This window comes from Musca vetustissima, unplaced genomic scaffold, assembly GCF_032173495.1.
Source record: "Musca vetustissima isolate MV318-11 ecotype Yass unplaced genomic scaffold, APGP_CSIRO_Mvet_v1 utg16866, whole genome shotgun sequence".
Taxonomy (NCBI): domain Eukaryota; kingdom Metazoa; phylum Arthropoda; class Insecta; order Diptera; family Muscidae; genus Musca; species Musca vetustissima.
Genome location: NW_026881560.1, coordinates 150,994 through 223,082, shown reverse-complemented (window position 1 = coordinate 223,082; position 72,089 = coordinate 150,994). Strand labels below are relative to the sequence as shown.

Here is a 72,089-nt window from a genome sequence, read left to right as displayed (position 1 = left end):
GTTAAATTGTAAGCAAAGTACAGGTCGCAGTTATTATCCGAATTGGATGAAATTTAGCACAGCTCATCTATTTGGCCCAAGGACGAACCCTATTGAAATTGGGAAAAATCGGTTCAGATTTAGATATAGCTCCCATATATATTTTCGTCCGATTAAGGGTAAATGGTGCACCAAAGTACCTATATATATTTCGATTTGCACCAAATTTGGCATATCGTACTAAATTAAGTCTAGAGAGATGTGTGTAAAATTTTGTGAAAATCGGTTCAGATTTAGATACATCTCCCATATATAGCTTCGTCCGATTTTCAGTAAATGGTGCACCAATGTCCCTATATATCATTCGATTTGCACGAAAATTTACACAGCGTACTGAATTATGTCAAGAACGATGTGCTTCAAGAAAATCGGTCCAAATTTAGATATAGCTCCCATATATATTATCGTCCGATTTTTTGTAAATGGTGCACCAATGTCCCTATATATCATTCGATGTACACGAAATTTGGCATAGCGTACTGAATGGAGTCTACAATGATGTGTGCAAAGTTTCGTGAAAATCGGTCCAGATTTAGATATAGCTCCCATATATATTATCGTCCGATTTTATGTAAATGGTGCACCAATGTCCCTATAGTTCATTTGATTTGCACGAAATTTGTCATAGCGTACTGAATTGAGTCTAGAATAATGTGTGCAAAGTTTCGTGAAAACTGGTCCAGATTCAGATATAGCTCCCGTATATATTCGTCCGATTTTATGTAAATGTTACACCAATGCCCCTATATATCATTCGATTTACATGACATTTGGCATAGCGTACTGAATTAAGTCTGAAATGATGAGTGGTAAGTTTCGGTAAAATCGGTTCAAATTTAGATGTAGCTCCCATGTATATTTTCGTTCAATTTTATGTAAGTGGTCCAATTTCCCTGTATATCCTTGGATTTGCACGAAATTTGGCATAGCGTACTGAATAAAGTCTAGAGTGATTTGTGTTAAGTTTCGGGAAAATCGGTTCAGATTTAGATATAGCTCCCATATATATTTTCGTCCGATTTTATGTAAATGGTGCATCAGAGTCCCTATATATCTTTCGATTTGCAATTGTGAGGATTCATATGTACAACATACCCGAAGTGTTGAAAGGTATCATAAAGTTGGCCCAGTCCGACTTTACTACTTTCCTTACTGGTTTTATATTAAAATAGTTATCTGATTTGTTTCGCGTTTTGGGTTTGGTTTTACGACTTTATTGTAATCATTCTACCTGCGGAGGATATCGATAGAACGTGAAGTTCGAGAACGAACTATATAAAACCTATGTGTTATATAACTGTAAGTTCTACATTTCAGTATTTTGGGGATGTTCCATCCTACCATGCGTCGTCAATGTCGGTCCACTTTTTGGTGTGTTTAGGAAAAATATCCATAAATATTTCTGAAATTTATATTTCATGTATATCGATATCTCCTCCATATAATGATAATTCCTGACGGGAACAATTGAGATACATAACTAAAATATTGGGTTTGACATTGACATATATCGGTCATTAATTAGGCATAGTCGGCTTATATAATGATAACCTCAAATATTCGCTAATTCCTACACTATGTAATCAATATGGGTCCCCTTTAGGCATAGCCTCATATAACTTTGCAAACTAAATTGCAGTAGTTTGAGGATGCATTATTAGTATCAGTCACGCTTTGGTGTTTTCAGATTTTAGGAAAAATCCCCATTAAAAATTGCATACATTTTTATTTGGTGTACATGGTTACATAAATCCGTTTGTAGAATTATCGGTATAGGTTCACATTTCGGTATTTTCCATATATTTTTATTTTTCGTCCCGGCCGAAATTAACGCTTCTTTCACTTGTTTTTTTTTTTTTTTTTTTTTTTTTTTTTTTTTTTTTAGTCAGTCGATAGGCCACAATTATAAGGGTGGATTAAAACAACATCAAAGGGTGGATTAAAAACAAAATCGTTCACCTTTCAGAGCCGTGGATTTAAAAAAAAAACATTATTTTCTCATTTCAGAGGCGTGGATTTTATAACAATATTTTCACACATTTTAGACCTCTCATTAATTCTTGCTCTGTTAACTAAATATTTCCACTAGTCCATCGATAGTATATTCATTAAAATCGACCCCATATATCTCAAAAATATTACAACATGTCCAATCAGATCGGAGATCATTGCGTTTAATCTCAACATTTGTGAAAATATTCCATACACGATTGATCCATTGCACCTGTACTAGCTTTACAACAACAATAATCACAAATCTGACATTTTTACCATCTTAGCTTAGCTTATTTATAGCCCTAAATTTCATGTAACTATGCTTTTGTATTATCTTCGTTGGATAGTTGCGATGCGATGGCCGCTGGCAAAGGACATTGATCTTACTGTAATAAAGTTAATATTGTTCGAGGTGACTGAACTCTAAGCATTTCAAGAACGTTCAGCGAACCCAACTGCCCAGCGAGAGAGATCGAGCAAAAAATCAAAGACTTGATATTTCGTTTTTTTTTGTGGCAGCCACAAATTTGCCATTAAAAACTAAACACACTTGTTGCGGCCGAACAGCCAGCTAGCCAGCCGACCTCCCGATTAACAATCAACCGCACAGCACATAATGAGTTAAGAGATTAGAAGCAAGTAGTTGTTGCTGATGCAGCAGCACAAATATATATGGCCCAGAATTTTTTTTGCTTTGTGTAGAGCTTAATATTGTGCAGTACTATTCTTCGTCTGTCCTAAAGGAAAAAAATTAAACGGCGAAAAGTAGTTTAGTTTCTTGTACGATGAACCATTATTTGTAGTTTGGAGCTGAGCCTCCAAGGGTGTGTGCGTGTGAATGTTCGTTCGTTCGTTCGCATGCGATTACATTTGTTTAACAAATACCCAGACAAGAAGAAGGTCCATGATCTTGACAAGGATCATTGCTCTTGAAGGTTTATTGACCTGTCTGTGTGTGACTGTCTATATATGGCGAAGTCGTATCAGCCATTCAGTTCTGCTTGCCTGACTGCCATCTTACCCATCTTTTCATCTTTTGTTCTAATATCCGTTGGCATGCTGATGATGGCACTGAACCCTTTTTTATGAGCTTCGCGAAGGATCTTCTTCTATGCCACTAGAAAGTTGCGAAAATTCCTGAAAAAACGTACATACAAGAACAGAGCAGAGCGTGAGGATGTTGCTATGCCGAGGTATGGTGTTGGCGGTTGATTGTTGATGTATGAATTCGACGTCCTATCGTCCGACCACAAGACATTGAACGAAGGTAATGATTTTTTTTGTGATGGCATTCATACTAAGTTTCTCTTTGACATCAGGTAAACGTTTGTTGACTTTTTAGATGCTGCCAACTGTTTTGGGTGCTATTAACCCATTGTAGGGGGTTGCACAAAATTTTAGTCTTTGAATATTAAAAAAAATCTAAGGAAAGTTCGACCAGAACTTTGCATGGAGACTACCTGATTGTCCACTGTATATAAAGTTGTTCTGTTCTGACAAAATTACAGGCAATCTGGTTGGAAAACTGGAATAGGAACTTCAATATAACATTCACAAGGAATCCGGAATATAAAACTACTTCCCACAGAAGTGACGAAAATGTGGTTAAAACCTTCGTAATAACGAAAATGGTGCGAAATGTTAATAGTGGCTAGAGATTCTTGATTTTCGGTAAAAACCTTCAAACAGAATATTCATATGAGGGCTATGTCAAAACATGAACTTATACTGAACAATTTTCGCATCGATATTTTTTGTACTTCAACAAAGCGGAATGACAAATTAACGTCATATCCCAGGAACCATTTTTTCCGAATTGGTTCCGACTTCGGTACAAAAGTCTAAAATTCTAAATTTTCTTCCGAATCCATACATCCATACATGTGGTCACCGAAATCGAAAGGAAATTCCGAAAAATTATTAGACTTTCCAACCGAATTCGGTCTGAATTCGGATAAAAATTATTGGGAAATTTAGATTTTCTGAAAGAAATCGGTCGAAATACAGTAGAAATTTCTTGTGGAATTCGGAAGAAAATTTAGATTTTCTGACAGAAATCTTTCAGAATTCGGAAGAAACCGAATTCTGTCTATATTCGGATACAAATTATTGGAAATTTTTGAGAGAAAATTAGATTTTCTGAAAGAAATCGGTCAGAATTCGGTATACATTTCTTAAATTTAAAATTAAGGTTTTAATGTTTACTTCGTATAAAAATCACAACAACAATAAAAATCCACCACCATTTATTCATATGGGATATGCCACAAAAATAGAGAGTCTACTCTCCATTTGGGATATTTTTATTCGAATTTCTTACGAAAATGTGAGATTTTCGGAAAACAAGATCAGAAAGTCGGAAAAAATTCTGAAATTAGAACCCTCGTAAAAAATTGTTAGCTGGGATGATTCACAGCGGAAAGGAATATGCGACATATTCCGACGAATTGATCTAGATCCTTACTGTATTCTTCAGAACGCATATCTGAAATCCGAGCATTCAAATCAAGAAGCTTTTTGTGGGATCAATACCGAAATCTGGACAAATCTGGACAAAGCCAATATCTTTTCTCTCGCCCCTTGTTAAAGAATTGGAACGATTTGTTCTCCATCACATTCGAGTCGAATCATCGATGGCGTTAGAATATTTCGATATTGTCATTCGGATTTGGAGTAGAACTCTTCTAATGGCAGCCTACATTAAATATGTTTCTGAGGCCTAAACATGAAAAAACAAAAATATTTATGTTGGCCTGGGTCTGGTCAAAACCTTCAATGTGGGTTGGCAGCAAGGATGTTAACTTTCATTTTTGGGAACAGAAATAGGACTGCAACAAAGATGTTCTATCAGCATTGTGCTTCTGGACGATTCTGGCATGCCGTAGCCGAATTAATGGATGGAATTAAAGATGGAGAAACTCCAGGACCACCTCATCAAAACATGTCTACATGAGAATAGCTTCCGATTAAAAGTCTGAAATGAAAAGGATCCAGCCTAGAGTAATACAAGGATCACTGATAGGACCGAAATAAGGATATTTCAGTGAGAATTTGGTCAATAAAAAATATTCCATAATAAGTTCTAAATCGAATAGTCCCAAATACCATTTATTACAGACATATTCTTTAATAAATCCTCGCTTCTGTGGAGAATCCTTGTAAAAAAAATAATAAATCCAAGCCTCGACCTTTAATCCCGGACCCTGTGGAGACACTTATGAACATCCATGAAAAGCCTAATCCGGGTCAAAGGTCATTGAACCCGGATTAAGGCTTAATCTGTATTAAAGGACATTGACCCCGGATTAAGACTTAATCCGAAAGAGATTTCGGAAATTAGTGTTTATGTGTGTGAAGGTGTGAAGGGTACTAAATGGTAATAAAGTTCATTTTACATGTAGGAATAGAAGTGGAATTTGGAATTATAGCACAAGTCATACAGTATTTACGATTTCCATACAAAAACCAGTAAGGAAAGTAGTAAAGTCGGACAGGGCCGACTAATTTTTTTGGGTATATTCAACAGATGAATCCTAACAGATGTCGCAATTTTAAAGAACCAGTAAAAAGTAACAGGATCCATAAACATGTCATTCTCCAACCGATACTAAATTTTTCATTTGGTCAGGTATAGAAGCACACACCATTCCAGACCTAATTCATTACGCTGTGCAAAATTTCGTGCAAATTGAATGATTTTTAGGAACTTTGGTGCACCATTTACATAAAATCGGACGAAAATATATATGGGAGTTATATCTAAATCTGAACCGATTTTCAGGAAACTTAACGATCATTCTAGACCTAATTCATTACGCTGTGCCAAATTTTGTGTGTGAAGGATATATAGGGACATTGGTGCACCATTTACATTAAATCGGATGAAAATATATATGGGAGCTATATCTAAATCTGAACCGATTTTCAGGAAACTTAACACACAGCATTCTAGACCTAATTCATTACTCTGTGCCAAATTTCGTGCAAATTGAATGATTTTTAGGAACTTTGGTGCACCATTTACATAAAATCGGACGAAAATATATATGGGAGTTATATCTAAATCTGAACCGATTTTCAGGAAACTTAACGCACATCATTCTAGACCTAATTCATTACGCTGTGCCAAATTTCGTGCAACTCGAAGGATATATAGGGACATTGGTGCACCATTTACATTAAATCGGATGAAAATATATATGGGAGCTATATCTAAATCTGAACCGATTTTCAGGAAACTTAACGCACAGCATTCTAGACCTAATTCATTACTCTGTGCCAAATTTCGTGCAAATTGAATGATTTTTAGGAACTTTGTTGGACCATTTACATTAAATCGGACGAAAATATATATGGGAGCTATATCTGAACCGATTTTCAGGAAACTTAACGCACATCATTCTAGACCTAATTTATTACGCTATGCCAGTTTTCGTGCAACTCGAAAGATGTATAGGGACTTTGGAGCGCCATTTACATAAAATCGGACGAAAATATATATGGGAGCTATATCTAAATCTGAACCGATTTTCTCCAATTTCAATAGGGTTCGTCCTTGAACCAAATAAGTGAACTGTGCCATATTTCATCCAAATCGGATTATAAATGCGACCTGTACTTTGTTTACAATTTAACATCAACAGACGGACGGACATGCAAAAACCGACTTAGAAAGTGATTCTATGCATATTCTCAAAAGGAACCATTGGTCTATCTCGTTTCCTTTTACCTGTTACAAACATATGCACAAAAACGTAATACCATGTACCACAGTGTGGTGAAGGGTATAAATATTTATTCCCTTTCCGCATACAAAGTAGCGGGCACTTCGATAGTATATATATATATATATCCACTATTGTAAAATCAAGTGTATTATAATTCCATTTTCTATCTCCAACAGTCCACAATGGATTAATTAGGGTTATTTAATTTTGCAACATTTTTAGTATCTTCGGTTTCGGTCAAATTCTCTTCTCTATTTCTGAGAAGGGTTAATGTGTTCTACCTCATTGGTTATCCGTTTCTCAGTTTTTTTTGTGTTTTCGTTTAATATTCGTAAGATTTACAAAAAACAAGGCAGCCATAAAAAAATCGCAAACTTTATTTGCAAAAAACCCACAGCGGCTAGGGCCCTGTGATGATGGGCTGCGTTCTTGTTTAATGCTTCATTAAATTCTCGAAAGGTTATTGTGCCGGCTGTTCTTTTTTTGTCTCTCTAGTTAGCCCTAGCAACTGTTAGTCATAAAAAGAGGAACAAAAAGTAAAGCGATAAACGAATATTTGACTTGCTATTGTATAGCTGATGGCGGTGTGTGATAGCAAGTTTTTTTGTAGCCTACAAAACTAGAAGTTTCCTTTGATTCTTCTTACGTCCATTCTTCACTCACGGTACGATACCCTTTGTTGTGAAATGAATGCATAACATGTTACTGTTCTTGTTTTAGTATTGGTGTTCCTAGATCATTGTCCTTTTTGTGCGGTTGTCCGGTTTGTCTGTGCCAATGTTTATGCGTTTCCCTTGAAATGATCAAAATATGAGGCTTCGCATGACATGGGAATTGCATGTCTGCGGCCATAAACCTTTACGCAAAAATTTCACCATGTGGTCATATTTTATTTCATGGTGACATTGACCTTGATTTTATGTTGTGCCACATAACTTTGTATGACTGAATGATGCAATAATGTGAAATTGTTTTGGGGTAGATTCGAGATTTCCTGTACTTCGTTGGCAATGTTGGTCAATAAGGATGTGCAACTTATGAGGGAGAATAAGGGGCAATTAAGGAAAATACACATATAGAGACAAATTTCCATAATAAGCCCAAAAAAATATTCGTAACACAAACAGTCGGTGGTAGACATTCAAAATATCCTAGATCGATCGAGACTTTTATATGTAGTCAATGAAATAGCAAAGTGCAGACACTTATGTTGGAAAATTGTGCTTGACCTTGAACATACTGAAAACAACGATACACCTGGATTCGATCCTTGCCAATATGTGTCGTGAGTTCACCCATGAGAACTATAAAAAAATGTCTTGAGGCTTCGGGTTAGTTACCCACACTCAGAAAACTTCTTCTATTGCCTTATAGGAAATGCGATGGAAAGGGACAGGCGTAGGTAAATCAGATGATAACACACTGTACTATAAATGCCTGAAACGGGGCATGAATTTGGCTGCGGATTTATGGTTAACAAGAGAATAAATGTCCTCGTCACCAGATTCAATCCAGTAGATGAGCAAATTACTATAATCTATATAAAAGCGAAATTCTTCTACATCAGTCTTATTAGCGTCCCTGCTCCGACGGAAGACAAAGATGAACACACCAAAGACATATTTTACGAGGGCCTAGAAAAATCATATGACCGCTGCCCAGGCAATTACATTAAAATTCTGCTAGGAGATTTTAATACAAAAATCGAAAGGGGAAATATTTTTGGCCCCACCGTCGGAAAATTCAACCTCCCTGAATAAACATCCGACAACGGTATGAGGTTGATTGACTTCGCGGCAGCAAAAAACATGGTAGTTAAAACGCCAAATTCAAGCATCTCGGTGACCTGGATTTCTCCCGATGAGAAATAAATTCATTCAGTGTTTTAGACGTTCGACTGATCCGAGCATTGCAGCAAGGGTGCGATCTAACACAACAGAAGCCTACTCCGCTCAACTTTTCCACCAGGAAATCACTCCTTGTCCCGATAATAATATAGAAGCACAATTGCAAAGAATTGTTCTCTCCTTACAAAATGCAGTAAAAACAACACTTGGGTACCAAAGACCGCCATAATGCTACTGAGGTGAAAAAACGCAGCATATAGGACAACCCTGCAGACAGTAGCAACAAGTAACATGAAAAAGAATTATCGGGAGAAAAGGAGAGAGGAGAAACGTATTTTGAGAAAAAAGAAGAAAGAACAAGAAAAACGTGAGAGGGAGCAAATTGAGATGTACAAGAATCAGAACGAAGTCCGGAAATTCTACCGACGAGTAAAACACCAAACCGAAGGCTTTGGTGCAAGCACATCCTCCTATAGAGATGCTGATGGAAACCTGGTGACAGATACAAGCTTCTGCTATCATATAGTGGTGGTGACAAAAATAAGAGATGGTGGTATAGTGTGTATACCACCTAGCCAGGATGAGGTCAGAATAGCAATCAATCGGCTGAAGAATAATAAGAAAGCAGTAGGTGCCGATGGGCTACCAGCCGATCTATTCAAGACCGATGGTCAGATGCTGGTCAGGAGGATGCACCAGTTGATTAGTACAATTTGACTAGAGGAATGTATGCCCAATGATTGGAACGTCCGAATTATGTGTCCAGACTGAATGTCTGATTCCCATCGCATATCAAGTGCTATCCAGAATACTGTATGAAAGACTGAATCAATGACAATGATCAATGACGTTATTGAACGATCTCAATGCTGCTTCAGGCCCGGCAAATCCACCCTTGACCAGATTTTCACTCTGCGCCAAATCCTGAATAAGACCCATGAACACATCGATACATTCCACCTGTTCGTCGACTACAAAGCCGCATTCGACAGCCCAATCCGCTCAGGGGTGTTTAATGCCATGAAGCATTAACAGCCACCTTTGAACAAAAATTGTTTAAAAATACAAAAAAAAATCTTTTGTTTTTGCAAAATAGTCAGTTTGTTGTTTTTATAAAAAACAACTATTTAATAGTGGGGAATGTATGGCATTGTTTGCCGAGGGGTAAGGCAGGGAAGACTATAGTTTCGGATCACGCCACTGATCCTCATAATTTCCCTTAACACATTTTTTGTTGGGATATTCTCCCCAGAAGCTATTGCTTCTATACAAAAAAACCTTTCATACCCAAATGTCTTTTGTAACAAAGTGAAGTACTTAGCTGACCAACGACATAAACTGCATGAGAATTTCGCTGGAGCTTCACTTTTAACAAGGCATTTACAAAAATACCACACCTTTCCAAAAAAAAAAAATATTTTGTCAAAATTGTACAATCTGATGTGCGTTAAAAGTATATAATTAAAAAAATTACCCCTTAATGGACTTAAAAATATTTTTTTGTAATCTATTCAAAATCTAAGCTTTAAAAATAAATAATAAATAACAAAACTACACCCGCTCTCTTAGACTATTTAGTCTTCTGTAAGATCAGTGGGTCTACAATAATACAAATGAAAGCTAAATCTGAAACATACATGTATTTTAATTAATTTATTTATTTTTTAGTTCCCATTTTTATAAACATTGCTTATTAAAATAAAAACGATAATGACAACACTGTCAAAGACACCACCCATTTGATATCAAAATTTTAATACCTTCAATATTACCACTTATAACTTATAAAACAAAAACAAAATATGAAATTCCTTAAGACGATTTTTTTTTATATGTGAGCCCTTTAATGAACCTGCTTTAAACCAAACACCGTAATGCACACACATTTATTTATATAAGTTCATACAAAATTCAATGAAAAAAAAAAAAATGTCGAATCCAATTACAACGACGACGCTCTTCTTAGTCATTAAAATTCAATGCTCGTCTTAAATTCGAAACACATCCGCAAAAACAACAAGATATCAATCGAAACGAATTTGAAATCCCTTACAAACAAGGGTTGATGGTTATTTTTGGTATGTTGTTAAGAAAAAGAATTATTGAAAATAAAAGATAATATTTTTTGGTGAAGGTGAAATGTGGAAGATATTTTAATTTAATAATAAACAATAATTGAATAATTAAAACTACTTTAGTTCGGCTTCAAAATTACATGTTTCTCCTTTAGCCATTAGTGCCTATTATAGTGCATTGCTTTAGAAATCCAAATCAATTCAAATTTGTACGTTTTCAAAAACAGCACTCATTCAATAAAATTAAAAAAAAAAATCAGTGTAGAAATTTAAATAAAACACTGAGAGAAATCGTCAGCTTCTAACTGAATGACAATAGAGTTTGGATTTCTTAATTTTTTTTAATGTCAGTGTATTATCGCTTTATGCAGCCCCAAGAGTTTGTAACGCCGCGAAATATTAGACCCACATTTAAGTATACCGATCATCATATCTCGACTAGCTGAGTCGATCTGGACATGTGTCCGTCCGTCTATCCATTATAATTTGTAAACACGATACAGGCCACAGTTATGGAGCAATCTTTACGAAATTTTGCATGGGATGGGTTCTGGTCAATGAAGACCCCTAAACTAAATTTTTGTCTGATTTTCTGAAACCCTTTTGTAACACTATATATATATATATATATATATATCGCTAATAATGCAATCTATGTGTAATTCCAAACACCTCCGCAAACCATAAGCTGGTGGTATATATCTGTCAGCAACACCGACTGACACTTTTTTACTGTCTGTCCGTCTGTAGATGTTAAATTGTAAACGAAGTACAGGTCGCATTTATGATCCGATTTGGATGAAATTTGCCACAAGTCACTTATTTGGCCTAAGGACGGAACCTATTGAAATTTGTGAAAATCGGTTCAGATTTAGATACAGATTCCATAGATATTTTTGTCAGATATAGGCACCAAAGTCCCGTGCAAATCTGTTGAAATTTGGCATAGCGTACTGAATTAGGTTCAGAATGATGTGTGCCAAGTTTCGTGAAAATCGGTTGAGATTTAAATAAAGCTCCCCTATATATAGTTTTGTCCGATTTAATGTAAATGGTGCCCATAAGTCCCTATATATATTTTGATTTGTACGGAATTTTGCATAGGGTACTGAATTAGGTCCAGAATGATGTTTGCTAAGTTTCGAGAAAATCGGTTCGGATATAGATATAGCTCCCATATATATTTTCGTCTGATTTTAGGTAAATGGTGCACTGAATACTGAATTAGGTCCAGAATGATGTGTGCTAAGTTTTGTAAAAATCGGTTCGGATATAGATATAGCTCCCATATATATTTTCGTCCGATTTTAGGTAAATGGTGCACAAATTCACGAAATTTGGCATGGCGTACTAAATTAAGTCTAGAATAATGTGTGTTAAGATCCTAGAAAATCGGTTCAGATTCAGATATAGCTCCAATATATATTTTGTCCGATTCAATGTAAATGGTGTACCAAAGCCCCTATATATCTTTATATTTTAAGAAAATTTAGCATGGCGTATATATATATATATATATTTTATATATTATTATTTTTATACCCTCCACCATAGTATGGAGGGTATATTAGTTTTGTTTTTCCGTTTGTAACTCTTCTAAATAATCATTTCCGACCCTATAAAGTATCAGCGTAAAATTCTAACGATCTAAGCATGAACGTCTGTCCGTCCTTCTGTTGTAATCACTCTAGTGTCTAAACGAATTGAGATAGATCGCCAAAATTTTGCACAGAGTCGTCTTTTGTCTGCAGGTCAAGTTCGATGATGGGTTATATCGGTCCACGTTTAGGCATAGCTTCCATATAAGGGTTCCGCCCAATTTTCAGTATTTTGGGGTTCTTGAGCGCGTTTTTCAACCAAATTCGCTGAAATTCGGTAATTGGGTACCAAATTTTCCCACTAAAAATTATAAATATAGGTCCACTGTAGACCATTTTCAAAGACTCCATGTTTAGACATCCTGCCATATTTCCGTCTTGGCTGACCTTGGCTGTAACTTGGCATTTCAATGCAGATCAATTGGAAATAAATATCCTCGTATTACGTAAATATCTTTAATGAAGATTTTGATGGTTCAAGGTAAATGAAATAATTGTTTCCACAATATTTTCAATGTAAATTTTTAACCACCGTAGAATGGACTCCCTGAATTGTCCATACCTTAAAGTCCCTTGTCTAGTTTTCCAACCAGAATGGCTATAATTTGGTATTCAATTTTCTCAGAGCACAAATAGCCTTCGAGTAGAGCATTTACAACGACGCAGTCAACATGTAAAGGTCCCAACCGATGAAAGGAATTTTGAATGTACACCACATGGTGAGGAGTATTAAGAGTTCCGCCCAATATTAAATTTTTCAATGGACTTATAAAAAAAGTTTGTAACGCCACGTATTGAAGGTCTCTCAATGCTCATAATCGATAATGCCTGACATGAAGTTAGCAGGCCACCGACTGAGTTTCCAAAAAAAAAGGAAATTGTTGTTTGGCCTAAAGGAACAATGAACAACACACTTTAACAACAAATCATTACAAATCCTCAACACATCAACAACAACAACTCGTATGAAACAACAGAGATGATGATTTCGTCCCTTATTAAATACCACTCAAAACCAATAAACAAAACAAAGGTTGTCGATACCAAAAAAAAAAAAAAACAGAGAACGCATTTCACTTTCTCCATAGTGTTTTTGTTTTTGCTTTTCATTTCGTATTGACCACTTGTTTCTTCTTCATTGAGTTTGGGTTTTGTTTTTGCCCTTTTAACTGTTGCACACACAGTCATGGTTTACTTTTCGGAGCTGTGTTTTTGGCCCGGAATTATTGCGTTTACAAATTATTTCGCTAAGTGTATTTCGACAACGGGGTTGTTTTCTGTTTTTTGTTGTTGTTGATCAATGTCGTCCCGCCTTGAGTCCCGACTCATTTCGAATTTGTAAGTAGAATCAGTGTTAGTGTGACAACTGAAGTTATCGGTCGGTCGGTCGATATTTACCTGCCTGCCTGCTTCTTCTGCTGTTGGCCGTTCGATTGTTCGCTCACCCGCTCGATTGTTAAACGTTCATGTGATTAAAGCGATCGTTTTTGTTTTTTTGATTTGTATATCTCTCACTCAGCCCGAAGAAAAGTATGTAGAGGAATTTTTTGTTTTTTATGTTCATTTAGTTTTTTTTTTTTGGAAATATTAAATTATTTTTACACACTGCAGACACATTAATGAATTTTTGTTTAATTTTTTGGGTTGTCTTCTCTGCCGTTTTTTTGGTGGTGGATTTTTTTAGAAAGTTTTTTTCTTTCTTTTGTTTTAATTTAGTTTTTGGCCAATTGGCTTGGGTTAAGGTTCACAAAATAATACATTGAGGAGTGATCGAAGACCAAAGACTATTTTATAATAAAAATTATGGATTTATCACCACCGGTAAGTAAAAATGAAAAAAATATTTTACATTGTTTTGTATTCTATGTTAAGATATACGAATTTGTAGTGAAGAAAATATAGCATCGTTTACAAAACACAAATTCAATCGGAATTGTTTACCATATTTGTTTGACAAATTAACATACATGCGTATGTATCTCGGGTGTATGTGTAATAAGGTAGCCCCGTACTGTAATTGCTACTGTGTAATAAAAAATTGTAGAGATTTCCCATCACTGTTAAGATTATCAAGAAATTCAAATCCAAGGGAATCTAATACATAAAATACTCATGTGTGACATCTCAAATTGTTATCGAGGTTCAGGGTCTGGTTATTCGATTTGAGTGATTGATCCATGATATTGATGGAGTGGAAAAAGAAACACAAACCGAAAGCGGAGCAGTATAGTCGGACGGCACCGACAACATATTCTATAATTTGAATTTTCTTATGATACCCTGCACAACTTACAAATTTTACGAGATTTAGCCTGAGCTAAATTGTATCTATATTTACATTATTTTGTGTGGTAGGGGTAATGTTAAAAAATACAAGACTTTTTAGACAACTTTTTGAAAATTTTTACACGTCCTTCACACAGATTATCATAACAGGAGCCATGCCTATTAGTCGACCAGATCCTTTACCTCGTGAGCATATAAAATGAAACGAGATAACCCCATAGTTACTTTTGAGGATATGCATAGAATCACTTTCTGAGTCGATTTATGCATGCCCTACTGTCCGTTCGAGTTCAAATTACAGGTCGCATTTACGATCCGAATTGGATGAAATTTTGGTACATCCGAATTTTATTTTGCCTTAGAGCGGACCTTATTGACATTGATGAAAATCGGCCCAGATGTTGATATAACGTACTAAGTTGAGTCTAGAAACCTAGGTCAATATGTAGCTCCCATTAATATATATTTTCGTCCGATTTAGTATAAATGGAGCTCCAAAGTTTGTCCAAGTGACACAGAATTTTGCACAGTGTACTTAATGTGTAGAATGACGTCAGTTAGTTTTAATTGGAATCGGAATATAGGCATCTATTTATAAGCCAAAATTTTTCACGGTTCATTTGGACAACAGGTGTGGATTTTTATACCCTACACAACTATGTTGTCAGGGTATATATTAGTCCTAGACTCACCTTTAAGTATACCGATCATATCTCGACTAGCTGAGTCGATCTAGACATGTGTGTCCGTCCGTCCGTCCGTCTGTCCATTATAATCCAGGTATGGTCAAGGACAACGCCTGTAATTTTCGGTGATGAACAGATAATCATATTGCGATAAAGTGGACCGAAAACTTAATTTTTTGGGTTTTTTCGAGTCGATCTATAGGTCACAATTGAAATCCGAACATAACAACACAACCCACGGTGAAGGTCAAGAGAGTGCAAATATTGCCCAAGCTCAGAATATAGTACCACAGAAAGTTAGATTTTCGTGGAAGTTGTGTAGGGTATCATATGGTCGGCGCCGTCCAACTATACTGCTCCGCTCACTGGTTTAATTAATATTTTGTAGGTCCATTAGGACTATATACGTGGAATTTTGAAACAACATTTTTTAAGGCCCATTAGGACTACAGGCGTGGGATTTTTTTAAACAATATGTTTAAAGGTCCACTGGGACTGCTAGCGTGGATTTGGATTTTTAAAACAAAATTTTTGAAGGCCCATTAGGACTACATTCGTGGATTTTTGGAAAAAAATAAGGTCCATTAGGACTACATGCATGGATTTTTTAACCAATATTTTTAAAGTCCATTGGGACTGCTATGTGCAGGTTTTGAAACTATATTTTTTAGGTCCACTGGAACTGCTTGCGTGGATTAGGACAAAAGGCGTAGTATTTTCAAGGTCCATGGGCAATTTTATAGGTGGAGGTGATCATCATCAATCTTCCACCCACTGAGATTTCGATACAGTTACTTCATACGTCCATATCGGACGATGAGTGTATATGCAGAGCCAAACAAGAGTAGTAGAAATGTTTGTGCTAAAAATCACAGAGCTCTATATTGAATATTGTAAGGATTTAAACAGACTGACTAAACTGTCATATTTTTATTTTGATCTACGGAATGACTAGTCATACCATATTTTAAGTATACAATATCTCGACTAGGTAAGTCGATCTAGATATATGTGTCCTTCCGGCCGTTCGTCTATTATAATTTGTAAACACGATGCAGGCCACAGAAGACCCCTTTTTAGTCTTATTTTCTGGTCGCTCTAGAGGCCACAATAATGATCCGAACACCATTAAATTTTACATTAGGAAGGGAATCTGGCTAAAGTATGAGCATTTTTTTGATTAGGATCGGTCAATATTTAGCGGGCCAAACGAATTCAGACTTTTCTGTGAATAAATGAAATTGTATTGTGGGGTGTATATATTTTTTCTCCTAACCGAGAAGTTGGCAGCATATCCAAGAGGATATATGTTTATATGTTAATACGTCTATGTGTTATGATATTGAATTGCTATTACCCCACTAGAGAGAGGAAATTTTGCTCTGATTGCTTTGAAATTTTACATGAAGTTCAGGTAATGGTGCCTATAATTTTCGGCGATGTTGAGATGATATTTAGCGGTTACAATGAACCGAAAATATTATTTTTGTCAGATTTGATAGTCACTGTATAGTCTATTATATGCAGAACGTCAAATATTTTACACGGGATGGGATTTCACCAAATACTTAGAACGGCTGTTGAGAGGGTCAAATCATTTTTATTTATTTTTTATTTTATGGCGTAAATATTCACCTCGGGGAAACAACATTTGGAAAATATACCAAGGTTAGAAAGTGGAGCTTTTGACATACTATCGTTCAACAGGGTGTGAATATCGCGAAATACTGCCATGCTCAAAACATATGATTAGCCCCTTTCCGCTATTCTGCTCCTTGATACACCTGCCATGGTACTTAAAAAAATATGTCTTATTAAATCCACGTGTATGGTGGTCCTTGGTACTTACAAATCGAGATATCCTTTGGACAAATATTAGAGGATTATTTTCCAATAGTCCTGAGATTTAAGTTTAAAAAAACATAGTGCTATGTGTTCAAAGTCCGTTTATATTAATTGCAATATATTAATTTATCCCAACGTATCATTATAAGAAACTAAAACCAAAGAATTCTGAGTTTAACTTTAAAATAAATGTGAGTCATAATCTTGATTAGAAATTCCCCCTAAAGCGACTGCAACGAAATGCTAGTATGTTTTCTGACCACAAGAAAATTCCACGCAATTCTAACATTCCTTCGAGATGTGTCAGCTAACCACGTGTTTCCTTTTAACTGAACAGCTACCTGCTACCTTTGTAAACATCTCTTCCTCATTTATATCCTTTTCTTGTTTTTGTATAAATTTTTGTTTTTTTCTTTTTCTTCCCCAATGTGCATCTATTTTTAGCAACTCTTTGCCATTGTTGTGGCCTTAATAGTATTTCTTGTATGGCTAGTATTTATCCGTGTGCGTCATCAGCCCTCGGGGCCATTTGGTTTGCCACTGCTGGGCTATTTGCCATTCATAGATGTTAAAGCACCGCACAAGACACTGCAACGGTTAGCTGTGAAATATGGACCCATCTATAAACTGCAAATGGGCAGTGTCAATGCCGTAGTTTTGTCAGATGCTGCCTTGGTAAGGGAATTCCTAAAGCGTGAAGAATTCACGGCACGAGCACCGCTATATGTAACGCATGGCATTATGGGTGGTTATGGTAAGTATGGCAGAGATGTGTGTGCACACACAAAACGAAAGATTTAAGAAACGAACATGGTGTTGGGATAATTTGTGGACGGTTGCAATAATAAACATTTATAATATTTAATATACTTATTAAATAATAATTATTTTAATTGTATTTTTAGAAATATTAACACTTTTTATTTTATTTATTTTTATTTTTATTTTTTATTTTTAACTTAAAAACTAAAGACTTTGGATACACAATTTAAACTAACCTCAATTATTTTTAATAAACAAAAATACAGCTGCTAAGTAAACCACATATTTTTATAACTCCATCAAACATTTGTTTCCCTTTCTCGTTTTTCTATCCCCTCTTCAACACAGGTTTAATTTGTTCCGAAGGTCCTCTATGGAGAGATCAACGACGTCATACAATTGATTGGCTCAAAGCATTGGGTATGACGAAACAATTTGCCGAACTGCGTAGTGGCTTGGAACAGCGCATCCTCAAAGGAGTTCAGGAATGTGTACAGGTAAGTGATACGAAAAAGATATTAAGAACAAAAAAATCATCGCAAAGAAAGAGCAGCATTATACAATGTTGCAGAGACAAGTTATAGTCCTAAATGGTTTCGTTTTTTATCTTTGCTGATTTTTTGCGGTATATCCTGTCTGTCAGTTTGACTGAGTCATAAAAATGAATGAATGAGGGTCTTTTTCGGTTCTTCTTAATGCTGTTGTGTTGTAGACATATTACTAAGAATAACGAGGGTAGTTTTCTAAATTGGGGAAACATATAATGGCCAGCTTTAAGTGCTTAGAGGACTATAGAATACAAATTGTGTGGTGACAGGTGCAGTGTCTATTTTACCCCTATTTACTCCTGAAGGACCTAAATCGGTGAAGTTGACAGTATATCAAAGAGGAGTGGCTGACCTTTAAATTGACACCAATTATATAGTTGTATGTAATCGGATGTGGGAGTTTTATTTATATACTTACCGCAGCTCCTCTGCGGCATCTTTGACGTCTAATCGAGCAAAAGACAGCAAACACCGCGAAATATTACCCAGGCTCGGAATACGATATAGACTCGCACAAACTCAGGGATCAGTGGTAGTTGTGTAGGGTGTCCTATGTTCGGCCCCATTCGACCATACTTATCCGCTCACTGGTTTCAGCTCTCATTGGATAATCTTTCTACCAAAGGTTAAAAATATCGGTGGATTTAAGGGTATATCCCCCATATGGGTCTAGCTTCATTTTCACCCCACATTTTCAGTGAAAGTTTACATTACTATAATTTTTTTTCACTCCGATTAGGACACCTCGAAATCTTGGGTTTCGAACGCATCTTCTGACGCCATCCATTATTTCGTGTTGTGCATGAATAAAGTAAAGTCATTGTGCGCCAGGTTGGGTATGAATTGATCGCCCTACGGTGTTCAAGCGGAACAGTTGCCCCATGACCAGTTTTGTCAAACAAAGAGACGATAATTTGCTCCAAAATGTTTTGGCTCATATACTATAAACTCACAGGGTCAATTTTTGTTTTGTTTGAATATTTTATGCATAGATTTAAAAATCAATGTTCTAAAGAATATTTTTTTTTTCAAGAATATGTGCGTACTTTCAAGGATACGCCTACCTATAATCGTAGGTTTTCAAAGAATATTTTTTCAAGGCCCAGTTTAGCTATAGGCTTGCATTTTCTAAAAATATTTTTCAATGGCCAGCTGTGGTTGCGGAATTTAAAAAAAAAAAAAATATATTAATTTCTATGGCGGATTAAAAAAAAAAAAAACAATTCTATGACGGATTTAAAAAAATAGTCTTTTTAAATGGGCAACTGTGGATGTGGGTTTTTGAAGAATGTTTTTTTTTTTTCAAAGTTCATCCTAGCCAGCTGTGGTCGAGGATTTAAAAAAAAAATTGTTTTCAATACCTTTCACTAAACTGTGCTACAGGGTATTATGTCTCCGTACTTATGCTTGCAACAGACAAAAGTAATCGAGATAGATACATGGTTACTTTTGAGGTAAAGCATATAATCGCTTTCTGAGTCGATTAATTCATGACCTTCCGTCTGTCCAAGTTAAATTTTAAAAAATTTACAGATCGAATTTATGATCGGAATTGGATGAAATTTGTCAAACGTCACTTACTTGGTCTAAGGACGAACCCAATTGAAATTGGAGTAAATCGGTTCAGATTTATATAAAGCTCCCATATAACAAAGTATGTTAGGGTTTAAATGGGAAAAAGGAAAGTCCAATTAATATCCACAGAGTGGACCCTTCGGTATAATATTACTAAGCGGATATAAATCTGCAAACAAAAGAGCATAAATCACAACCAGTTTTGATAGAGTATCCGGAGGAAGCGGTTTAGTACTTGTTTAATGTCCAAAATTAATTTTTCATGTCCAGATCTTGCAGTTTTTTAAATATTTTACATTATTACTTTTAGTGCTTAAAATTGATATATTTGCAATGTTAGATATTAGGTTCGTATACCGAACTTTAATATTATTATTTATATATCTTTGTAATGATTTATATTTGATTCTAAAAAATATTTAACAAAAGTGGTGTTTTAAAATCACCATTTCATTTCTTATGAACACACATATTTACCTTTTTCCTAAAAAGCTCATCGTAATTCATTCACTGAATTTGGCTGTTGGGTCAAGATAACGAAGTTAGAGCATTCGACAAACAACGAAGATAATCATCATCATGATTGAAATTACGTATAAATATTTATGTGTATGCATGTTTGACCACCTCCAATATAACATTATATTGGCATTTGTTACGAAGTGAAGGTTAACTTTCCGGTATAACAGTCCGTCCGACTGTTGTCTGGCAATATATGTATGCAGCTTGCCTCCTGCTATCCATTTGCCAGGCTGATTCATTGATCAGTGTATTTTTTTTTTATTTTGGTTGGTAGTTTGACGGACTGTCGTATGGTCAGTCGTTTGGACGATTTGTCTCCCTGCTTGATTTAAGGCATTGTTTGACTCTTCATTTCGTTTTTTTCCTTTCCATTTTAATTTTGCTTTTACTGCAAAAATACAGAAATGTCCATTGCCTTAGGAATTTTGAGCAGAAAAAATGTAGCCTAGAAGGGAGTGATGGGTTTTGGAAGTTTTCCATAGAGATCAGCTATAAGAATATCTCTTTTGTCTTTTATAAGATGGCCTCTTTGGTCTTCAATAAGATGGCCTATGTTGTCCTCTATTAGAAGGCATTTGTGGTCATATATAAGAAGACTTCTGTGGGTTTCTATAGGAAGACCTATATGGTCGGTCTAGTATAAGATGATTTCTAAAATCTTCGATAAGAAAAACTCTATGGTCTTCTATAAGAAGACGTTTATGGTCTTCTATAAGAAGACATCCAAGGTTTTCTATGAAAAGATATCTGTGGTTTTCTATAGGAAAATATCACGGATCTATTAAAAGAAACATTGTAGGGTTTTTTAAAGGAAGACCTCTGTAGTGTATATGGTCTTCTATAATAAGACATGTATGGTCTTTTTAAAGAAGATATCTACGGTCTTCTGTAGAAGACCTCTAGACGAGAACCTCTAGAAGAAAATTGTTATCTTCTTCTATCAGAATAACTTTATGGTCTTCTGTGGTTTTCTATAGGAAGACTTCTATGGTATACTATACCCTGATCTCTAAAAGATTCGAAAAAAAAACATCCTTGGCCTTCTATAAGAAGACATCTATGGTTTCCTATATGGTCTACTGTAAGAAGACATCAGTGGGTTTTCTATAGGAAGATCTCTAGGATCTATTATAGGAAAAACGTTGGGGTTTTTTACCTCTACAATCTATAGTCTTCTATAAGAACTGTATTGTGTTTGTTAAGAAAACATCTACGGTCTTCTGTAAGAGTACATCTATGAAATTTTTTAACAAGACCTCTAGAAGAAAACCTTTTTCTTACTCTATCTGAAGAACTCTATGATTTTTGATAAGAAGACCCCTATTGTCTTCTATAAAAACACCTCTACTGTCTTCCCTATAAAGGGTTCTATGGGATTCCATAAAAATACCTCTATGGTCTTCTGTAAAAAGAAAATCAGCAAGGAAAGTAGTAAAGTCGGAATGGGCCGAATAATTGATACACTTCACCACATTGGGTGTATTGTACATAAGTATCCTAAGAATTGCAATAAATCTGAACCGATTTTCTCGAAACTTAACACACATCATTGAAGACTTAATTTACTATACTATGCCAAATTTCATGCAAATCGAAGGATATATAGGTTCATAGGTGTACCATTAACAATAAATCGGACGAAATAATATATATGGGAGCTGTATGTAAATCCGAAACGAGTTTCTCGAAACTTAACACACATCATTCAATACTTAATTCAGTATGCTATGACAAATTTCATGCAAATCGAAGGATATATAGGTTCTTAGGTGTACCATTTACAATAAATCGGACGAAAATATATATGGGAGCTATATATAAATCAGAACCGATTTTATTTATATTAGAAGACCTATGTGGTCTTCTCTATTGTCTTCCGTTTAATATTTACCTTTTGTACTTATACCATTTTCCATATCAACGGTTCATTTTCTCTGTATTTCCATTATTTGTGTGTTCTCAACTTCATCTACATTAATGCATTTGTATTCATGTGTTTTTTTTTGTGTTTTGTTCCTCTTCTTTCTTTATTGCAGTGTCTTCAAAGCGATTCTAAGAATTTATCAATGGCCGTGAATCCACTGCCAGCACTTCAGCACACATTGGGCAACATAATGAACGACTTGGTGTTTGGCATCACATATGCACGCGATGATGTCACTTGGCGTTATTTGCAGGAGTTGCAGGAAACGGGCGTTAAACTAATCGGTGTTTCGGGGGTAGTCAATTTTCTGCCATTCTTAAGGTGAGTCAGCCAAATATCAACAAACTGTAAAATTAAAAAAGCGAAAGTGATGCATTGCACTGCAGCAGCAGACAATCGCTGGCAGGTAGTTGGGTAGAAATAAACAGAACAATAAGTCATGACACACAACAAGGTACAAGGACAAAGAAAAATTGACTTATCATCTTCTACACACAATTTTTTTATTTAAAGTTAAGGAAATAACAAAATTGTTTTTTCCTTCCTCTAATTTTCTTTTTCACCGATGCAGATTTTTACCTTCCAATCGTCGTAACATTAAATTTTTACTCGATGGCAAAACAAGAACCCATCAAATCTACGATGATATTGTACGAAAATGTGAAGAGAAACTGCAAAAGAGAAAATTCAATCCCACCAAAGAATCTTTGAAGAATACCTGTATTTTGGAATTCTTCTTGGAACAGCGAGAAGAATTGAAAAATCATGTTGATCTCTATCATCGTTCGAAATATGATGAATATTTTTGTGCTCCCCAACTGCGCCACCTGTTGGCCGATTTATTTGGTGCTGGTGTTGATACAACATTGTCAACACTGAGATGGTTTATTCTGTATATGGCTAAGGAGCAAGAAATTCAAAGGGCGTTGAGAGAGGTAAGTTCCGTCAAAAATTAATTAAAAATTTCATAACAAAATCATTTAAATTTTAAATTATTTTCATTATTTTATTTTCATTTCCATTCATCTTTTAATTTCAGCATTTACAAAAACTACCCAAAGACAATGTAACACTAAGCGATTTGGAAGAAATCGCCTATTTGCGTGCTTGTATATCCGAAGTGCAACGTATACGATCGGTGGTCCCTCTAGGCATACCACATGGTACCAAATGGAATGTCCATGTCAATGGTTATGGTATACCAAAAGATTCGATGGTTTTACCCCTGCAATGGGCAATACATATGGATCCGAAAGTATGGCCTGAACCTGAAAAATTCAATCCACAACGATTCCTCAACGAAGATGGCAGCTATCAAACATCTCCAAATTTCATACCATTTCAGACAGGCAAACGTATGTGTCTGGGTGAAGATTTGGCACGAATGTTGTTGTTGCTATACACCGGTCTTCTTATGAGAAATTTCGAATTCCATTTATGCCAGGAAGATGAACCAAATGTTGATCAAATTTTTGAAGGTGAATGTGGTATTACATTGACACCGAAATCATATCGTGTTGTATTAAAAGAAATTCAATAAAAATGCAATATTTATATATTATTGTTTAATGTAATGGAATGCTTAATTTCAAAAAAGAAACCAGTAAGGAAAGTAGTATAGTCGGAATGGGCCGACTATATGATATTGTACATATGTACCTTTACACTTGCATTTTAATGTTCCATCGGAGGAACATACTCATGCCTTTCTGCAACCTATGCTAAATTTAATTTAATTCGGGCAGATTTAGAGTCGTCTGCGTACCATGGGACAAATTTATGGAAAACGATGCATAGCAAAATCGATACACGATATTCGGTACATGGAAGCTATCTGCACCAATTTCAACAAAACGCAATACAGTCATTCAAGGCTCCATTTGAAATTTTGGCAAAATTTCGTTTTAATCGGACAAACATTAGGTGTTTGGTGCACCATATATGTATATGGGTGCTATAGCTAAATCTGAACCGATTTTCGCGAATCTTAAACTCATCGTTCTAGACTCAGTACACTATGCCAAATTTAGTGCGAATCGAAGGACATATTGGGACTTTGGTGCACTATTTACATAAAATCGGACGAAAATATATGTGGGAGCTATATCTAAATCTGAACCGATTTTCACGAAAATTGACACACATCGAAATTTCCGGCAAATCGAAGGATATATAGGGACTTTGGCGCACCATTTACCTAAAATCGGATGAACATATATATGGTAGGAGCTATATCTAAATCTGAACCGAATTTCAGAAAACTTTACACACATCATTCTAGACTGAATTTAGTATGTCATGCCAAATTACGTGGAAATCGAAGGATATATAGGGACGTTGGTGCACAATATACATAAAATCGGACGAAATTATATATGGGAGCTATATCTAAATCTGAACCGATTTTCGCGAAACAAGCCACTCATCATTCTAGACTTAATTCAGTATGCTATGCCCAATTTCGGGCAAATTGATTGATATAAAGGGACTTTGGTGCACTATTTACATAAAATGGGACGAAAATATACATGGGATCTATATCCTTGGGCCAAATAAGTGACCTATGTCAAATTTCATACAATTCGGAGCATAAATACGACCCGTACTTTGTTTACAATTTAACATGGACAGGGGGACGGACATGCATAAATCGACTTAAAAAGTCGACCAAATTGTACCAAATTTAGTGTCATTTCCAAAACTTTCCACATACCCCAATCCTACACACAACAGTGATCCTAACTTCACATGTCAATATTCCAGCGATATCGGTTTACCTAAATCCTTATTTGGTACCATTTTGTACACATTGGTACAAATTTCCAAAAACTTTCTACATATCCCAATCCTATACCCTAACAGTAACCATATCTCCAAATTTCAGGATTCCAGCTGTATTGGTTCACCCAAAATTTAAATTGTACAAAATTTAGTACACATTAGTATGAATTTCCAGAACTTCCTACAAAGCCCAATGATCCTAACACCAATTCACACAAAATGTTAAATTGTACCAAATTGAGTACAATTTAGTACCCATAAGTATGAATTTCATACCCCAATCCTCCAATCAAGGTTTCCAGCTCAGTTGGTGCACTTAAAAGTTAAATTGTACCAAATTTAGTACACATTATTACGAATTTCCCCAAAAGTGATCCGAACGTCAAATTTCAGAATTCCAGCTCAATCGGTTCACTCAAACCCGCATTTAGTACCATTTAGTACAAATTTGTAAAACGTCATCGCATCGGATCACCCAAAATTTAAATTGTACAAAATTTAGTTAACATCAGTAGGAATTTCCAAAATTTCCTAAATAGCTCAATTCTACCCCAACAATGATCCTAACTCCAAATGTAAAGCTTCCCGCTCCAGCTCTTCCAGCCGGTTCACCCAAATCCAAATTTGGTACCATATAGTACACATTAGTACGAATTTTCAGAATTCTCTACATACTATAATCCTACACCCCAACAATGATCCTGACTCCAAATAGCATTGTTCCAGCTCTATCGGTTCACCCAAATCCAAATTGTACTAATTATAGTACGATCAAATTTCCGTATGATGACAATCGAAAACGATATACAAATTATTTGATAATATGGCAGGTCCCCGATAACGATCAATATATATTTTGGAATTATCCTCATCCCTCAATCATAAAATTCCACAAGGAAGGATTACAATAGAATATAGGTCAAATAAGTGGAGAAAATTATTTCTTAAAATTTATTTTTAATATATTTTGTAAATGTATGTTTATACTTTTTACAAAGAATATTTAATAAAAAATAAAGAATAATGAATTTACTAAAAATACTATTTGTCCCTACGCAGGCGACATAATTTGTGTGATGACGTCACAATTTTTCATTCACCTGGTTCTATGAATTTTTTGCGCAAATTTCACAAAAATACCAGGCGCCCAGAAGAAAATAGAAAGTAGTCCGCCAAAAAAAATGTAAAAAAATTGCATCTGGCAATGCCGTACAAAGAAATTACAAAATTTTAGCATACTTTTAGGCGCTCGAATTTTTCGCGGGTAGGTTGTTGCCAGACCAAAATTTTTCGAAATTTTTATTTTTTGGCGGGCAACTTGCTACATCATTCTGGGCGCCTGGCATTTTTGTGAAATTTGCCCTAAATTGCACCAAATTCCTGGGATTTTTTTTTTCAAATTCATTGCGAGCCATTATTGTGACATTGGGCGTTATTTTTACTAAGGTATTAATATTGTGAACCCCCACTAAGAGCTTTTATTAGACGTCCATAAAAATATAGACACACATTTTTAGTATTTTTTTTAAATCAGTTTATTTGTTTTATTTCAATAAACGAAGAAGTTACATAAAGAAATAACTCAACTACATACACTATTTACTTAATAGTACTTAATACAATGGTAGTGTAGAGGAATAAATTGATGAACGATGTCAGGCTCAGCGGGATATTTTCTTTCAGAAATTGCTCAAACCTACCAGGCATCCAGAACTGGTAGATAAAAAATTTAACTAATTGGCAAACTGCGACCTTTTAGCTCCGTAACATGTACCAGGTTTGATATACGGAAAAACATTTTTGGGCTCATATCAGGAAATAGATTTCAAAAAATTCAACATAAGTGATTTGGTAGTCCTTAAAGATGGACTCTATAAAAATACACTATGGCTGCTTATTTAATATTTAAAGAAATGTAAAAAAAGGTGATGGTTCCCATTTTCATCGATAATCTTACCTCGGTTCAATGTTTTCTGAAATAGCCGCATGAAGCAAACATGTTTAAAAAATCCGCAAAAATCCATCACCAAAAGTTATATGCGTTGTCCTTGATCATAACTAGAACCACATGGAAAATGTCAAAGCGATCAGCGCTATATTTCCGCCCTCTAATGTGGTAATGGGTTGCTAAATAATATCTGAATACGTAAGCACCTGTAAATATTTACGTGTAAGTCCCACATCTGAGTACGCACGACAATATAATTGGTATCAATTTAAAGGTCAACTTCTCGGGTCTATGTCCTGCAAGGGTAAATATATATACCATACAATACAAATTTTGTAATTTTTCACACAAAAGTCAGGGTCCATTTCACCCGCTAAATATATTGACCGATCTTTATCAAAACAGACATGCTTATTCTTTAGCCCTATTCCCTTCTCCATGTAAATAAATAAAAACAAATAATTTGAAAGGGCTGTTTGTTTGTATGACTATTCATCGTTAAATTTTAGCCCGAACTGAAGATGTTTGGCAGTGGAACCATACACGAAATATATGTAAACTGTTAAAAACGGTGTTTCCAAAAAGCTAATAGCCAAAAGATCACCCTTTTTAATTGTAAAAATATGAAATGGCAGTGTGTAATAAATCTTCAGAATTTCCTCTAACCATATCTGGAAACTTTATAAAAATCGGTTTAATAGTTGCCGAGATATTTGCATTTCAATTCAACGATGGTACGAAATACACCTCCTGCTCGATTCTGGTCGCCTATTACATGAAAATAGAAAACCACACAAAAATCGATCTTTTAAAAAAGACAAAAAAATTGTTTTCATAATGTCTGCTGTTGTATGAAAATTATAGCATACTTGTAGGGGCAAAGGGCGAGGTTTGAGGTGTAATTTCTTGTTGCTTGATATGTAGGTGTGGTTGTATATCACTATTGTATGCACATATGCCATGTAAAATATATTTACCTACACATACACACACTGTAGCTGTATGAAAAAAAAATCTATTTTTTGCAAGATCGATTTTTGTGGTGTTTTTCATTTTTTGGTAATAGGCGCCCAGCATCGAACAGAAAGTATATTTCGGAGCATGGTAGAATTGAAATTCAAATAACTCTGGAAATACTTAACCGATTTTTATGAATTTTGCAGCAATGGTTAGAGGGAATTCTGCAGTTTTATTACACAATGACATTATTTATTTATTACACATATGACGGTGATTTTCTAGCTATTATCTTTTTGGCAACACACAAAACATCTCGTGTTTTGTTTTTCTGTCATACATCTTCAGTTTGGTCCATAATTTAACGATGAATCGTCATACAAACGATCAACGCTATCAAATCATTGAATTTCATAACTAAAATGCGTGCTTTGTTAAGAAAGTTCATTGCGCGTTTCTTTCATTTTAAGGCTGTATAATCGATCCATTGAAGCGGATATTTTTTACTCCATTTCATATAGATATATACCGATTTCAATTTTCTTTACGAGCATATAATTTGGCGAACAATGCATTTAATGTCCTGGTTTTTGTCTCATAATTTTGGAACTACTGGAGGTATTGTAATAAAATTGATGTCATATGAAAGGTAGGAAGTGTGACTATTTCGTGATCTATTTAAAATTTAAAAAAATGTAAAATGTTTTTTTGAAAATTTATGTAGGAAGATAAATTTGTATGTTAGCGCCTTACAAAATTTTTCAAAATGCAATTTGCCGATTCTATGTCAAAGACCAATATTTATCCTTTTATTTGTGTTAATACAGTCCATGAAAGACATTTCTGAAGCAAAATATTTTGCTGTTACCGACCATCCCTTTCAATAGATGGCGTTCATGTATGGTGATGAGCAACGTCTTACAGACATCAATAGATTGCGCGGACGATGGATTTATAAAAATTGCATACCTCGTTTAATTTTGTTATAACTTTTTTCGTATTGCAGATATAAAAATAAAAGTGGTGTCATGTGGAAGGTATAATCGTATAATTTCTTGTTAAAATAAATAAAATTTCAAAATTAGTTGAATATTAATATGAAATTGGAGTTTCAAAGTTGGGTTCAAAATAAGGAGAAGGAGGAAACCGATATTCCCCATCTTCCTTTAATATGACACACGCATAATGTAAATATATTTTATAGTTCAAAAGTGATGGCAAAAATAAATAGCATTACATTTCTGCATTTGCATTTTTTAATCATGCTCATCAAATAGTTGGCCCTGATGATGAAATCATAGGTTGGGGAAAAATAAATCCATTATTTTTATATGAACTATAGGACTTTATTGTAACTTCATAATGCCTCTCTATTAGAAGTCCGGTTCTCTATTTGTAAAAAAAACAGTAGTCGATTTTCACAATCCACATTAGATACCAATTTTTTATTATTAAAGAAATTTTGTAATGCAAGAAAAATATGATAATTGCTTGGTGCCAAGTCCGGACTGTATGGCGGATGCATTCAAACTTCCCAACCAAGCTCCCGAAGTTTCTGGCGAGTATCAGTAGATGTGTGTGGCCTATCGTTGTCCTAGTGGAACACGACACCTCTCCTATTGACAAATTCTGGCCGTTTCTGGTCAATTGCTATTTTCAAACCGTCCAGTAGATATCAGAATTTATCGTTAGGCCATATGGAAGCAACTCATAATAAATAATCTCCTTCCAGTCCCACCAAATGCATAGCGGAACCTTCCTGGACGTTAGTCCTGTTTTGTGCACCGTTTAAGGTGCTTCACAGCTCTTTGACCATGATCATTTTCGCACAGTGTTATCGTATTTGATCCATTTCTCATTTCTAGCCACCATTCGTTTAAGAAATGGGTCTATCTCATTCCGGCAGTTGAATCCTAACAGATGTCACATTTTTAAAGGACCAGTAAGATGCAATTGGATCCATATACATGCCATTCTGCAACCGATACTAAATTTTTCATTTCGTCAGATATAGAAGCTATATCTAAATCTGAACCGATTTCAGGAAACTTAACACACAGCATTCTAGACCTAATTCATTACGCAATGCTAAATTTCGTGGAATTCGAAAAATATATAGGGACTATGGTGGACCATTTACATTAAATCGGACGAAAATATATATGGGAGCTATATCTAAATCTAAACCGATTTTCACGGAACTTAACACACATCATTCTATACCTAATTCATTACGCTGTGCCAAATTTCGAGAAAATCGAAAGATATATAGGGGCTTAGGTGCACCATTAACATTAAATCGGACGAAAATATATATGGGAGCTATATCTAAATCTGAACCGATTTTCACAAAACTTGGTACACGTCTTTCTAGACTTAATTCAGTACGCTATGCCAAAATTCGTGCAAATCGAAAAATTTTCAGGGACTAAAATCCGTAAATCGGACAAAAATATATATGGGAGCCCATTTCAATAGGGTTCGTCCTTGGGCCAAATAAGTGAGCTTTACCAAGTTTCAGCCAAATCGGATTATAAATGTGACCTGTACTTTGTTTACAACTTAACATCAACAGACAGGCGGACGGACATGCATAAATCGACTCAGAAAGTGATTCTATGCATATTCTCAAAAGGATCCATGGGTCTATCTCGATTCCTTTTGCCTGTTACAAACATATGCACAAAGACATAATACTTTGTACCACAGTGTGGTGAAGGGTATAAATAGAATAACATTAATGTAACTATTACGTAATTACAAACCTCTGAATATATTCTCGATGGCCAAATTGGAAGCGAACATATACCAATGTTATTAAAAATCTAAAAAATGTCTGAGTTTTTTGCAGATTGGTAACCTTGGCAAATGTCCAATGCCAGCTGCATCTATTGATGGACATGATTCAGAATTGGTAATGCAAATTTTTAAGTTGATTTCATTTCACCATTAGGGTATATAACCGACTGACACTTTTTAACCTCTTTCTACCCAAAAAATAAAAATCAATGTTTTTAAATATATTTTTAGAAAATATTATTATTATTTTTTAGATTTTTTTGTTTTTTTGCTTAGGACAATTTTTATATAACTTATTAGCTAAATAATATAAAAAAATATTTAATAAAAATAATAATTAATTACTATTTAACAATCATAAAAAACAACATAGACTTATTAATTATTATGATATGTGGGATAAATGGGTGGGAAAAGTGATGGAATGTGGGTTGGGGGTTTTTTCTTGGTTTAATAAAATTATATTTACAAAAGGAAATTTTAAAATCGACTATTTGGGGGATAATAGGGTCTTGGCGTCCCATTTAAGAAGAAATGTTGTCATTAAATATTTCCATATGATTGAATGGTGGCACTATGAATCTTATAGATTTATATGTGTGTGTGTGTGTTATTTTATGTACATTTTTTGTTTTATTTTGTTTTAATTTATATTTCATTGTGGACTCTTATGAAAACTTAGAAAACTAAATAATATGCATTTTCATGATATCTATATACAATACAAAAACAAAAAGAAAGTCTCGTGAAAAATAGAGAGAGAGTGGGAGATAGTTTTGTTTGTGGTAACCACAAAAAGATGAGATTTTTTTGTTCGAAAGAGATAGAGAAGCTTTGAGCTTTATCACTTTAATGCTGTTCTAAAATATAAAAAATTATAAAACTTGACTTAAAGCCTCACTGGTTCTTTTAACAACAAAAAAAAAAAAACTCACAGGTTTGATCAACAAAATATTTTGAGAGAGAGAGAGAAAATTTTGAAAACTACTGTTCTTTTTACCTCATGAAGGAAAGCATATTTGTTCGCTAATTTAAAATCCCTTTAAAGCTTTTTTGTTCGTTTTAGCGAATTTTGAATTTACTCTCTCTCTCTCTGTTATTTTTAGTGAATTTCTTTTCAACTTTTTGTGGTTCTGAGCTGCCTTTTCTCACTTCTCTGTGCTACTCTTCCGTAACGACTTTCTCTTTGTTTTTGTTCGAAGAGGTGGGGGGAGGTGGGGAAGATGTTATCTATACTAAACCACAGATTTTTGTTTTAATTCGTTTGTTTTATAAATATGTTTGTTTTTGTTTTTTTTTTTATAGCTATTTTGTTTTTGTTGTTGTTGTAAATCTATAATATAAAATACATGTTGTTATTGAACACAGCTTCTAGGGGGTAAAAGAATAGAATTTGTTCTTTTTTGTTGTTTAACGATTTCTCTTTTGATCTGATTTCTTTTTAGGTTGTTTTTGTTGTTGTTGGTTTTTAACTAACAAATTGAACTATTTTTGTTGTTGTTTTGATGTTTCATATGCGATTTCAAGGCTAATACAAATTTACGTATACTTAATTTCTTTGGAAATTTGTTTTTTTTGCGGAGAGAGTATCTTTTTTTGAAAGAGATTTAAAAGCTTTTTTCAGATTGTTTTGATGTGAGAGAGAGTGTTTTCAGCTTGTCTTTACACTTTCTTATTGAACTTTCATTAAAGACGTTCTTTTAAAATGCTTCTTCAAGATACGTCATTCAGGAACTTAACCGTGCTCTGCAAAGTTTTGCAAAATTATTCCTCTCATTTGTTTGTTAAGGAACACACGAATTTTTCTAGCTTGCAACACTCATCTCTCATATTCTCCGTTTTTGAAAAAAAGCTTTGCCCGTATTCTCTCTCTCAAAAGCTTGACTCCTCTCCTTGTTGATTCCAAAAAGAAATTCCGCTCGCATAATCGCCTGTTTTTTTGCTGATACATACACCTTACGAACAATTCCATTGTTCTCTAGTTGTTGTCTCCCTTTTGGGCTTAATTTGAGCCAACATTACGCATATGATGTGGATCCACTGTTGTTGTGTTCAATTGCAACGGTCTTGGTGTTAGACACACTTTAAAAGCTTCGGGGGTAATTGTTGCACCTACATTGCCCTTTAAACTCGGCAATGGCTGTCCTTCGGGTAGTGTAATATGAAAGGAGTGCATAAACGATGCAAAGAACAAGAACAGTTCCATTCGAGCCAATACATCACCCAAACACATACGACGACCCACACCGAATGGTATAAAGTACTCGGGCTTATGTACTTTACCTTCGGAATCGAGAAAACGACGAGGATTAAATTCTTCGGGTTTCTCCCATAAATTGGGATCCATATGGACGCTGTTGATGAGTGGGATGACATGTGAGCCGGCTGGGATTTTGTAGCCATTCACTTCGACATCTCTGTAAAGAGAAAGGAGAAAAAGAAAGGGGGAAATAAGTAAAATTGGTTAAATTTGTATAAAATTAAAAAAAAATTAGAAATGGTTTTCACTTTGTTTGTGTTATTTTGTATAAAATACGAAGAGAGAGCTTTTCAAATTATCTCTCTCCCACCTTGTCTCCTCTCGCCATTCTTTGTTATATCTCTTTCTAAATTTAGAAAATGCCCAAGACCCTGTGAGAAAGTTCTTCAAATTGTATCTCTCTTGATCTTAACCTCTTCTCACCCTTATTTATTTGTTGTTTTCCCACCAAGTGATTGAGAATTATTGTTAATGAAATTTCATAAACTAACTAACTAAATCACTGTGTGACACAGTTTCTATTATTGTTTATCTAACAAAGTGTTTGGGTTCAGTGAACTCAGAAAAACACACACAAATGCAGCGGCACACAATAATAACAATTGAGGCAATTTAGAAGACAACACTTTGAGAAAATACCCACAAAAAAGCCGGCCGGTATATCGAGATATTGTGCACAGACACACAAGTTGCATTGCCACGGAAACAATATTAGCATTGTTGTTGTTGTTGTGATATCTTTAACAAGTGCAGATTGGAAAATTACAAATAAGAAACCACAAACCAAACAACAATAAGCTCACGTGTTACACGATGGCCAGGGGGCCAAGACACATCAAGAAGCAGAGAGGAGAAGAAAAACAAAAAACAAAAACAAAGAGATCTGAAGTAAATTTTCCATTTTTACTATTACTTGGCGAAACAATTGCACTTCATTGCCTACAAATCAAGTGCAATTTGCAACAACAACCACAGCGACAATAACAATAAAGCAGCCGAGCACTATCGCTGTAAGGTCCGTCCGTCCGGCCGCCCGCCCATCCGTCATATGCGGTGCATATACAACATACTTGGCGAGTGGTGTGTGAAAAAATTGGCTCTGTAATCTTTTTTTGTTTTTGTTTATGAACCACCAGCAGCATGGCGCATTGGATGGCTGGTTGGCTTGCTTGCTGACTGACTGACTGAATGACTATAAGATGCCGAGTTTTAAAGGAAAGACCAACAACAACAACAAAACACGCGTTTTTTTAATGGTCGAGCTTACAAAAGTGGGACAAATTACGACGCATCTTGCGCCATGTGCTATTGAATGCATGCCAGAGTGACTGGACAAAGTGTAATGAATTAAAACGAAATAATCAAGAAGCTGCAGCAACGACTGCAACAACAACAGCAACGAAAAAAAATTCTACAAGTTTTTTTCTTACGTATGTTAAGCACACACATCAAAAGAAAGAACGTAGTTGAAGAAGAAGAAAAAAATTAGTTGCTGATATTTAAACGCATTTTTGTTCACAGCAACATCGTCACCACTATCATCCGCATGATGCTCATCATTACCTTCACAGTCCCCAGACCCTCTGCCTCTCTCTCTCTCTCTCTCTAACTTCCATGCTTTTCACATTTAACAATGAATTTCTTGATATTAATAAAACAAAAAATCCAATCCAATAACAATTGATAAAGAATTTAGAAGCTAAGCCTGGCGTGGCGTGGCGTGGCCTAAGTTTAATGAACTGCACCACAAAGCCATCGAACACAAACAAAGTGAAGGCAATCTAGTCAGTGATTAGAATACTATACACATACATATTTAATATATAAATATAGTTTTTTATTTAAATATTACCTTGTGGGTGAATGTGTGGTGGCCAATGGTACAATACTGGAACGACGCATCGATTCCAAAATGGTACTCTCTGTAATGGGTAAATACTGCAAATCTTCAATAGAAGGCAAACGATGACGTCCCACCACCTGATCCAATTCATCCTGGACACGTTTCATGGCCTCGGGGTTGCGTAACATAAACACATTGATCCACAGCAAAGTGGTCTTAATTGTTTCCATGCCGGCTGAGAATAAATCAATGATCACCTGGACAATTTGTTCCTCTGCAAAAAATTAAACAAAAAAACAAATTAGTTATCTTTCCCAAAAAGGTCCCTCTTTTATTTATTTCAACTTACCATGATTTTTACCCTCAAACAAATCCTGATCCCGACCCTCCAATTTGGCCTTTTCAATTTCAGCCAAATAGAAATCAACCAAATCCCGAATATTACTGGGATCATAGGTTTTCTTGTGTTCATCAATGACATCCTGATAGAAACGTTGCATTTCTTCACGATTTTTGGCTATCTTATTTTTGGCAGTTAAAATACTTGGGAAATATTGCACAGTGGGTATATAGTCGACAGTGTGTATTTCACCAAATAAACGCATACCCTCTTCAATGAGGAAATTGAAACGTCTAAATTTCGGATCATCAATGCTAAAGCGTACCGACATCAAAATGCTGCAGATGACATTGCTAACGGCCACCGAAATGGCAGGAGCCATATCCATGGGTTGGCCGTCCGATATGCGTAAATTGTGCATATATTCATGGACTTCAATCTGCAAGGGGAGGGAGAGAGAGGGGGAAAGAGGGATATTTAAATTAGTTTAGGGTTCATTTGAGATGAACATGTTTTGAACAGTTCTCTCCAGTGTGGAGTTTGAAAACTTACCATAATACGTTTTTCCATGATATGCTTGCCATTGCCCATATAGGTCATGCCAAATTGACGCAATTTCTCGTGCAAGAAACGTCTTTGATCCTTCCACAATTTACCGGTACTGTTGACAATGCCTGCAAAGAAAACAAATCGAAAGAATATGATTAGAAAGATTCCTCAGGGCATTCTTAATATTTAAAGGAAGATTAACTGCTGCTAACCACTAAGCCTTAATGGCGCCCAACCTTGATATATTAGGAAGTATGGAAAGGCGGTTTCAATATTGTTTCATAGATAGCATACTTAAATAAATGATTTTTTTTTTTTTGGTAGATTTCACTGTTATAGGTTTTCAATTTACTAAAATTAGGCCATTAAAAGCTGGCGCCCAATAGTTTTTAAAATATATAAAATAGCTAATGGCTAATTGTTGTGTTATGTTAGACGGTCTAAATTATATTTGTTTCTTTCGAATATGTTTATAAGGTAAAAATGGCGCCCAACGTTTTTTTTATTGAAACATTCTCTAGTTTTTGATATGCGTTTTCAAAAGACATGAAAGAGCTGATGATTAACTGTTGTGTTATTTTTGACGAGCTAAGTTATATATATATATATATATATATATATTTTTTTTTTTTTGAAAATGTTTATAAGGTAAAATGGCGCCCAACGTTTTTTTATTGAAACATTCTCTAGTTTTTGATATGCGTTTTCAAAACACATGAAAGAGCTGATGATTAACTGTTGTGTTATTCCTGACGAGCTAAGTTATAATTTTTTTCGGAAATGTTTATAAGGTAAAAATGGCGCCCAACGTTTTTTGTTGCGATAAATGTAAATAGGTTTTTATATGGTTTATCTTCTGGAAATCATATCAAAAACTATTTACATTTATCCCAATGAAAAACGTTGGGCGCCATTTTTAACTTATACAAATTTTCGAAAAAAAAATTGCCGATTGTGTGGTGATTGTGTTATTTTTGAGGAGCTAAATTATCATTTTTTCGACAATGGCGCCCAACGTTTTTTAATTGGGAAAATGTTAATAGTGTTATAAAAATGGCGCCCAACGGTTCTACCTAAACTAGACTAAAGCCACTTTTTTATACAATTTTTTAATAAAAAATGACTTTTTATGGCCAAATTCACGTTTCTCTTTAACCTCCTCTTCTCCCCGTCCCTTCCCCTCGCCTTTGAAATAAGCAGCACCAGCAGCTGAAAAATTAATGATGTTTTACAATACAAAAAAATCACGTTTTTCCATGTCTTTCAGAGCATTGCATATTCTGGCATAAATTGCTTGTCAACAAATTGCAGCTGTTACAATAATTTTAATTGGTTTTTGTGTTTTGTTCATCATTAAAATGCAGTAAATTATTAAGAAAAAGAAAAACAACAACAACAAAGATTTTGGGTGAACAGGTTTTGGTGAGGGATTTTTTGAAATGAAGTAAAAAAAAAACGATTTCCGAGCAATAAAAAATTAATCTCTCTGCCTTTTTTTGCTTGTATTAAATCCTATTTCCTTTTTAGTCAGATCCCACTGTATTTTTTTTGGTATATAAATTTATATAAATTTGTTTGCATCATCTTCCAATAACTTTGCCATGACCATCATTATCATCATCGGTAACATGGTGTTATTTTTGTTGGTACATCAAGCTTTACTATCACCAGTCGCAGCAGCATCAGCATTGTTTAACTTCAACTTGGCTCTGGTGGTTAGCCAGCCAGGCAGGCAGTCACTCAACATTGTTTTTTTTTTCATACAACAATTCCAACAAAATGATCGTAGTGTTGTTACTTTAATTGTTTGCAATTTCAAAGTAGGTTAATTCCACCTTCATATAACAGCAAAGAAACAAAACACAAAAAAATCCGAAAAAAATGAAAGGAAAAAAAGACTTTGTCTTTGCTGCTGATGATGATGGCGGTTGTGGTGATTTTGGCCTTTATCAGTAGTTGAATTTTTTTTGTTTTCATTACTTTATTTTGTTTATTTTTTTTCGTTTCATTTCATTTCTTTTTGTTTGAGAAAATTGCATAAAAAAATGTAAGTCATTTACCGCAAAAGGAATTTCTTTTGTTTTGCTTTTGCAATGGAAACTCTCCACAAGAAAAAAAATGACAACAACAAAAATTGATGGAATTTTTTTTACGTATTTTCATACGCACTATGGCCTACCTCAATTCCTCAAAGGCGGTCTGAAGAAAGTCACAATTCTTTTCGACAACAACAACAACAATGGCGTCAACACAAAAAGTTGCAATAAAATCCCATTAAACACTGTAGTAAAAGTCACAAAAAAAGCAAATATTAAGATAGAGAAAGGTAATGGGTATGGAAATTCAATAATTAATTGGACTTTCTTTTGGAAGTCCGAATTTTGGGGGAAATTGTTGTTTTTGTTGTTTTTTTAAGACAACACATTAATTTTCCATTAAAGAATGTACAAAGAATTGAATGTCTGTTTGTGCAGAAAATAAATCAGTAATTGTTGGATATAATGGGAAATGAGTCAGTTTTGTTTGGAGCGGTTTTTTACTTTTAGAATAGTTAGGAAAAATATGGGGAGTAATTTTTAGGAAATTTTAAAATTGGGAAATTAGGTGTTTTCAAAAAAAAAAAAAAAAAAAAGATATGTTAATTTATATAAAAAATTCACTACACTTAATTTAATTAAATAAATATTTAATTAATTTTATCCACCACTTTTATTTAATTTTAACAAACTTTTTCTTCAAAGGCAGATATAAATCATCGTTCCACTACAAACTATTAATTATTATTTATTTCACAGTACATTTACATTTCTGAACAAAAATATTGAATTATTTTTTAATGAGGATTAAAAAAATTAAAAAACTATTGAAAAGGGTGATATTAGAGGCTTACATTTATTTTAATGATATCTGAGAGGATAATTTTTAACCAAGAGAATGTGTTTATCTAAGAGCACTTTCCAAATTTTATTTCAGAGTCAAATATTTCGAGGTGGTGAGACAAAAATGTTTAATTAATTTTCTTATGAATATTAAAAAAAATTTTAAAAAAAACTATCAATTTTAAAATAGTTGTTTTAAAAGGTTGCTATTAGAGGCCAATGAAAATATGTTTTTTCTAAAAATCTCTTTAATTTTTAGTGGCTTTGCGCCGAATTTTCAATTGTGTTGTGAAAGGTAATAATTATTGTTTTTTTTTTTGCTATTATTCAGATCTAAGCAATTTAGTTGGGTCATAGTTTTCTTTGGCAAAAATATACCATAAAAGTAATTCTTATTTTTTTAAAATCTGGCTTCACTATGTAAACATTTTTAAAATTTTTTTATTTTAACTGATAAAAAATATAAAAAAGTGAAAATGTAATGCAATTGAAAACAAAAATTGTCTTTCGTAATTACTTCTTGCTTTTCAAAACTCACTTTTTCTAAACACATGTATTTTATAAAATTCAGCCTTCATAGCATCAATAAGATTTTTTTTGTTTTTTTTGTTTTAATTAAAAAATATGTCTAAATGAAAAATATTTTCAAATATATATATATATATATATATATATTTTTAATGTTTAAAAAATATATTTTATATATTTTTATTATCGCACTTTTTTGTAGTTATAATTTTTTATTTTCAAAATTACGAGATTTTTTGAATAAAATATATTTTTTTTATATTATAAAAAAAATATTTAAAATAATGTGCTTATAATATATCAAAATATTTTCTTATATGATTAAATTCTATTTGCTTTTAAAATGAATAATTTTTTGACAGTTTAAAATATATATATATATATATATATTTAACATCCACGATATATTCTTTTACTTTTTATTATTTTTTTTTGCTTTTTTTCCAGAAAATATTTTTTTAAACACCAGTTAGAAGTTTCTATTTCATAATATTTTTTATTCTGAAATTCCTGACTTTTTTGTCTTCCATTCCGTATTTATATTATTTTCCTTATAAATATTTATTTTTTTAGATTCCTAAAATTTTCACTTTTAAAATTAAATACATTTTTTCAATAATTCCTCTTTTGAAGCTACTACGAATACTTCTAATTAGAACTACTTATTTATCTAAACCCAAATGTCTATTTTGAAAAATATCTGAAAATAATATATTTCAAAGCCTAGTCCTTTTTTCAAAATCTCTTTAAATTTTACCCACACCCTTCCTTATAAAAATGTTTGACACAGAAAACATACCAAAACCATTCAATGTCTGCATAAATGGTGTATCCGGCCGGCCCGTAAACTCTTCCCGTCGGAAACATTCACGTATCATTTTATAATCACTCATTACCACGGTCAATTGGCTACCCAATCGCGTTGAGAATAAGGAACCATACTTCTTGGCCAATTCCATGAAACGGGTATGTTTTTCACTGCCCATAAACAATAGATAACCGATAACGGGTAGACCCCAGGGTCCTGGCGGCAGACGTCTGAGTTCACGATATAAATTCACTACCCATTGCAGGAAACTGATGATGGTCAGTATAGAGATGAAGACGAGGAGTAAATGTTGCATATCATTGATTTTGAATTGGCGAACCATAAATTTAATAAAATATGAATCGGTGAGCAACATTTTGAAGGATTTGTAATTTTTTTAACTAATGCTGTTCTTAGCGTTTTTTTTTAATTATTTTAATATTTGTGTTTGGGTTTTTTGCTGCTTTGCTTTTGCTACTTAAACTTTGTTTTTAGTTTTGTAAAATTTTATTAGCAAAAGTTCTCATGCTTTTTTCAACTTTAATTAAAACTTTATAATTTTTTTATAAAATTTCTTTTGCTTTGTTGTAAATATTTTTTTAAAAATATTTCTTGCACTTATTTTTACACTTGTATTGCCCTCATAATCAGTTTTAGATTTTGGTACTTTTTATATATTTTTATAAAATATATTTCTTTATTGTTTCATATAACACAAAATTCCATTATTTATTTTGTTTTTATTTCATAAAAAACGCGTTTATTTATTTTTTAAAAAATCTATCTTTATTTTATTATTTTTTTTAAATTTTCTGTATGTGTCTTATAGAGAGTAGACGACTTCGCGCGTTGCGTTTATAGATTTCGACTAATGTCTCGTCGTTATGTCCTTGCGACTTTTATAACAACCGATCATGCGATCGATGTTGTACGCGCTGATCGTGCGAAGTGTTCGATCTAAGCCCAAGTTATTCTTAGCAAACCTTAAAGCAAAGATCCATATGAGTTTATTTTTTTTTCGAAGCCAGAAACAAGAGCGCTACAGCCAGAACAACAACAAATTGCCCCCAACCGAACTACAGAGCGAATGAGTGAAAGAGTAAATTGTGGGGGGCCACACTCACTGCTCGTATGCTTTGTTGGGCAGGTGAGTGAAAGAGCACACAACCGTTGGCTCAATCTAGTTTTAATTGTGAAGCTTAACGTTTAACCCCGAATTAAGTTCGTTTCAAACATGTATGATAGTTGCATTATAACATGTTGTAGTTTTTTTGTGTTCGATCATTATTTGTTTACACAAATTATTACTCAATTTAATAATGTTAGGCTCCTCTCTGTTTATGTTCTGTTGTGGTTTGAGTTGGAGCTGCTCTCTCTCTCCCTCTCTTTGTGTGTTTCATTTTTTGGGGGGCCTGTGTTATCAGCGTCATATGTGATGGACAATATTTCACTCAGTTGTTTACTGCCCGCCCTCTTCCCCTCTTCATAATGATCGTGTAATGAGAGGGGAGCTCTTTCGTGTGTGCGTTCATACGCCCCTCTTAGGAAGTATTTCCTCGCTCTTTATGCACTTCATGGGTTTCACGTTCAAATAGCCTATCATTGTTGTTATTGTTTTGCTTTTCCATTTGATTTTTTGTCGACTCGTGCGTAAATAGAAACAATAAGAATACTACAATGTGTGTATGTTATCAATAATATAATTGTTCACAAGTTTTATGTATAAAATGGTTCTTAGCATTATTATTTGAATTATGTTATTGCGCTACAGTAGGGAGTTAAGGTATTATGGTTTTATTCGTTGTTTTGCAATCATTTTCCGCCTTCTAATAAAATGTTCTTAAAATTTTTGGGGAGGGTCTGTCTTGGTCCAAAGGCGTCACATAAGCCCGGGTTTTTGGAAATTCGTACTAGAACGGCACGAAAAGCGCTAAAAAGTACTAAATATGGTACCACTTGTATTTGGCGAAACTGTGTGCTAAGATGTACTAAATTCGGTACAATTTCGTAGCATGTGAACGGATAGAGCTAAAAACTTGAAAATTGGAATGCTAATCAAGGATGAGAAGTAGGGTCGATATAAGGAGATAGTTATGAAAGCGTGTACTCATGTATACGAAAAGTACTAAAATGTACTAAATGTGGTACAATTTGTATTTGGAGAAGCGAATGGAGCTGGAAGCGTTAAATTTGAAATCGTTATTAACGTCGGAGTGTAGGATTGGGATATGTAGGTAATTTTCGAATTTTTTACTCATGTGTACGAAAAGTACTAATTCCTACTATATTTGGTACACTTTGGATTTGCTTGAACCGAACACTGGAACATGAAATTTGGAAATAAAATTACTTTTGGGGTATAGGATTGGGGTATGGATTTAGTTTAGGAAATTTGTACTTATGGGAACTAAAGGGTACTAAATTTGGTACAATTTAAATTTTATGTGAACCGGTAGACCTGGAATTCTGAAATTTGTAGTTATAATCATTGTACGGGGTACATAGAAAGTTTTGGATATTTGTACTAATGTGTACTAAATTTGGTACAAATTGGATTTGGGTGAATAGCTCTATCGATTAATAAAATGTGAATATATTCTCGCTGCTGGGGTAGGGCTACGTAGGAAGTTTTAGAAATTCATACTAATGTGAACTAAATGGTACAAAGGTCATCAATAAGGCGTGGATTTTTTAAAGAATATTTTTCAAAGGTCATCAATAAGGCGTGGATTTTTTAAAGAATATTTTTCAAAGGTCATCAATAAGGCGTGGATTTTTTAAAGAATATTTTTCAAAGGTCATCAATAAGGCGTGGATTTTTTAAAGAATATTTTTCAAAGGTCATCAATAAGGCGTGGATTTTTTAAAGAATATTTTTCAAAGGTCATCAATAAGGCGTGGATTTTTTAAAGAATATTTTTCAAAGGTCATCAATAAGGCGTGGATTTTTTAAAGAATATTTTTCAAAGGTCATCAATAAGGCGTGGATTTTTTAAAGAATATTTTTCAAAGGTCATCAATAAGGCGTGGATTTTTTAAAGAATATTTTTCAAAGGTCATCAATAAGGCGTGGATTTTTTAAAGAATATTTTTCAAAGGTCATCAATAAGGCGTGGATTTTTTAAAGAATATTTTTCAAAGGTCATCAATAAGGCGTGGATTTTTTAAAGAATTTTTTAAAGAATATTTTTCAAAGGTCATCAATAAGGCGTGGATTTTTTAAAGAATATTTTTCAAAGGTCATCAATAAGGCGTGGATTTTTTAAAGAATATTTTTCAAAGGTCATCAATAAGGCGTGGATTTTTTAAAGAATATTTTTCAAAGGTCATCAATAAGGCGTGGATTTTTTAAAGAATATTTTTCAAAGGTCATCAATAAGGCGTGGTTTTTTTTAAAAGAATATTTTTCAAAGGTCATCAATAAGGCGTGGATTTTTTAAAGAATATTTTTCAAAGGTCATCAATAAGGCGTGGATTTTTTAAAGAATATTTTTCAAAGGTCATCAATAAGGCGTGGATTTTTTAAAGAATATTTTTCAAAGGTCATCAATAAGGCGTGGATTTTTTAAAGAATATTTTTCAAAGGTCATCAATAAGCTAATCTAGCTGTTCAAATACGGAGGCTCGCGCCACTTTCTTCATCATTTACAACAATAAACACAAACACACAAACTTTGGAAAATATTAAAACAAAATATTTGTTTTACATGGAGAGAGAAAAAAGTAGGTGAACTTATTTCTTTTTTAAACATCAACTGATAAAACTTTCCAAATAAACAAAATAATAATAAATTTGAAAGTGTAATCGTGATACCCTATATACAATAAATTAGACAATATGAAGTGACTTAGAACCACTGTGGTTTGGTGGGTATAAAAAGATGTAAACTATGGGATATGGAATTGTAGAAATTCTGAAAATGCAGCTACTTAGCTATGTCAGTGGGATTTAGAGTTGCTAGTCGTTAAGTTTAAACAAATATTTTGGGCATACAAAACCATATTATTTCGCAAGATAATCTTAACAAGATATATTTTCCTAATCAAAATTTTATAGCCTAAGTCGCCATGTGCATCAGGGTACTAAATATTTCTGTATATGTCAGTAGCGTACAAAAAAGGTAAGGTTGCATTTATTTTCCGAATGAGATGAAATTTGGAATCAGATCAGATTTAGATATAACTACCATTTATATTTATGACTGATTTCACATAAATATTCAATGCTTGTCCGAATAAGACAACATTTAATGATATCGAAATAGGTGCAGAATTTTGCGTGTTATGTTTTGTAGAAGTCGATTCAGATTTCTACATATATTTCGACCGATTGCATGCAACTTGTGCACCAAAAATCCATCCGAGAGGAGTGGTTGACATTTAAATTGATATCAATTTTATTCTTGTATATACTGGGAAGATTAAATATTTACAGGCGTCTACGTATTCGGATATTATTTAGAAACATATTACCCCATAAGAGGGCGGAAATGTCTCGCTGATCGTTTTGAAATTTTACATGAAATTCCGGTTATGACGACTATTATTTTCGTTGATGTTGAGATTATATTTAGGGGGTGCATTGAACCAAAAGCTTTTTTGTCAGATTTTTTAGTCGCTATATAGGCTATTATATGCAGATCATCACATATTTTATACGTTGAAGGGAATCTGACCAAAAACTTAGAACAGATAATGAACGGGCAATATTCCGATGGCCAAATCAAGCATTCACCAAAATATTCCCCTCGCGAAAACAAGATTTGGAAAATATGCCAGGGTTAGAATATGGAGCTATTGACTTAAAATCCTGGCCGTTAGTCCTGGTTTGGCAACCGTTAGAGATGCTTCATCGCTCTTTGACCACGATCGTTATGCACAGGGTTATCGTATGTGAACCATTTCTCATCTTCAGTCATCATCCGTTTAAGAAATTGGTCTATCTCATTCCGTTTGACCAAGGCTTCGCATATGGAAATACGATCCATCCTATTTTTCTGTTAATTGGTGTTTCACCCAATCATCGAGCTTTTTTTTTGAATTCAGTTTTATGTAAATGGTTCAAAACAGTTGTATGGTCGATTTTTAGCTCCTAGCAACTTCGAAAATTTCTCCGATTTTATCGACAATTTCGACACAATTATACACTTCACCACACTGTTGTACTGTTGTTGGTTCAAAACAGTTGTATGGTCGATTTTTTAGCACCTAGCAACTTCGAAAATTTCTCCGATTTTATCGACATTTTCGACATAATTATACCCTTCACCACACTGTTGTACAGTGTATTATGTCTTTGTGCAATGTTTGTAACAGGCAAAAGGAAACGAGATAGACCCATAGAATATGCATAGAATCACTTTCTGCGTCGATGAATGCATGTCCGTCCGTCGTCTGCCCGCCTGTTGGTGTTAAATTGTAAACAAAGTACAGGTCGCATTTATTATCCGAATTGGATGAAATTTGGCACAGCTCTATTGTTTGGCCCAAGGAAAAATCGGTTCAGATTTAGATATAGCTCCCATATATATCTTCGTACGATTTCATGTAAATGGTGCACCAAAGTCCCTATATATCCTTCGATTTGCACGAAATTTAGCATAACGTACTGAATTGTGCCTAGAGTGATGTGTGCCAAGTTTCGTGAAAATCGGTTCAGATTTAGATATAGCTCCCATATATCTTCGTCCAATTTAAAGTAAATAGTGCACCAAAGTCCCTATATATCATTCGATTTGCACGAAATTCGGCATATCATATTGAATTAAGCCTGCAGTGATGTTTGCCAAGTTTCGTGAAAATCGGTTCAGATTTACATATAGCTCCCATATAAATCTTTGTCCGATTTAATGTCCCTATATATCATTCGATTTGCACGAAATTCGGCATAGCGTACTGAATTAAGCCTGTTGTGATGTGTGCCAAGTTTCAAGAAAATCGGTTTATATTTACATATATCTCTAATATTTATTTTCGTCCGATTTTATGTAAATGGCGCACTAAAGTCCCTAAATATATTTCGATTTGAACGAAATTTGGCACATCGTACTGAATTAAGCCTAGAATGATGTGTGCTAAGTTTTGTGAAAATCGGTTCAGATTTGGATAAAACTCCCACCAAAGACTCTATATATTCTTCGATTTGCACGAAATTTGGCATAGCGTTCTGAATAGAGTCTAGAATGATATGTGCTATGTTTTGTGAAAATAGAAATGATGTGTGCTACGTTTCGGTTCAGATCTTGACATATATATATAACTTACAAAATTGAGCATAGAATAACGTAGTTGGGTTTTCTAGAAGTACAGACATAGCCCAACAGATGTCTTATTGATATTTGTTTGAAGTCGATTTACATACTTTTGTCCCATTGTAATAAACGAATGACATGTTTGTGGATTGATCTAAGTCGATTCACATTTAGATAAATATCACATATTTATCTAAACCCATAGTGGTGAAGGGTATCATATAGTCGGTCCCGTCCGACTTTACTACTTTCCTTACTGATTAAAATCCTCCCCTTTTTCCCTATATACGTAGACAATAACTTTCCCACCCATGGTAACAACGTGAAATTTCCAAAATAAATTGTTCCCTTTTTATTGTATCCACCCATAAATTGTTAACGTTTGTTGTTATGCGTCATATGTTGTTGTCTTAACTTTAAAATGTGCAATGAATCTTCATAGCCAAACTTGAAGGCTAGGATGTCATTGACCCCAAATGCAAATTTTCGTTAATAGTTGGATACGATTTGGTTCGAAACTGCTGCTGCTGGCTACGTGCAAATATTCCTCCATACCGCCAGCGTCGCCGATGAAGATTATATGCAGTTTGGCATGCGGCGGTAGCAGCCTGCTAGCCACTTCGATGTTTTATTCATTTCATTTCAGTTGGTGATATGAAAATGTCTTTGTTCTGATCACATTTCTAGTTGTGGAGGGAGGTATATCTCAAAAAAATATAGTTTTTTTATTTTAAATAAATATTTTAGTTAATTTAATTTGTTGCTGTTTAATCTAAATGTCATTGACTTCCTCGTGCAGTTGTTGGCGTGTTTTTTGTTGTTATTTGTCAACTCATTCGTTGTTGATAATCTAAATGCTACTATTGCCTGGGCTTGCTAGCTTTTGGTGCTATTTAACTACTATTTGTTTGTTTGTTTAAAACATGTTTTAAAGTTTATGCATATGAACAGTAAGAACTGATTAAGTGATGTTGTCTTGATGTTTATGAGTCATTGTTTAGAATATTTAGTATATATTAGCCTGCACCTATGTGTTTCTAGAAGACATTGAACTTATGCGACTAACACCTGGAAATTAATGGATATTTGTCGCATATCAGTAGAGTACCAGGCTTTTTGCATCCTTTGACCCTTTTTTACTGCGTTTTTATAACATATTTTTTTCTTAACATGGTAAATAAACAATGTAATGAGCTACGTGCCATTAAGCCAAATTACAGTTAAAATATTTTAAATTTTGTAGACAGCCAGTTATGTGGTTCTTTAAACATGTCAACATTTCCGTAGTTAGATATCACAAATTATGTGATTTTTAAAGAAATTTTAAAGCCAAAGAATGAAAGATATTTCCTCAAAACTGCAATACAAAATACAAGAGTCACGTAAGCAAAAATTATTTACAACAACACAGTGCAACACAGGAAATTGGGTTCATTAATTATTTTAAATTATAACAGTAAAATTTAGAAATAAACATCAACTTGAGTGTTTTTATGTTACATGCGGTCGATCGTTTTTTAATAGAATATTTCAATATATATTGATGGAAGATTTAGAAGTGGTAATCTAGCACCTGTCTCCTCCAAAACTCCTTCTGGATTCGAACTCCCCCTATGTGTTATAAACATATGTTATATATATATATATATTACGTCACTTTTATTTTCAATTTTTGTTGAATGAATAAAATAATCATTAACATTTTTTAAAATTCTATGCATTTATTTTAAGATTGAATTGCTTATTTTTTTGAAAATATACGTGAATATTCAATAAATTGCAATTATTTATTGGTTTCAATCAATAACTTCACGAAAAAATGCACAAATTAAATAAAACGTGACATGAATACAAATCGCTTTATGACTTTGCACGAGTTGTTATTATTCTAATTTATTTAGAACAATTTGGAAATCCGAAATTTGGATTTGAAAAACATACATCATTCAAGAAAGAAACAAAAAATTTTGATGGCGCCATGGCAGTGAAATGCAAATTTCAGGACACTTAAGGGGACCCCCCATTCTCGGTGTCAAAAAATTTAATTTATTTTTTATGTAATTCGAATCTAAAATCTCAAGCATCAAGTGACGGCAAGAGTGATTCTCAAACTTTAAACGGATTTTTCTCGAAGCCGTGTTTTTTTCGAATGGCGGGCACGATAATCAAAAACTAATAATCCAATCGGTTCCAAACAGGGACCGTAACGGTTATAACTTATATCAAATCAGGTATAAAATAACTGTTATTATGTGACCTAAATAAAAAAAATCCACTTTAATTATTTATTTTTTAACGGAAAAAATAAACGTTGATTTTTAACTGTTAAAAATGATTTTTATTTTTTCCGTCAAAAATAAAAGTCTTTTTGGGATTTTTATTTTTTCCGTCAAAAATTAAAGTCTTTTTGGGACTTTTATTTTTTCCGTCAAAAATAACAGTCTTTTTGGGACTTTTATTTTTTCCGTCAAAAATAAAAGTCTTTTTGGGACTTTTATTTTTTCCGTCAGTAATAAAAGTCTTTTTGTGATTTTTATTTTTTCCGTCAGAAAATAAAAGTCTTTTTACGTAAATAAACATATAGAGTTTGGTACCAGTTATATAACCTTTGACCTAATAGTCAGGGGAATGATTCTTTAACTTATATTCATGATTTGGTACACTAGACTATTTTTTAAAAATTTATAACAAATATTTTTTACCTTTGATCTTGATTACTTATGTGTACACTTATTGTAATAAGGACAGAGATTTATAAATTGTAATTTTATAACTGATTACAAGTTGTATAAACTTCTTTACATAAAAAGAGTTTTATTTCCTGACGGAAAAAATAAAAATCCCAAAAAGACTTTTATTTTCTGACGGAAAAAATAAAAATCCCAAAAAGACTTTTATTTTTGACGGAAAAAATAAAGGTCCCAAAAAGACTGTTATTTTTGACGGAAAAAATAAAAGTCCCAAAAAGACTTTTATTTTTGACGGAAAAAATAAAAATCGCAAAAAGACTTTTATTTTTGACGGAAAAAATAATCCTTAACATGGGAACTGAGAGTGTTTTCTCAAGATCACTCAATATCCTTAATGGGTTCCTCAGTACGAATCTATTGGTATATGACACTATTGGTGTCCCATGTCTCTAACATGAAGATTTTTTTGTTCGCATTTTAAAAAATAACTGTTATTTTCGGTCCCTGGTTCCAAATGTTGACACGCCTCGCTGGGAGTATATAGATGAATTTCAATAAAAAAAGGAAAGTACAAAAGTCGGTCGGAACCAACTATATGATACCGTTCACCACTTTGGATACATACAAGAGATGCTCATACGTACAATATCCTTTCGACAGAATATACATGTCATTGTTGGAGGACCATTGAAATGGAATCGGAAGAAATTAACAACGTGAAGATATTTGAACTAAATTAAAACAACCCATGTACATACTGACCTGTAGTAACTTCAATACGGTGTGCAAAATTTTGTTTCAATTGGAGAACATTGACTGCATATTGCTCCATTTACAAAAAATCGGAAGAATATATGTATTCCAAAAAAAACAAAAAAAACTTCGCATACATCAATCTGGACCTAATTCAGTACTCTGTGCAAAATCTTGTGTTAATCGGACAGGTAGGTGCTCCATTTACATAAAATCGGGTGAAACTATATATGAGAGCTATATCTAAATCTGAACTGATTTCAACAAAACTTCTCATATATCAATCTAGACCTAATTCAGTACTCTGTGCAAAATTTTGTCTCCATCGGACCAATTTTGGGAGTTTGGTGCACAATTTGCAAAAAATCGGACGAAACTATATATGGGATCTATATCTAAATCTAAAGTGATTTCAACAAAACTTCGGATACATTAATCATGACGTAATTCAGTACTCTGTGTAAAATTTTGTCTCAAACGGACCAATATTTGCAGTACAAAAAAATCGGACGAAACTATATATGGGAGCTTTATCTAAATCTGAACCGATATTCACGAAACTTAGCACACATAATTCTGGACCAAATTCAGTACCCTATGCCAAATTTTGTGCAAATCGAAAGATATATGGGGTCTTTGTTGGCCCATTTTCCTTAAATCGGACGAAAATATATATGGGAACTGACCCGGGTTTCTCGAAACTTAACACACATCATTCCAGGTTTATTTCAGTACGACATGCCAAATTTGCAAATCGAAAGATATATAGGGACTTTGTTGCACCATTTACATAAAATCGGACGAAAATAGATATGGGAGCTATATCTATATCTGAACCGATTTTCACGATACGGAGCACACATCATTTCGTACAAATCAAAAGATATTTAGGGACTTTGGTGCACCATTTACATAAAATCGGACAAAACTAAACTTTCACGAAATCTGGACCTAATTCAGTACGCCATGTCAAATTTCGCACAAATCGAAAGATATATGGGGCCTTTGGTGGCCCAATTTCCTAAAATCGCACGAAAATATATATCTAAATCTGACCCAATTTTCTCGAAACTCTATGCCAAATTTCGTGCAAATCGAAAGATATATGAGGCTTTTGGTGGCCCATTTTCCTTACATCGGACGAAAATATATATGGGAGCTATATCTAAATCTGACCCAATTTTCTCGAAACTTCGCACACATCATTCTGGACCTAATGAAGTAGCCTATGGAAAATTTCGTACAAATCAAAAGATATATAGGAACTTTGGTGCAACATTTACATTAAATCGGGCAAAACTATATATGGGAGCTATATCTAAATCTGAACCGATTTAATTAACCGACCTAATTCAGTACGCTATGCCAAATTTCGCACAAATCGAAAGATATATAGGGATTTGGTGTTTATATCGGTTAAAACAATGGGGGCTATATCTAAATCTGAACCAATTTTCACCAATTTTAAATAGGGTTCGTTCTTGGGCCAAAAAGTCGATTGTGCCAAATTTAATCCCAATCGGAATATAAATGCGACCTGTACTTTGTTTACAATTTAACATCTACAGACGGACGGACATGCATAAATCGACTCAGAAAGTGATTCTTTGCATATTCTCAAAAGGAACCATGTATCTATCTCGTTTCCTTTTGCCTGTTACATACGCACAAAGACATAAAACCCTGTACCACAGTGTGGCGAAGAGTATAAAAATAAATCTTTAATATGATTCTTAGTGTTATAACCCAATAAAATCAATTGAAAGTCTCGAGAACAATTGATGACATAATGGGAATAAAAACTGATCGTCTAGCATCTCAATATATCTTTGGACCAAAAACAAGTTTTCTAATATTATTTCAATGAAATGATGGAGCAGGATACACACTCTGGCTTTGTGGTTTTATCGATGAACAAATTAATAATTACGGATTCTAGCTGAATAATATTACAAATAAAATAAATAAATTGCTTTTAATGTGTTTCATTTATTTTTTGTATTCAATAGAATCAAATCAAATCGAGCTTTGAATAATCAATACCTTATTTTTAGATGCTACTACGGCTAAAATAGCAACAACATGTACAGAAATATGACTGCTTTACACGCGCACTCTGAAATCGGATTTGTTGTTGTTATTGTTGTCTTTGGTCGTATTTTGGGGAATTTTTATCAAAAATGTGCATTGTTTATAAAGTAATAATAATAATATGATTTTGTGCAAATCATGGCGATGATGTTTTGCATTTGTGTCTGGACCATCATAATTTTAATATTCTGCAGATCAGTGGCGTAGAATGCTTTTGATGATAAGAGCGTGGGTACACTAGTGAAATTATGTTATATTATATAATGAATGACCATAAGATTAATTTGCAATGCATCCCTTTTAATTTAATAATGGATCATTTTTATACGTATTGGGTCCACACTTTTTAGTTGTTAGCCTCCCCGTTGTTCCCCTCCGCCTCCGCCAGAATGACATTTACACTTGTCAAACTTAATTCAAATGTTATTATGCATACAAGTAATGTGATTATGGCTGCGGGCGTATGTCTGTCTGCCGGTAATAACAACAAAATGTGACTGCTCAGCAGATTTAGAGCTGCACGAGAGACATAAATCTGTCAACGTTTTTTTTTTTGCGAAATGACAATGATAACATTTCTCTTTGTCAAGGTCGCAATTGCCATAGATTGCTATCGCCAAAAATTCATTATGAGTAACAACATCATAATCACATTCACAACACGATCATGATGCGAACATAATAATTATAATGAATATTATGATTGTTGTTATTGGTGCCGCGCCGTCATTATTAATTAACAAATTGTGTTTTTTTGATTATTTATAAATATAACAAAAAATTTTAAATGAAGAATTTCATTAGATCTTAAGTAATTGATGAAATTGCTAGATAAGAATAGGTACCCTACAAAACTATACATGGACTTGATCATTGCCAAGTAAAAAAGTGTCAGTCGGTGTTGCCGACAGATATATACCCTCAGCCTATTGTTTACATACAAGTTTTTTTATTCGCTACATAAGCTATAAGTTGTTATCAGAGAGTTCGGACGTTTCTTAACAGGCCCCATCTTCGGAGTTAATGTAGGTTTGGTAAAATACCAAGAAGTGCAAACAATGAATGAAATCGGTTATTTAGTTCACTTCAAAATTAAATTTACATGTTTTTAAAAATGTTGACCATTTTGTGGGGGAGGTACAATAACGAATGAATCGATGGGTTCCATCTTCGAAATTAATTAATAATTTTACAGTAGTTGTAACATTTTGTTGCACAGTGTTTATATTAAATAAATATATTACCATTTTAGAGCTATAAACTAATTAAAAGTCTAGCATATTCGTTATCCTATAATTAAAGGTGTTCAACCGGTTTAAAATTATTTCACTCTTTATTAGAGATTTGGACTTCCGACCCATTGTATGAAATATGTATCTAATTACCAAAACAAATAAATGTATTGTTCAATAACGTATTCATAGAATTAACTGAATTGGTTCCAAGGCTGAATATTTCTAAAGATAAGTTGTTATACCGTATAGGTATATATAGAGGTATATTAAGTTTGTTTATATACCCTTCACCACACTATGGTACAGGGTATTACGTCTTTGTGTATATGTTTGTAACAGGTAAAAGGAATTGGATGAAATTTGGCGTAGGTCATTTATTTGGCCCAAGGACGAACCCTATTGAAATTGGGAAAAATCGATTCAGATTTCAGATATATATTTTCGTCCGATTTAAAGTAAACGGCCCCTATCTGTCGTTCGATTTGCACGAAATTTGGTACAGCGTAATGAATTAGGTCTAGAATGATGTGTGCCAAGTTTCCTGAAAATCGGTTCGGATTTGGATATAGCTCCCATATATATTTTCGTCTGATTTAAGGTAAACGGTGTACGAAAGTCCCTATGTATTATTCAATTTGCACGAAATTTGGCATAGTGTACTGAATAAAGTATAGAATGATGTGTGTTAAGTTTCGTGGAAATCGGTTCAGATATAGATATATCTCCCATATACATTTTCGCCCTTTTTATACCCTCCACCATAGTATGGAGGGTATATTAGTTTTGTTTTTCCGTTTGTAACGCATCGAAATAATCATTTCCGACCCTATAAAGTATATATATTCTTGATCAGCGTAAAATTCTAAGACGATCTAAGCATGTCCGTCTGTCTGTTGTAATCACTCTAGCGTCTAAACGAATTGAGATAGAGCCCCAAAATTTTGCATAGAGTCGTCTTTTGTCTGCAGGCAGGTCAAGTTCGATGATGGGCTATATCGGTCCACGTTTAGGCATAGCTCCCATATAAGGGTACCTCCCATTTTTCGGTATTTTGAAATTCTTAAGCGTGTTTTTCAACCGAACTCGCTGAAATTTGGTACATTGGGTTCTTATTGGGTACTATATGCCTCCACAAAAAATTATTAGTATAGGTCCACTTTTTCTGGTAGCCCCCATATAACGGTACCTCCTACTTTTCAGTATTTTGAGGTTCATGAGCGCGTTTTTCAACCGAATACGCTGAAATTTGGTACATTGGGTTCTTATTGGGTACCAAATGTCCCTACTAAAAATTATATATATAGGTCCACTTTTTCTGGTAGCCCCCATTTAAGGGTACCTCCCCATAACCAGTTTTTGGGGGGTTTTGACCGTATTTTTTCACCGAATTGGCTGAAATTCGGTACTTTGAGTTCTTATTGGAAAGCAAATCTTTGTACTAAAAATTATAAATATAGGTCAATTTTTTCGGGTAGCTCCCATATAAGGGTACCCCCAATATTCGGTATTTTAGGGTTCTTGAGCGCGGTTTTCAATCGAATTCGCTGAAATTTGGTACATGGGGTTCTTATTGGGTACCAAATTTCCCCTCTAAAAATTATAAATATAGGTCCACTTTTTCTGGTAGCCCCCATATAAGGGTACCTCCCCATAACCAGTTTTTGGGGGGTTTTGACCGTATTTTTCCACCGAATTGGCTGAAATTCGGTACTTTGAGTTCTTATTGGACAGCAAATCTTTGTACTAAAAATTATAAATATAGGTCAATTTTTTCGGGTAGCCCCCATATAAGGGTACCCCCAATATTCGGTATTTTAGGGTTCTTGAGCGCGTTTTTCAACCGAATTCGCTGAAATTTGGTATTTTGTAGTCGTATATGGTAACAAATCTCCCCACCAAAAATTATTAATATTCACAGCTTTTTAGGGGTAGTCCCCATATAACCCCCTTTTTATATTAAAATAGTTATCTGATTTGTTCCGTGTGTTGCGGTTGGGTAGTCGTTACGGGGAATAGTCAATGTTTACCCTACAAAGAATATTTAGCCATAAGCATTCCGCCTTCTAAAGATATTGTGATAAAAGAACTCAAACATGATGATAATGAAATATATCGGCAGACATTTAAGCATATCCTCAATATAGTGATACCTCCTGAAGGAAAGAATTGAGATAAACAATTAAAATATTTGGTTCAAAATTGGCATATACCGGTCATTAATTAGGCATACCCTCATATGATGATATCCCCAAATATTCACTATTTCCTACACTATGTAATCAATATTGGTCCCTCTTTAGGCATAGCCTCATATAACTTTGTAATCTAAATTACAGTAGTTTGAGGATTTTATACTCTACAATGCGTTATCAATATCAGTCCACTTTTTGGATCTTACAGATTTTAGGAAAAATCCCCATTAAAAATTGCCGAAGTTTGTATTTGTTGTACATAATGGTTTACATAAATCGGTTTGTATTATCGGTATATGCCCACTTTTTGGTATGTTCCCTATATTTTCATTGCATGTATCTGTCAGTATAACTATGGTGGAGGGTATCCAAAGTTCGGCCCGGCCGAACTTAACGCTTTTTCACTTGTTGTCTTTCAATTTGCACGAAATGTTGCATGGGGTTCTGAATTAAGTCTAGTAAGATGTGTGCTAAGTTCCGAGAAAATCGGTTCAGATTTATATATAGCTCCCATATATATTTTCGTCCGATTTAAGGTAAATATTGGTACAACATTTATTTTATATATTTGTGGATTTGCACGAAATGTAGCATAGCGTACTTAATTAAGTCTAGAACGATGTGTGTTATATTTCGTGAAAATCGGTTCAGATTTAGATATAGCTGTCATATATATTTTCGTCCAACTTTAGGTAAATAGTGCACCAAAGCCCTTGGTATCCTTCGGATTGCACGAAATTCGGCATAGCGTAATGAATTGAGTCTGAAATGATGCGTAGTAAGTTTCGGGAAAATCGGTTTAGATTTAGATATAGCTCCCATATATATTTTCGTCCGAAGTCACTACATAACTTGCGATCTGCACGAAATTTGGCACAGCGTACTTAATTAAGTCTAGAAAGGTGTGTGTTACGATATGTGAAAATCAGTTCAGATTTAGATATAGGTCCCATATATAGTTTCGTCCGATTTTATGTAAATGTTGCACCAAAGTCCCTATATATCCTTCGATTTGCACGAAACTTGGCAGTGCGCACTGAGTTGGATCTAGAATGATGTGTGGTAAGTTTTGGAAAAATCGGTTCAGATTACGATATATACATATATACATTCGTCCGATTTTACCTAAATGTTGAACCAAACGTCTAATGTTTGTCCGATTAACACGAAATTTTGCACAACTTATCAAATTGAGACTTGAATGACGTTATTGCGTTTTGTTGAAATTGGTACAAATGCTGTCATAGCTTCCGTATGTATGTATTTCGAATCGGTCTCTGAATAATGTGTATCAATTTTGCTTTAAGTTGTTTCCATAAATTTGTTCCATGGTACGCAGCCTACTCTAAATCTGCCCGAAGGAAATTAAATTTATCATAGATTGCAGAAAGACTGCAATTGTAAGGATACATATATGAACAATGGTAAAGGGTATCATATAGTCGGCCCAGTCGGACTTTACTACTTTCCTTACTGGTTTCCTTTTAATTGGTGTGGCGCCCAATCGGTGTGTAAATGGTTTAAAACTGTTATATGGTCGGTTATTAGCCCCTGTGCGACATGACGATCAACATCGATCATTTCTCCGATTTTATCGACATTTTCGACGACCGGCCTAATTGATTATTTTTCCCCAAACTAATACTTTAGTCTCATTTTATGTAAATGGTGCACCATAGATCCGGTTCTATTTGCACGATATTTTGGTTCAAATGGATGTGCCTATGTCTGTTCAATTTACCTCAAATATTTCATAGCGTATTGGATTGAAGTAGTTTCAGGATTAAATATAGCTACCATATATATTTTTATCCGATTTCACCTAATGTTGTACCGAATAACTAAAGTTTGTTCGATTAAGACAAATTAGAGCGCAACGTACCAAATGAAACTTAAAATATCGGATATGGATTTTGTGTTGAGATACATTTTGGATGACGCACTGTGCTGCAGCATATGGTTGCTCTATTCCATTTCAATGTTCCCCCAAAGATCCTATGTCTATTCTATCTATAGGATATTGTTCATATGACCATCTCTTGTATGCACCCAAAGTGGTGTAGAGTCCGACTTTTGAACTTTCCTTACAGGTTTTATATATTCAATGAATTTTTTAGTTTGCTGAGATCAAAATAGTAATAGCTCATTAGTATATGAAGAAGTGATTCACATCGTATCCCCTTTCAAACAAGTTCTTCGCTTCTTCGCTCATTAGTATATGAAGAAGTGATTCACATCGTATCCCCCTCCTCAATCCCCATAAAAATAATAACAATAATAATTTTTAATACATACCTAAATATACAAATGTAGGCAAACAGTGATATCCACTTAATATAAAAACAACAATTTAACAAGAAGCTAACCCAAACAAATGCCTCTTGATCCCCACCATCATAACAACAACAACAATAAATATCTACTTAGGTGCACTACCTCTCTTAATTTGGTGTCGCGGAATTTAATTTATCTGCGCTGTCGCAAAACTTATTGTTATTGTTATATTTTTGTTGTTGTTGCAAAAATATTATTTTCAATATCCAAAAAAACATTCTCCAAAGAGGGGGGACAGAATGATGCAACTGCTGACGCGCTGCCGGCAAAATTTTTGCGAGTGGCCTTGAAAATATTTGTCTGTTTTTTTAATAGAAGTATTTATTATTATTTTTTCACTTTTTTCATTTGTTCGTTCTTCTTCTCCATTTGATGAATTGAAAATTCTAAGCATACTTTCATTGTCAATAACAATAAATGTGACAGACAGTGAGCGTGTGTGTCGGACTGGTGCAAATGCGTTTTTTCTTTTTAAATATTGTCGCCTTTTTATTATTTTTTGCAATACTTCAATTGAACGCAAAAAAAGAAATGAATTGTTTTCAATATTTGCCAAATGTTGCTGTTGGTCTTGGAAGCGTGTGGTGTGTGTTTGTGTGCATTTATGTTATTGCGGGTAATGCGTTTAGCCTTGATCTAGCTCTCACTCGCGCCATCTATCTAAGCTAAGACCCTGAATGTGCCCCAGAGCATTTATCATCATCATCATTATCATCGCCATAGAAATTTGTCTATTTGATCTGAATTTATTATTGTTGCGTGATGTTGTTAAAGATTTTGGCCGCACTTATTTTTGCCAAAATGAAAGCCATTGTTGGTGAACAATGCGAAATTAATTTAATTTTTTAATATATTTCGGGTTTTTTAATTTACTGGGTTAAGGTCATCGGAAATAATAAATATAAATTTTCCCCCAAATAAATGTGCATGGCTGCAATAAAAGAGAGTGACATTTCAAGGCTATTTGATGATAATAAATATAAAAAAATTAAAAATCGCAATCAACAGAGTTGTCCTTGTTTTGGGGACATTTAAGCCATCATACAAAAAGTAAGGAAAAGCCCAAAATCGGATGTGAACATTACTATCACACGTCATACTATGTGCTGGAAAACGTCGAATATTTGGTGCACCATTTAGTTAAAATCGGTGGAAATTATATTGGGGAGCTATTTCTAATTTCGTTGTGCAAATTTCGAATCATTCGTATAATCGTTGGATCTTTCGTGAACGCAGTGCAGAGTACATTAGAGCACCATGGGCCTCACATAAAGGTAGCGCCCCATTATCAGTATAATGAAGGTATTAGTCTTATTTTCCCATTGTAGTGGCTATAATTCGGCATTCCGGTGTATTTGAAGGTCGAATCCCCTTCCAAACAAGTTCTTCCTCAATCCCCATAAATATAATGACAATAATATTTTTTAATATATATTTACATACCTAAACATACAAATTTATACAAACAGTGATACCCTCTTAATATAAAAACAACAATTTAACAAGAAGCTAACCCAAACAAATACCTCTTTATCCCCACCATTATAACAACAACAACATCAACAAGCCCCATGGGCCTCACATAAAGGTTGCGCCCCATTATCAGTATAATGAAGGTATTAGTCTTATTTTCCCATTGTAGTGGCTATAATTCGCCATTCTGGTGTATTTGAAGGTAAAACTAATTTTCTTCCGAAATTTTTCATATAGATCCAAATTTAAGTCGGGGCTATATCAACCTCCTCTTAAATTTATTGATCCATCGATTTTCATATCCTACACAACTTTGTTGTCAGGGTATTATTGCATTGTGCAGAGTTTCTAACGCCGCGAAATATTGGTCAAAGACCTAACATTAAGTATACCGATTGTCATATCTCGACTAGCTAAGTCGATATAGACATGTGTGCCCTTCCGTCTGTAGATTATAATTTGTTCTGGCCAATGAAGTCCCTATTGTTTTTGGTAAAGATCGGTTAATATTCTGGTCGCACCAGAAGCCACAATTATGGCCACAACATCGCGAAATTACATGGAGAATGGGCATCGGGACAAGTAATAAACATGCCTTTTTTGATAAAGATCGGCCAATATTTAGCGGGCCAAATGGAACCTGACTTTTGTGTGAAAAATTACAAAATTTTGTATTCTATGGACCATATAAGGTTATAGTATATCCAAGAAGAGTGCATGACCTTTAAATTGATACCAATCATATTATTGTAGTTACACAGATGTGGGAGTTACACTTAAATATTTACACGTGTCTACGTATTCAGATATTATTTTGTAACCCATTACCAAACAAGAGGGCGCTGATAGCTTTGAAATTTTCCATGATGTTCCAGGATATATGCCACAATTATGAGTCGAACATCACAACACAATTGAAGGTAAATAGAATCTGGACAAGTAATTAGAAGGGTTGTACTGAATATTAGTAATATTCGGAAAATATGTCAGTGTAAGGAAGAGGTACTGTTGACCATTAATCTGGCAAGTGGGTTCAAAAAAGGTTCCTGTGTTCACATAACCTCCATAGTGTTTACTTCAATATTCCACTGAAATTGCTGTAATTTTGCAACACAAATTCTTGGAGAGCATAAAAAATATGTTTAAACCAGTGAGCGGAGCAGTATAGGCGGACGGGGCCGACCATATGATACCCTACACAACTACCACGGAACTCTAACTTTCTGAGGTTGTATATTCTGAAACTGGGCAATATTTCGTGATATTTGCACCTTCTTGATCGATTATAGGTCAACAGCTCCACTTTCTAACACTGGCATATTTTAAATTTTTTTCTTCAAGTGAATTTTTACGCCATAAAATAAAAAAAAAACTGGTCACTTTAGGTTTTGGTTGGTTTGACCCTTGGAATATTGACCGATCATCATCTAAAAAGCCGCTCTAAGTATTTGGTCACATCCCCTTCACCTTGTGTGCGATGTTCTGCATATAATAATTGTCTCTAGAGCGACTAGAAAATCTGATAAAATTAAAGTTTTCCAGGGACGTACGCAGGGGGGCGGTCCGGGGGGGCCGAAATGCATTTTTTTCACAGTAAAACTATGTTTGCAACATATGAAATGAAATCCTGTGTACGTTGCTGCATAACTCCCATATCTGAACATATCCGACAATATAATTGGTATCAATTTAAAGGTCAACCAATCCTCTAGGATATACTATCAACTTCTCGGGTCTATGTCCTTCAGGAGTAAATATATATGCTATAGAATACAATTTTTGTCATTTCTCACACAAAAGTAAGGGTCTATTTGACCAGCTAAATATTGACCGATCTTTATCAAAACAGGCATGCATGTTCTTTGCCCTGATCACCTTCTCCATGTGAAAATTCCGATGTTTGGGCCATAATTGCCGACTCTGAAGCGACCAGAAAAACCAACAAAAATTAAGTATCTGACCCATTTATATACCCTAAATATTAACCGATTTTCACCAAAATCAATGGGGATCTTCATTGTCCAGAACCCATCCTACATGCAAAATTTCGTGAAGATTGGTCCATAACTGAGACCTGTATCGTGCTTACAATTTATAATGGACAGACGGACGGACACACATGTCTAGATCGATTCAGCTAGTCGAGATATGACGATCGGTATACTTAAAGGTGGGTCTGGGACCAATATTTCGCGACGTTACAAACTCTTTGGGCTACACAAAGCTATAATACCCTGACAAGATAGTTGTGTAGGGTATAAAAATTATCCATATCAGTAGATGTATTCACCCCTGAACGATTCCTGTCGAATAAAAAACTTCTTTCCAGAAATAATAGAAGCTAATGTTTTAAAATAAACCCCGTTTCCCATTTTACATGAACTATTAGTACTTTATTTAACATGCTTCGGATAGCCATCGTTTTGTTGTACGATTTGTTGCCTTTTGAAAGGTAACTTCAAAATGCCTCTCTCATAGAAGTAAATTATAAAAAAAAACTCTAGTAGTCGATTTTCACAATACTTTATTGGTATCTAATTTTTTATAATCACTTGGAGCCAAGTGCGGACGGTATTGTGGATACATTGAAACTTCCCAACCATGCTTCTGAAGTTTCGGGCGAGTCACTGTAGATGTGTGTGGCCTAGCGTTGTCCTGGTGGAACACGACTGTTGACAAATTCAGAATTTTAGTCCCACCAAATGCATGGCAGAACCTTCTTGGTAGTTAGTCCTGATTTGGCCACCGTTCGAGGTGCTTCACCGCTCTTTGACCACGATCGTTTTCACCCAGCGTTATCGTATGTGATTCATTTTTCATCTCCAGTCACCATCCGTTTGGCCAAGACTTCTCAGATGGAAATTCGATCCATCCCATTTTGTCTTTTAATTGGTGTGACACCCTACCATCGAACTTCTTTTTGAATCGAGCTTTGTGTCAATGGTTTAAAACAGTTTTATGGTCGATTTTTTTACGACTGCTAACATGCCGGTCAACATCGATAATTTCTCCGATTTTATCGACATTTTCGACTCGAATGGCATTCTTTCCCCAACTTAATATATTACATATTTTTGATTCAAAATACTTTTTCAGTTATGATACCCTGTGGTACAGTGAGACCCATCGAAAGATTCGTCGGTGATCCTTCAAAGTATATATATAAATATATATAAGAATACAATTTTATTTCGATCCAGCCGTGTCCGTCTTTCTTGCAATATTTAAAGTACAGTATAAGATAATGTTTTAAAATATACCCCGTTTCTCGTTCAATATTCGGTATGATAAAGTTCCTACCCCTGTTTTCTAACCAGAGTGCCTGTAATTTGGAACATTTTTTTGAGAGCATGAACAAGTTACTACCCAATAATTAAATAGCCCCCATATAATTTATTTTGGGATTTTGAATGCACACCATGTATAAAAAGTTCGGCAATGCCCACAACGGCAGTGAAATTCCTACATTATTGATTAACAATACATTAGCCTACAACTTTATAAGAAACAAAGTTGGGGTGTTGCCTTAACTCGGTTCAATTACAGTTTGCCCTGGTTCAATATTGCCTATCATAATTTCACATAATCGTTGACCGAAATATTTAAAGACGCAAAAATAAAATAAAGTATGTTAACAGGTCATGAGATAAGAAACCATTCACAATCTGCAAATGTCTTCTTGTCTTGTTTACAAATATTTTGTAACCTTGAACATTGATTTTGTACTTTTTTTTTGTTATTTTACAAGACGATTTGTTGTTGTTATTTTACAGGATGATGTAAAAGAACTGACAGCCAGTTGATATTCATAATACACGTTTTGCAGCAGCAGTTCAAAGATTACAATGTGGTTATAAAAAATATATTGAAATGTAAACGAGTAATTCTCGAGAATTTGAAATGTAAATAACGACATATTCTTCTCTGCAGCTACTAGAAATCTCCATTTCTTTCTAAGAAAATTTCAAAATTCCCATTATTCTCGATGTTGCATTTACTACTGCTACTCCCAGTAACAACTATCACCAAGTACATAGTCGTAATGCAACTTGAACTCATCGCTACGTGGTTTCTACCATGTCGACGTCGTCTTAACCCGAAGTTTCTCTCATTTCGCATTGCAAATGAACTCAAGGCCGGCAGATGTTGGACAGGGATTTCGAACACCACCAGCAACAACAACAACAAATACACTAACAATAAAATTCGTAACCGCTAAACATGACAAGTTTAACATTAAACTACATGCAATAATTAATGTAGTTTGTACTTGATTTGATACGAACGAATACGAGAGCATGTTAACAATATTATAAATTTTTGCACACAAAAAAAGCCAAAAACAAAAAATAAAATTACACCTTACAGACACGTGTCTCCGAGGTCCCTGAAGGCACCTCGCCGTCAAAGTGATTCATACAGAGATATTTGCATTGTAATAGCTTAGCAACAAAACATACAATTTATAAAAAAACGAAAACAAACAAATCGTTCAATGATTTGTCAGCTATTGGCGGAATTTCGGAACAAATATTTGATGTGAAAAAATGTATGCGTGCATTTTTTGGTCACGTAATTATCACAACCCATATGGTTGAAATTTTTTTATTAATCCTGGGTATATTTTGAAATATTTTAAATAATTTCTGATTCCAAATACTTTTTTCTGTCAGAATAATTTTTCAGTAACAGTGTGTATTATCCACAAAGATGAGTGTATATTACATTTGGCATTCCGTTTGCAACCCCTCCAATGATCCGTCGAAGACCGCATATATTCTTGATCAGAATAAATGTATACTTCGATCCGTCTGCCTCGTAATATTTAAAAGAAAGCTTTGGAAATTTGCACATATTTTGTTATAATTCCTAGGATGTTTGGTATTGAAAATGGCATATATCGGTCAAATTTTTAATAGACCACATATAACGGTATTTTGGATTTTCATAGGGTACAAAATCTTCCTAATGAAATTATCAACATTGGTCCTCTGTGGTGGTATTTTGGGGAGACTGGGCTCGTGTATTATTTTGGGAGTTTGGGCTCGTATAGCCAAATTGGCTACATTATAACCTACACAGCTATGTTGTCAGGGTATTATAGCTTTGCGAAGTCCTATGAGTTTTTAACGCCTTGAAATAATGATCATATAGCCACTTTTAGTTATATATCTTTCGACTATCTTAGTCGATCTAGACATGTGTGTGCGTCCACAGGCCACAGTTATGGACAAATCGTCACGAAATTTTGCATGCAGGATGGGTTGTGGTAAAAGAAGACGCCTATTATTTTTGGCAATGTTCCGTAAATATTAAAAAGCCGAAATGGACCAACAACTTTTTTTGTCTGTCGCTTTATGCAGACAAAATATGACCCGAACACCAGGAAATTTGACACCAGGAAGGGCATCTGTCCAAAGAATAAGCATGACTGTTTACAAGATAATCAGTCAATATTTTGGGGATTAATATATATATATATATATATATATATACTATCAACTTCTGAGATCTATATCTGTATCCAAGAGTGATGTTGAGATGATATTTATGGGTGCAATGAACCCAAAACTTTTTTTTGTCAGATTTTTAGTTGCTCTAGAGGCCATTATGAAGTGACCAAATTTTGTTAACCTATAATCGGTCAAGAGGTTGCATATATCGCGAAATTGTGCCCAGGCTTAGAATGTAGAACCACAGAAAATTTCGTGGTAGTTGTGTAGGGTATCATATGGTCGGAGCCGTCCGACTATACTGCTATACTCTTATGATACAGCCCCCCACAAAAGTTCTGCCCTATTTCCAGTATTATTATTAGGTTTTTCACGGAATATCACAATATTTATTGGAAAAAAAAGCGTGTGTTGAAGTTCCTACCCTAGGTTTCCCACATTATTGTCTATAATTTGGAAACGAGACAGACACATGGTTCCGTTTGAGAATGTAAAACACTTTGTAAGTCGATTTTCGTCCATCTGTCTGCCCATGTTAAATTGTAAAAAAAGTAAAGTTCATATTTATGATCCGAATATGAGGATGACACAGCCTACTTATTCCACCCAAGGGCGAACCCTATTGAATTTGAAGAAAATCGGTTCAGATTTGTATGTAGCTCCCATACATATATTTACGTCCGATTTTATGTAAATGGTTCACCAAACTGCCTAGATTTGCCCGATTAAGACAAAATTTTGCACAGTGTACTGACTTATGTACTGATTGACGTATGATAAGTTTTGTTGAAATCGGTTCAGATTTATATATAGCTAATGTAAATGGTGTACCAAAGTCCCTATATATATATATTCGATTTGCACGAAATTTGTCATAGCATAATGAATAAGGTCAAGAATGATGTGTTTTAAGTTTCATGAAAATCGGTTCAGATTTAGGTAGAGCTCCCATATATATGTTCGTCCGATTTAAGGTAAATGGTGTACTAAAGTCCCCACATATCTTTCGATTTTCATCCGATTTAAGGTAATTGGTGCACCAAAGACCCTATATATTTTCGATTTTCACGAAATTTGGCATAGCGTACTGAATTGCGTCTATTATGTGCTAAGTTTCATGAAAATCGGTTCAGATTTAGATATATCTATCGATTTGCACGAATTTTGGCATAGCGTACTGAATTAAGTCTAGAGTGATGTGTGCAAAGTTTCGTGAAAATCGGTTTAGATTTAGATATAGCTCCCATATATATTTTCATCCGATTTTAGGCAATTGGTGCACCAAAGTCCCTATATATCTTTCGATTTGCACAAACGTACTGAAATAATAAAACGTAGACTCTGGGAAGTTTCTCTGGAATCGGTTCAGTTATAGATATATAACAAAAACGCGACGTCTGTTAGGTAGAATATACCCGAAGTGGGTATAGAATAACGAAAAGAATAACTTTTGTTTTATCAAATACCAGTGAGCGGAGCAGTATAGTCGGACGGGGCCGACCATATGATACCCTACCCAACTTTCACGAAAATCTAACTTTCTGTGGTACTACATTCTGAGATTGGGCAATACTTCGCGATATTTACACCCTCTTGACGACTAGAGGTCAACAAATATTATTATTACTAATATTCAGTACAGCCCTTCTTATTACTTGTTCAGATTTCCTTCACCGTGGGTTGTGTTGTGATGTTTGGCTATCAAAACAGGCATGCTTATTCTTTGGCCTGATCCCCTTCTCCATGTAAAATTTCTCGATGTTCGCGCCGTAATTGCTGCCTCTGGAGCGACCAGAGGCATTGGTCCATTTCATCCCCTAATTATTAACCGATCTTTACCAAAAACAATAGGGGTCTTCATTGCCAGAATCCATCCTACATGCAAACTTTCGTGAAGATTGGTCCATAACTGTGGCCTGTATCAAATTATTATGGACGGACGGACACACATGTCTAGATCAACTTAGCTAGTCGAGATATGACGATCGGTATACTTAAAAGGTGGGTCTAGGACCAACTTTTGGGGCTGCACAAAGCTATAATACCCTGACAACATAGTTGTGTAGGGTATACAAATTCAAAAAAAAAAATATATATATCAAGATCTGACAAATATATTTTATGTATTCATTTGTGCGTACTTGCACTTTCATTAAGATTAAAAACTTATATTTAACCAAACACCAATTCCCTGAGTAATAAGCAAACAAATATTTACTCCTATGCATGCGTTTCATATTACCCCTGTCACTTTATCAATGGGACTTTCGATTATTTCCCAATGGGCATCGCTTACATCATTCAACGAATGCGTGGTCAATATCAATTACATACATCGTAATGTTGTTGGTAGCTCCTGTAAAATGAACTGTTGGACTGACAAACGGTGGGCCAACCAGCCAGCCAGCCAGCAAAACAAAATCATATCGTATCCGAAAAGTTTATTAACACCTTCCGTTGATCGTGATAATGAAACAAAACGGAAATTCAGCAAAACACAACAAACTGAAACAATCAAAAAATGTGCAACAAACAAAAGGCTAAAATTAACAACAAAATGCAAATGTTGCCTAAAATGTGTAATTAAATTTAACGCCTCGACTACAGCAAAAACAACAAAGTCTGAGGGCAAACAATAAATTATAACCGTTGAAAATAAAAATGTTAAAAGCAGTTATATTAACAAAAAAAATCACACACCTTTTTCGTGTGAGAAAACTGTCAAATAACTCCGCCAACATGCAATGAACTTTTACAGCGTGACAGACAGTTGGACAAAAGTATTACATAATTTACAATCGGAATTAATGAAAAAAAAAAAATTAAATTTATTGGTTTTTAATATTCGCATAAATAATATACTTACTGCGTTAATTTCAGTCAGAAATTTGAAATCCAATTGTCGTTTCTGCAAAAATAAATAAATAATAATAAAATAAAAACTTGATGGGAAATCCTTATTGGAATTAAATTATCAGAAGAAAAAACCAGATTTTTGGATCAAGCTCAACAATAACGAAATATTGCTAAACATATGTTTCATCCTGGGAATTGAAAGACAAATTTCAATCTAAAGGGCTTCGGCGTTACAAGATTGGGTTCCCTATGCTATTGTACAGGAAATTTAAAAGAAAAGTATTTCCCTATGATAATTGCCATTTCACTGGGAACCTGCGGATCACATTGAGCTACACGTGCCTTTAAACGCTTCTTCCGGCTACATTTTATTTACAGACTTTTTTATTGTATTCCTCACATCGAATATATATTTTTTGTCATTGTTCTTAAAAATTTCGGGAATTTTTAAGAATTTTTTTTTTTTTTTTTTGCAAAAAAAAAATCATGGTTAGATTGCATTTTTCATTATCACCAAAAAATAAATAAATTACCAACAATAACATTAATTGACAGGTTGTTTATTGTTTACAGTCGAGTTAAATATATATAAATTTGCTGTCATTCAGGAATAAATCGGTTCAATTGCCTCAAATGTTAGATGACTATAAATGTTACGTTCCGTATCGCAAAATATATGAGATATTGATAAATAGATAAATTGAAATGTTATCTGTCAAAGAAGAAGACGTTGCAAGGTTCAGGTTAGGGATAAGTAAATTGACTTTTTGTGTTGAAAAGTCGAAATGTCGAAGTCGACTTTTGATCTTTTAGGAAATCGCAAAATCGACTTTTCAAAAATGACTTTCGACTTTTTCATTAAAACTTGGCTTATTATCCAAAGCCCCAAATTGCCAAAAAAATTCACATTCCTGAACTTTATTTTATCGGTTGATAACGATTTTGCATTAGTCAGTAAAAGTCGAAAATCTATTTTGAACAGATTCGACGTCGGTCGTATGAGCAGCTCTTCCAATTTGAAGAATTATGTTCCGAAATTTTGTCTTCCACTTGATCTTTCCATCGAATTCGCAGCCTTTCCCTTCTACGTGAACCATCAATTGCCTAGCTTTTATATACCTTTTGAACTGGCGAATCCTCATCCATTCTCACAACATGCCACAATAGTCGCTGCAGCTCGTTACGTCTGACTATGGCGATGTCTGACAGTAGATGGTTCATTCGACGGCGATATTCACCGTCGACGCAGATCGGTCCATGGTTGCCTCATCTGCTTGCGCAAGTACCCATGCTTAAGCACGGGTAGTATCATCGTCTTGTAGAGTGTGAATTTGTCCTGGCGATAGGTGGTCTTGTTTTTGAATTGCTTACTCACACCATAGTAACATTTGTTGGCCAAAGCTATTCTCCTTCGGATTTCAAAGCGGGTGTTATTAGTTTTGCTTATGGCGGTATCCAAGTATATAAAATCGTTTACTACCTCGAAGCAGTAGTTTTCCAGGTCCACAGTGGGTCCGAGTCTACTGGACGTATTGCGCGTTGTTATCAATAGCTTGGCCTTCGTGCCTTTTTCTGCCAGAAAATTCCATAAGCTTGATCTCCTCGCCATTCACGGCAGATTCGTTCATAGATGACTATTACCGCTCGCAATGTTTGACCCATTATATTGATGTAGGCGAGTAGCATATGCTGTTTGGTGCCATTTTTGTTCATCTTTGCATCTGGTATGCCCTTTTGCAGCAGGATGTTAAAAAGGTCACACGACAAACGGTCACTTTGTCTGAATTCTCGTTAGTCTAAATTCTGCTGATTTGTGCCAGCTCAAGTTGTACTGCATAGCCATAGCCCCTCTGAGCGGATTTGGCTGTCGAATGCGGCTTTCTTGTCGACGAAAAGCTGGAATGTGTCTTTTCCAGGATTTGGCGCAGTGTGAAAATCTGGTTTATGGTAGATTTGCCAGGTATGAAGCCGCATTGGTATGGTCCAATAATATCATTCACCATTGGCTTCAGTCGTTCACACAGCACGCTGGATAGCACTTTATATGCGATTTGAAGGAGACAAATTCACAGGATACACAGAATGCTGAGGTTCCAATCATTGGGCATGTATTCCTGTAGCCGAATTGTGCTAATCAGTTGGTCAATGGTGGATTTGTTAGGTCTGAAGCCCCATAGCTGGATAGTACTTTATATGCGATGGGAAGGAGACTAATTCATCAATAGTTGGTACATATCATCTTGTATCCTTTGTTGTGGACGTAATACAAAATTCTGAGGTTGGGCATGCATTCCGTCATCGGAATTGTGCTAATCAGTTGACACATGCCCCTAATCAGCGTCTGACCACCGGTCTTGAATAGTTTGGCTGGCAATTATTCTTCAGTCGATTGATTGATATTCTGATCTCATCTTGGCCAGGTGGTATTCAATCTACGCCGTCATCCCTCATTGGCTCTGGGGTATCTTCTTCACCGTTACTATCTGATATCTGATCTGTCACCTGGGTTCCTTCTTCATATCTAGATGAGGTTTGGTGTTTTACGTGTTGGTAAGTCTCCTGAATTCATTCTGACCAGATTTCATTCTTCATTCTTATAGGGGAATATGCCAAGATCAAAGTCATCGGTATGGTGTTTTACTCGTTGATAAAATTTCCGCACTTCATTCTGACTCCTGTAAATTTCGATTTGCTCACTTTCACGTTATTCTTGACCTATTTTCTTTTCTTCCTTCCTTTTCTCTCGATAATTCTCTCTCGCATTTCGTGTTCCTACTGTTTGCAGGGTTGTCCTATACGATGCGTTTTTCACCTCAGTAGCATTACGACACACCTGATCGTACCATAGTTTTCTTTATGGTGGTACAATTGGGTACCAATTATTGCTGAAGTTTGTAGGGAGTGTGAATTCTTTGTCATTGTGCTTCTATATTACACTGTGCAACACAAAAAATAATTACCGGGAAATTCCAACAGATTATGAAAGAGGGGCTAAAAAAAGAAGACACGTGTATCGGCGTTTTAAAAGTTTACGTCGGGATGTAACCTAAAAAGGCGGGGCAATATTCCCCTTTTTCAAGAATTTTGATAATTTTCGAATTATTATTTCTTGAAATCCTTGTATTTTAGGTATATAGTGTCTTTGGCAATATTACTGACAAAATATCGAGGAATATTTTGGTATGCAACTTTAACCCTCAACCGTTTCATTAATGCAGCCTAAACGTCAAAAATTTAAAAAAAACAAAAACTCATTTAAGGGTTTTTATCGTACTTATTACTTGGGTTTACCCATTTTACCCACAAGATTTTTTAGGAGTGATTGAAAACTCCTAGACCTATTGATATTTGTTTGAAGTCGAATTACATACTTTAGTCCCATTGTAACAAACGAATGACATGTTTATGGATAGATCTAGGTCGTTTCACATTTTGATAAATATCACATTTTTTATTTCATACAATTTCATGATAATAGTCCTGTTTAATATACCCATAGTAGTGAAGGGTATCATATAGTCGGCCCCCTCTGACTGTACTACTTTCCTTACTGGTTATATAATATTGATATATGGCCATATAATATTGAAAATGAGTTCATAAACATTAAGAAATGTAATACGAAACGAATCATAATTTTGTTATTTCTTTACCATTCGAAATTTTGGACCGAGCTAATTGAATCTTAATTATTAAATTTCGAGAAATTCTTAAATAGTTTATATTAAATGATTAAATTGTCTATCTATTGCCAAACTCGAATACGATTACAACAGATGTGTTTCTAAACACGTCCAAATGAACCAATTTGGTTTGTTTACATGTTTTGTTTGTAAACAAACAGGTTGTTGTTGTAAGAACTGGGTCGTTTGTTTATTTGTTTTAAGATTGCGACAATTTATTAGTCGTTATGTGACTTTTATTACAAATATATAAAAAGTCAACTTTTGATTTCAGTTAACGATGTCTTTGCCCTTTTTTCTCTAGGTATCAATGAACTCTTAAAAAACTACATTGACATTTTTTGTATAAGTTGTCATTGTTGTTTTTGCTATTTTGTTAAAAACCGTAGTCATCATTGACAAATTAATTTTGGGCATTTGTTTTGATCGCAGCTTACTACCGACGACAGGTTATGAAAGTTGGCTATGACGAAATACCAAACAATTTTTTTCTGTTGACCTTAAGGTTGTTTTTGTCACATCGCACGACCGTAATGTGATTGGCCTCTGGTATATTTACACCACGGTGTAACCAGTTCCCATATGGGGTTTCAATCGAGTCAGGTAAATGTAAATACGTCATCATGGCGGGGGGAATTACATATGTTAGTTGTATAGCAAATTAGACGATGATAGACAAATGGTAGCCTAAAATAATTTTCCGTATTGTTTGTTTATTTATGTGAACAACATTTTGACTAAAGTGTTGTTATTGTAATATGGTATGGAAATTTTTGGTATCTTGAGCAAAAAATGCATTTTGTATAATATTTAGGGGAATGGGCAAATGTGGACAGTTAGGAATACCAAGATAACAATATATATTATAATGTCAATATCCATTTAGGACCCTTATATGTTAATTGTCTACATGTGATTATATATGCCCTCTGAAAACGAAATAGCAAATTGCAGACA

General features: G+C 34.3%; 2 protein-coding genes across 2 annotated transcripts; one reads left to right on the top strand and one right to left on the bottom strand.

The window, feature by feature from the left end:
* Positions 1 to 17,524: 17,524 nt before the first annotated feature.
* On the top strand, positions 17,525 to 23,969 carry LOC133327481 (cytochrome P450 306a1). The gene is given in 5 exon segments (XM_061535999.1): positions 17,525 to 17,852; positions 18,209 to 18,357; positions 22,542 to 22,750; positions 23,001 to 23,364; positions 23,469 to 23,969. Coding segments are annotated over 5 exon segments (1,551 nt in total).
* An 8,929-nt stretch (positions 23,970 to 32,898) lies between these two features.
* LOC133327478 (cytochrome P450 18a1) lies at positions 32,899 to 40,514 on the bottom strand. The gene is made up of 5 exons (XM_061535996.1): positions 40,113 to 40,514; positions 35,910 to 36,031; positions 35,367 to 35,796; positions 35,027 to 35,291; positions 32,899 to 33,331 (listed from the first exon to the last, which is right to left on the bottom strand). The coding sequence occupies exons 1-5, from the start codon at positions 40,495 to 40,497 to the stop codon at positions 32,917 to 32,919; spliced, it is 1,617 nt and encodes a 538-aa protein (XP_061391980.1). The 5' UTR covers positions 40,498 to 40,514; the 3' UTR covers positions 32,899 to 32,916.
* Between the last annotated feature and the right edge of the window lie 31,575 nt (positions 40,515 to 72,089).

Excerpts from the sequence above, each read along its gene's own strand:
- LOC133327478 (XM_061535996.1), bottom strand. The coding sequence starts at position 40,497 with ATGTTGCTCACCGATTCATATTTTATTAAATTTATGGTTCGCCAATTC. Across the intron at positions 35,292-35,366 it reads GTTTGAGGGTAAAAATCATG|AGGAACAAATTGTCCAGGTG; the intron begins GTAAGTTGAAAT and ends AATTTTTTGCAG. Across the intron at positions 33,332-35,026 it reads ACCACACATTCACCCACAAG|AGATGTCGAAGTGAATGGCT; the intron begins GTAATATTTAAA and ends TTCTCTTTACAG.